This window comes from Callionymus lyra, chromosome 12, assembly GCF_982586985.1.
Source record: "Callionymus lyra chromosome 12, fCalLyr1.hap1.1, whole genome shotgun sequence".
Classification (NCBI taxonomy): Eukaryota; Metazoa; Chordata; class Actinopteri; order Syngnathiformes; family Callionymidae; genus Callionymus; species Callionymus lyra.
The window spans coordinates 16,284,575-16,356,663 of NC_141829.1; positions in this window are offsets into that span (position 1 = coordinate 16,284,575).

Sequence of the window (72,089 nt, forward strand, 5' to 3'; positions counted from 1 at the left end):
TTTATTATCCATCATTCTATCCATCGGTGTATGTCCATCCATCCATCTATCCATCCCTCCGTCCACCTATTTATTAACCATAATTCCATCCATGTTTGTCCATCCATCCATCCATATGTGATTCCATCCATCATATCAATCCATTAATCAACTATCCATCCTTCCATTCATGGCCCAGGATGAGCAACATGTGATTTTATTTTTGTCAAGGAGAGAAAAAAAGTCAAAAAATCAAACTGGTGAAAAGTTATCATGTTATTACCATAAAAATCCCCTTCAGTGAAGCGTTTGATGTTGAGGAGGCATGAAAATGAATAAATCAATCATTGATTCAATCCATGGAACCAATGTTCCAACAGTTTTGCTCAAGTTCTGAATCTTTCTCCTGAACTTTTTGTTGCTACTCAGCGAGTAGAATCGTGCCGACTTTATCTGCGACTAGATTTCAGTGCCCAGACCGTGGTTCTGCCGGCCCGGGGGCCGGAAACCCTCCGAGTATAAAGTAAACATGGGGCCACATCTCCGACCCGACTCGGGTTCCATCACGAGACAAAAGTGTCGACGCAGCACAATCCGTCGTACCTGGTTTTAGGTTCACAAATTCCTCAGGTCTCGTCTCTTTTTACCAAAACTTTAGACGGAACCCGACCCGAAGACGCTTCAGCGAAACTCTACTTCATGACCATAATCTGATCTAATCCCGGAGCGCCTCCACCTGCACCGTCGATCCGTGTCGTGGATTAATATTAACGACCCCGGGTCAGAGCGGCGTGACGACCGGCGTCTATTTGCATGCATAATCTGAAGGCTGATCGTTTATTAATCCTGTCATCTATATTTATGACTCGTCTCGGCTCAGGTGTCGTCGTTGATTCAGAAGCAGCGGGTCGGAGAGACCAGAAGAAGACGATCTTCAAACTAATCATTGATCCAAAGACGTTTTTTTATCTTTTTTTTTTTTGTTGAAACGACGCAACAGAGGCGACTTGTTGCGTCGGGATCTTTCGGTGCTGACAGCAACAGATTCGACGCCACACGTCGTCGCCACCAAACAAGTCTCATCAGCGGCGAGACGTGATAATGAGGATCGCTGTGATCTCGCTAATGAACGGCGACGCTCATCAGTCTGATGTGTGTCACACGTTGTGTGTTCGTTCGACAGTCGAGCGGAGAGACACGAAACTCGGGCAAACTTTGAAAACGGTGACGCCCTGTAGGGGGCGGCGGAGATCCTGCTTTCCTACAACAATGATGGTCTCCGGGTCTGCCCCGGGACCTCCACCTCATTAGGAAAGATCTCGACCAGACGCTTCTCTCGTTGTTCTACTCTGAGTCGCTCCTGCACGGCTGAGCAGGTTAATCTCAAAGCTAACCTTTGACATTCAGTGTGTCACCTAGTTAAGACACTGTATCATGATACAGCATCACACAGCTTATGCTGTATCATGATACAGTATCTTAATTAATAAAATAAAACAAAAAAAAAAGCTCAGAATGAGATTCTTCAGATCAATTATTAGTTATAAGATTTTATTCTCCAAAATCAAAAATAAACTGTATCATGAAACAGCATTTGATGCATCCTGATACAGTATCATCATTTTGAAAGTTTTAATCGAATTATTAGATCAGAGCCAAATAGTATAAAGCAGAATAAACTGATAACTAACTGAGAGTGCCATCTAGTGATCTCTCAAAATGAGGAAACTGTATCATGATACAGCATTACACATATTAAAGCTTACTTTTGAAAGTTTTAGTTGTTAGTGCTGGTCTGATGAAGCTTCATGAAACAGTGTCATGTTGTTTAGAGGTCAGTAGGTGGTGCCATCAGTTTAAAAATGATGTGATGCTTCATTACAACAGTACAAAACAAAAGAAGAGACCGCCATCTAGTGGACTCTGATATAATGACACTGTTTCATGAAGCTTCATCAGACCATCACAAGTTTCAATTGAGATATTCATCAGAGAGTGCCATCTAGTGGCCATTTAAAATGAAGACACTGCATCATGATACAGCATTACACATCTGATTATGTATCATGATGCCTCATCTCTAAAAACGAGTGATGGTCTGATGAAGCTTCATGAAGCAGTGTCATTATTTTCCACTAGATGCAATCTCTGCACTATTTTCCTTTGTTTTGAACAACTGTTCTTATTAACATCTTGTTATTTTTAAACTGAAGGCGCCTCCTACTGACCTCTAAATAACATGACACTGTTTCATGAAGCTTCATCAGCACACCACTACTACTTATAGCTAACACAGGGTGAACATTAACGTCAGTCAAAGTTTTCCCTGCAAATAAACAAACCTGGAGCCAAGAGTGGAAAATAAGATTTATTTCACTCATGGAAAAAACAGACCCTGGATCATGTGGGCAAAAATAAAAGATAAAAGCTGAAGTTTCCTACTTCTGATTCTCTACGTGTGTCGATCTCCGACAACAGGAAGCAACAAAAACAACCTTTATTCTTGTTGTCTCCGTCAAGAATTTCTTTTCTCCGTCGACGTTTCTTTCGCTCAGTGTCGGCGGACGTTTTTCAGCTGCTGAGGAACCTTCGGTTGAAGCTTCTCTGAGAATTTTTTCCGGTAGAAAAGAGCGGAGGGGGGGAATCAAAGTTCGCCGGCTCGGCCACGAAAACGCTGGAGGATCTCAGTGGGTTGATAAGAAGCCCGGGCCGGACGCGAGCGAACAGCATGGCTCGCGTGAGACCAGTCGTAACCTGCATTAATATTGAAGATCTGGTTCTTTTGAAGAGACTCGACGTCTCCAGTGACTCGAGTCTCCGGCGCTGATCCGACATCAAAGGGAGGAGTCGAACTTCGGCTCTTTAGAATCATTAATTCAACATTTACACTCACAAGATATTAAAGTTTTAAAAAGTTTAAATCGGAGGTTTTAATAAAAAGGCAGACATGGCAGAATATGTTCATCCCCTTGAGTGAGACGCTTAGTATGTTAACTCAAAACATTTTCTTATTTTTTATTGAATTTTTATCATTTTTGTACTGAATTCTTGTTTTTTTTCAACACTTAATTAATTTTTGGATAATTGAAATCAATAATTTCTATGTTTAAAAGCTCAATTAGCTTTTGAATTATTTAATTATGTGTTTATTCTCAAAAATAAAGAATTAATTTTTACTCATATTGATCATGTGCTTCTACAGTCATGTGCTCGTCTGCGCGACGCGTGATTGGCTGAGAGGGTCAATCAAGTAGCTTGGGGATCTTTTAGTTGTTTTTTTGTTTGTTTTATTGAATTAAAAAGGATATGAATGAAAAAATATTGAATTTAAAAGTTATTTTCATTTATTAGAATTATAATATTAAACTGTATGTGCATTCACTTTGAAAATATTCCAATTAAATTGTTTCAATTGTCGAATAAAATGCGACTTTTCAATGTAAAAAGATAAAAACTTTGGTTTACAGTTTTGCATTTCTGCTGCTACTAGTGCAGACTGATGTGTTGGTGAGTCATTCACTGTACTTGAGCACAAGTTAGCTTTTTTAAAGCTAATTAAATGATAAAATAACAAACGAAAAGCAACCGGAACAGGCGACGGCCCGGAATTCCGACATGAAAAACAACATCTTTATGAAACTGCTGAGCTGTCATTTGTCGTCACGGCGCTTCAGAGAAAAAAAAATCGGCGACTGTGTTCCTCTTCCACAAGGGGAAAAAAAAAAAAAAAAAGATGTTTAATACGACGCTTCCTGTCGTCACTTTATTAAAAACGCTGACAGAACAGATGTTGTGCGTCTGTGTGAGTTTTTCCGAAGAGACTCCAGGATCACGGCAACAGATGGAGCGTCGCAAGTTTGCTGAGAACGGTGTTATTTATGGCGCTTCACACCTGAGAGCGGGAAATATGTCGCGAAAAAGCGGCGGCGGTGCAATCTATTTTCCTGAGTAAGTGGTTTGGACGGCGGAGAAAACAACGGCGAGAGCCGGTCGTGGACTTTAGAGCTCGGGTGAGTCGAGTCGATCTGTTTGAGCGAAGGCGACACGTTTGAGGGTTCGACACACTGGGAATGTGGGAAAAGAAGAAGATGAAAGACGAAGAAACGTCTCCCGGAGTAGAAACGACAAACACCGACAGAATCTTAATCTTCTCCTCCTCACATCTGCCGACAGTCAGCGGGCGTTTGGAGCGGAACGCCGGATTCCTTCCCAGTGAAAACACCACTTTATTAAAGATGGCCGACGCTAACGCGCAGCTAGTTTCAATATCAATGTGGAGTACGTCGCTGGGATCTCAGCACACACACACACACACACACACACACACACACACACACACACACACACATACACACACATACACACACACACACACATACACACACCCCCCCCCCCCCCCCCACACACACACACACACACACAGACACCCACACACACACACACACACCCACATACAAACACACACACCTGTATCATCTCTTCTCAGAACTTTTGAAACCTGATAGTTTCAATCTCAGGAGACTCACAACATCATGACGACAACAACACAAGAATATTAAGTGGCGCTAAAACCGTTTTAGCAAGTTCAAGCACTGGAGAATAACAGTGAAAAAAAACAAAGTGTAGATAGAAAACAACACTAAATCCTGTCACCTAAACATGCAAAAGTCACAGTTGAATCCTGGGTTACGACGGCAGCTGAAAACAAAACGGTTAAAATAGTCAAGACTGAACAGTGACGGTCAAAATGTGAACGTGTCGCTCGATATTCTTCTTAATAACGGCCAAGAAATACATTGCAAACGAACATTTCAACAATTGAAACAGGCATTCAAAGACACCAACATTCATGATTCCAACAACTACACAACTAGTGAGTCAAATGTCTGAAGGTCGAGCAAGAATAAAACAAAATAATCTTCAACACAAACAAAGTAGATAAAATTTGTCGTCAAAAATCAGTTAAAAACTCAAAATGCAACCTGAAATTGCAGCAAACAACTTGTCAAACAAAACAACTAACACAATTGTTCATACACAACAGTGCAGCTGACAGCTACACAAGTCTCTACAAATCAAAATGTGAGGTCAAATATATGACTGTAAACACAATATGTCAAAGTAACTGATCACAACATTCAGGAGCAGAACAACCTCACAACCAGTGAGTTGAGGAACTGAGTTGTGCAACAACACAACAGAGAAACTCAATCAAGACACAACATTTCCAGCAACATCTACGTCGGGAAAACTGGAACAGAATTTGTACTTCTGAAAATATGAAAGTCAAAAATACATATTGCCAACTGGGAAAGGTACAACACAAAGGGTCAATCGCTTTATTAAACGCACAACAGCCACTGTTTAAAATGCTCAACAGTCACTGGTTGAAATACACAAAAGTCGCTGGGTCAAACACACAAAAGTCACTGGTTTAAACGACAGTCGCCGGGTCAAACAATAGCACAACAATAGCTGTGTCAAACTCAACAATGGCTTTGTCAAGCGCACAACAGTCACTGGTTAAAATGCACAATAGTCGCTGGTTTATACGCACATGAGTTGCTTGTTTAAACGTACAACAGTCACTGGTTGAAACGCACAAAAGTCACTGTATCAAACTCAACAATCACGTTGCCAAACGCACAACAGCCACTGGTTGAAAAAAACGCAAAATAGTGGCTGGTTCAAACGCACAACAGTTGCTTGTTTAAACGCACAACAGTCACTGGTTAAAACACACAACAGTCACTGGTTGAAAAGCAGAAAAGTCGCTGTGTCAAACTCAACAATCACGATGCCAAACGCACAACAGCCACTGGTTAAAACACACAACAGTCACTGGTTGAAAAGCAGAAAAGTCGCTGTGTCAAACTCAACAATCACGTTGCCAAACGCACAACAGCCACTGGTTGAAAAAAACGCAAAATAGTGGCTGGTTCAAACGCACAACAGTTGCTTGTTTAAACGCACAACAGTCACTGGTTAAAACACACAACAGTCACTGGTTGAAAAGCAGAAAAGTCGCTGTGTCAAACTCAACAATCACGATGCCAAACGCACAACAGCCACTGGTTGAAAAAAACGAAAAATAGTGGCTGGTTCAAACGCTCAACAGTTGCTTGTTTAAACGCACAACAGTCACTGGTTGAAACGCACAATAGTTGCTGGTTTCAAAGCATATCAGTTGCTGAGTCAAACGCACAACTGTCACTGGTTAAAACGCACAATAGTTGCTGGTTTAAACGAACACTAGTCGCTGGTTTAAACACACAAAGTTTGGTGGTACAAAAGCACACCAGTTGCTGGTTTTAACACACAACAGTCACTCATACAAATGCACAACAGTTGCTTATTTAAACGCACAACAGTCACTGGTTGAAACGCACAAAAGTCACTGTATCAAACTCAACAATCACGTTGCCAAACGCACAACAGCCACTGGTTGAAAAAAACGCAAAATAGTGGCTGGTTCAAACGCACAACAGTTGCTTGTTTAAACGCACAACAGTCACTGGTTAAAACACACAACAGTCACTGGTTGAAAAGCAGAAAAGTCGCTGTGTCAAACTCAACAATCACGATGCCAAACGCACAACAGCCACTGGTTAAAACACACAACAGTCACTGGTTGAAAAGCAGAAAAGTCGCTGTGTCAAACTCAACAATCACGTTGCCAAACGCACAACAGCCACTGGTTGAAAAAAACGCAAAATAGTGGCTGGTTCAAACGCACAACAGTTGCTTGTTTAAACGCACAACAGTCACTGGTTAAAACACACAACAGTCACTGGTTGAAAAGCAGAAAAGTCGCTGTGTCAAACTCAACAATCACGATGCCAAACGCACAACAGCCACTGGTTGAAAAAAACGAAAAATAGTGGCTGGTTCAAACGCTCAACAGTTGCTTGTTTAAACGCACAACAGTCACTGGTTGAAACGCACAATAGTTGCTGGTTTCAAAGCATATCAGTTGCTGAGTCAAACGCACAACTGTCACTGGTTAAAACGCACAATAGTTGCTGGTTTAAACGAACACTAGTCGCTGGTTTAAACACACAAAGTTTGGTGGTACAAAAGCACACCAGTTGCTGGTTTTAACACACAACAGTCACTCATACAAATGCACAACAGTTGCTTATTTAAACGCACAACAGTCCCTGGGTTAAACGCACACAAGTCACGTTAAGACGTTAAACACTAGATATCGTGTTTATACAGTCTTGAAAGTCACAGTCACTGTACGACACACCTTCAAACCTTCAACACCAACAGAAGCTTCAGTCTCGTGAGCAGAAATCAAAGCCAATAAGGGAATTTATTTACTTATTTTTAATCCAAATTCTAACTTGAAATGTCAAAGAACATTAATCACAAAATATCAAACCTCCCAATAACCTCTGGTTGTTGCCGCCGACAGGAGACGTCAAGACCGTGACACCATGACTTCTCGCACAGACTCACAACCACAGTGTGAGTCTGTCATGACAGAGCGTGGACCAGAACACGCTGATGTGTTTCGACTGTAATTGACCCGCTTAACGAGACCCGTTTGGTGGTTTCCTCCTCAGAAAGACAGAAACTCCACACGAGTGCCAGAAACTCGACTCTGCCAAACCAAATTGGCTTATTAATTCCAATTATCCTGATCATTGAACACTCGGATGAGGAATGAAGACGTCGGCTAATTGGCCCCAAGAGTCGGCAAGTGCGTGTGTGTGTGTGTGTGGGTGTGTGTGGGTGTGTGTGTGTGTGTGTGTGTTGGAGAGAGCGACAGCAGGAAAATCTGTCTGTCACACTCAACTTTGTCAGTTTTCCAGAGTTGATGTGATCCTAGAAACTTGTTTTCTCAAATTGACCAGGATTTTTGTTGAACTTCTTTTCACTGTTGATGCTGCAGTGAAGCTGTTAAACCTGGTCAAAAATCTGAGTGACTCACAGCTGGTCACAGTATCACTAAGCTCAAGAATTATTTAATTTTTTTTTTTAATGATTAATGCTCCTTTTTTTCACTTTTTAAATTTGATTTCCTACAATGGCATTTTGTTTATTTATTTTTGCTTATTTTTATATTATTTGTCTTTTTTTACTACTTTTTTCTGACACATATTATTGTTTTTTATCCAGTAATTGGTGTATTTAAAATTTGACTAATGTTGTTTTGTATCTTCCATAGTTTACCTCTGCCAAGGAGGCTGTTGATGTTTAACATTTCTTTTAGCAAAATAACTAAAATAAATGTTTAAAACTGTTGAACTTCTTCTCCTCTTTGATGCTGCTGTTGATTTGTTATATTAAACCTGGTCAACAGTCTGAGTGACTCGGATCTGGTCATAGATTTACTCATTTCATTAATTATTAAATGTATTTTTTGTTGTTTTTTCAGTGAGTTTTGTACAGGTGTGTGTTCGTCTTCTGTGTGGAATAGAATATTCTTTTTTTTTCTTTTTTTGCTCTTACATTGTGTGTTTTATCTTATTTTTTTTCTTTTTACTTATATAAACGTGTATTTTATGAAACACTTTCTTTTTTCTCAGTTTGACATTTAGCCATGTTTTTACTTCTTTTTATTTAAAAAAAAAAAGAGTTTCTCCTGTATGCTTTTTTCAATTTATTGTTTTTTCAAACACACTCATGTATTTTATCCAGTCATGTGTGTATTTTTGCGTCATCTAATTCAGTTTTGTATTTTTTAATGGTTTACCACTAAAAATGAACTTGTTCTCGTTGAGTGAAGTTAAACCTGGTCAAATGTCTGAGTGACTCGGATCTGGTTATGAATACAAAAATCGAATATGTGATGCCATTTCCTTTTTAGCAACAATAGGGACTCACTCAGATGTGTGGGACTCATTGGTGTGAGACAATACTCTAGACAAAAGGATTTCTTGTTCAAACTTACTTGAGTTTGTGGGACTCACTTGTGGGACTCATTGGTGTGAGACAATACTCTAGACAAAAGGATTTCTTGTTCAAACTTACTTGAGTTTGTGGGACTCACTTGTGGGACTCATTGGTATGAGACAACACTCTAGACAAAAGGATTTCTTGTTCAAACTTACTTGAGTTTGTGGGACTCACTTGTGGGACTCATTGGTGTGAGACACTACTCTAGACAAAAGGATTTCTTGTTCAAACTTACTTGAGTTTGTGGGACTCACTTGTGGGACTCATTGGTGTGAGACAATACTCTAGACAAAAGGATTTCTTGTTCAAACTTACTTGAGTTTGTGGGACTCACTTGTGGGACTCATTGGTGTGAGACAATACTCTAGACAAAAGGATTTCTTGTTCAAACTTACTTGAGTTTGTGGGACTCACTTGTGGGACTCAGGGTGACTAAAGGTGAAATATTTTGTTTTTTATTTATTTGCATTCGGAGGTGAGTGCGTCAGAAACCTTCAGCTGCTTGACCACCACACAGCGAGGACCACCACACAGCGAGGACCACCACACAGATTCCATTGAGTGTCTGGGTTTATTTGTCGGGCAAACGACTCACGTGCCGACGAGCTGGAAGGTAAATACACACACACACGCTGGACACACAAACACACGGCAATTAGTGGAACCCGGAGAAAGACGCGACTGTTGCGAGACGCACAAGTGATGTCAGATGTGGACCAGCGTGCCGGGGTGAGAGCGCGGTGACATCACGTCAATGTGTATCTGCAGAAGGAGAGAAAACATGGAGGACGAGCCTCGTAACTGCTGTGTTGGTTAAACATCGTGTTTAGGAACCCAGTGAACCAGAGAGTCTGCAGATGTTTATTCATTTTCCTGTTGCCTTTCATTAGAGTTTCCTCTTTTTTAAGGATTTTTTTTTGTATTTTCCACATGTGGAAAAAATTCTTAACAATAAAATGTTTGTGTTTTTTTGTACGTATTCTTGTTGTTTGATGAATTATTCATGTGTTTTTTATTTAGTGTAAAAACAGTTTTTTTCTCGTAAATTGTTTGTTTGTTTTTTACAATTTCTTGTTAATTTTACTTGTAATTTTTCACTTATATTTTATGAGGATTTATTTTCTTTGTTTAACTGTGTGTTTTTAGCTCTTCTTTTATTTTAGTTTTTCTAATGTTTTCTTTTTCTAACAGTTGAGTTGTAGATACTGTAGTTTTTATAGATACTTCACTGGTTCACTGAGGTTGTTGATGAATGACCTGAAAGTTGAGCAAGAATATAGCAAGAAATTAATAAAAAGTTTACACAAAATCTTTTTCAAAAACAAACGTCAAAATCGAAATATTGCGTCTAAAATTACAATTGCACACTTAAAAACTAACACTTGTGTTTCAATGTTCAATTTTTCTTTTTTTATCTTTCCTAATTCTTTTTTTTTTTCTCAAACACAATTGTGGGTCTTTTTTCAATATTTTGTATATTTCTTTTTTCTATAATGTTGTTTTGTATATTCAATGGTTCACTTCTAACAACAAGGTTGTCAACATTTTTTAAAAAGCTAAGCAAGAATACAAAGTATTAAAGTTTAGATACACAAAATAATAATCGAAAACAAGAATCTAAGTCAAAATATTGTGTTCAAAAACACAATCACATAATTTTGTTCTAAATTCGACTTTCAAATTTATGTTTCTTTACTTATCTTTATAAATGGGTCTGTCTTAATATAATTATGTATTTCTTTCTTACTCTCTTTTCAAACACACTTGTGTTTTTTGTGTATTTATTCTTTTGTTTTGTTTCTTGCGTTTTCTATCTTCAGTCGTTCACTTCAGATAGAGGAGGTTGTCGATACACACAACAACATAAAAAACACAAAATGTGTTTACATTTTGAGATGCACAAAATCATAAACAAACATAAATAAAACTAAAACTTGAAAGTCAAAATATTGCATCCAAAATTGTTAATCACACAAAAGTTAATGATACATTTTGTTTTATTATTTTCTAAATAACACATTTATCATTTTTGTGTTACTTATTTTTACATATTTGACTTTCTAATTTAAGTCTAACCTTTGGTTAGACACACTTGTGTTTTTATATTTTTTTGTGTTTCTTCTTTATATAACGCAAATAAATAAAGTCTAAAGATAAAGTAACACAAGCGGACGTTTGCACTCTCTGAGTGTTTTTCCATCGAATGGTCCCCCTGCTGGTACAAGCCTGTAAGTGTCCTTCTCTCCGTCACTCACTCCTTCACGACAGACTCACAAAAAAAACACTTGTTTGTCTCACCGTTGTTTGCTTGTTGACTGTATCTCTTGCACTTGTTGCGCTTCATTGGCGCCCACGCCCGTGACACTCTGGATCTCGCCCACTCACCCGGCCGCTGACTGACAGACGGGATTATGAACGTCTGCGATTCCGGCGGCCACGACGGGCGTCGCCCGCCGCCGTCACTCATGCGCCGCGTCTGCCGTGGTTCTGATCCAGGAGCGTGGGCGCGAGCAACACGATTAGAGGCTCTTACGGAGCCACGGCCAGAGGAGGAAGAGGAGGAGGAGGAGGAGGAAGGCCTGCCAGGGAAGGAATGCTAAACGAGGAAGGAAATGCCAGCGTTAATGAGCGAAGAACAAAACAGACGTGTTGGGAAATTGGAGGCAGACAAAGACTTGATGGGAAACAAATGAAGGAGATTGTACGAGGAGACGTGCGGAGAAATGAATCCCTTTGGCTTCGCTGATGACTGCTGACTCCATGTTTCGGGGGGGAAATTTGATTTTCCTGACGCGTAAAAACGACAACGTTTTCGTTCGCTGTAATGAACCCTGAGCCGAGAGCAGGAATCGCATTTGCTTCTTCCTTGTGGGCGGACAAAGCTGCCGCCGGGTCAGAGGTCAACTGAGGAACAACAGCAAACAAGTGATTCAGTAAATAAAACTGACAAACCGGATAAAATCAGCGACACAACAGCGCTGGAACCAACAACACAAAAGATAAAGCCACGGAGCGACACAACAACAACAGACGCGACAAAAACATAGTTAACGCCTAAACAATGCGAGCATCACAACACGACAACTAGACGACACAACAACCAACTGATGAACACACAAATTACTGGACAACACCACACCAACAAAATGGACACACACCAGGCCTCTGAACAAAAGAAACAACAACACAAAGTCATCAAACATATATATAATAGAAGCGAACACAACACCTCAGATGAAAATAGCAACACAAATGACAAGAATTAGTACACAACACTTTGGAATGGGGAACACAAATGAATGATTAACCCTTGTGTTTTCTCAGGGTCAAGGTGACCCAAAGGCACGAAACAAATGTTTTCGTGGTATCCCTTGTTTTTTCTCAGGGTCAAGGTGACCCGAAGTCCCGGAAAAAAATGTGTCTGTAGTATCCCTTGTGTTTTCTCAGGGTCAAGATGACCCGAAGACCCGGAAACAAATTTGTTCGTATTATTCCTTGTTCTTTCTCAGGGTCTGGGTGACCTGAAGGCCCGAAACAAATGTGTTTGTGGTATTCTCTGTGATTTCTCAGGGTCAGGATGACCTGAAGACCCGGAAACATATTTGTTTGTAGTATCCCTTGTTTTTTTTCAGGGTGAAGGTGGCCCGAAGACCCAGAAACAAATGTTTAATATCCCTTGTGTTGTCAAGGTCAATACAACAAACACATTTGTTTTCGGGCCTTCGGGTCACCTTGACCCTGACAAAATGCAGGGGATAATAAGCTACTCATTCACTTGTGTATTGACGTCAATTCAGCAACTTATTAACAAATATAAAGCACTAACTCACCCCTTGTTCATTAAGATAATATAAGTACCCTTAATAGCACGATAATAAGATAATAAAACCGTAAGTAATTAGAAAATAAGTTGAATAACTGGCTTTTCGATATTCACCCCATATTGGGTGTGAGTACCATGAGAGAAGTAATTCATTATTAATAACATTTTAATAGAAAAATACATGAATACAGTCAGTGCTTTGTAATGGTTAATAAGTGACTAAATTACTAGTATTACACATAAAAATGTATGAATAAGTAGCTCATTAATAGTTAATTTGTACGAATCAGCAACAACAGACTTCACTAACACAACATTAACGCACACGTTAATCAAAACAAAAAGAGAATCATAATCCACAGAACAACAAGATCTAAACGCAGCTGCGATGGTCATAATGTTTCGGCTGCTCGTGGGTTCAGTGGGTGTGTTCCTCAGTCAGAGTGAGCTCCTCGTCCCCCCCGTGACTCCACAAAGTGAGACTTGTTTTCCCAACATTAACAATGAATTATTGAGGTGCGGACGTGAATAATGGATGCTGAGTGTGAGGAGATTATTCGGGGGGTTTAGGGGAGAGTGTTGAGGGGGGGAGTGTTGAGGGGGGAGGACCCCGAAAAACCTGCAGAAGTTAATGTGAGCGGACAGGTGAGTGTGGACGTGGAAACTCGAGCTGACAACACAAACACAAAGAGCATCTTCATGTTTCTTTCATCAGTGTGTTTGTTGGTTTTTGTCGACATCTTGAATTTACCTTCATTTACTGTCATCCTTTTTTATTTTACTGGATTTTATTTTCCTTTTCAAATTGATTTATTTAATTTATAATTTCTATTTTGGTTAATTAAAACATATTTAGATGCAAAAGTTCTTTTTTTTAGTTCAATGTTGTTATTTTGTTTGTTTAAAAAACAGGAATCTGCTGAAATTGTATCAATTAATTAATTGTTTTTTAGTATTTTTCGATATTAAACTTAATCTTAAAATGTAATTTTGGATCTATTTATGTTGCTTACTTTCCCAACTCCCTGTTTGATCTTTAAATAAACTCATGAATTAAAATAATAGTTAGAAACTGTTATATTTGAGCCTTTATTTAATTATAACAAATATCTTTATTTAATGTTTGAAACGTATCATCTTCAAATTTGAAAAGTAATAAAAATGTGCAAAAAAAAATCGTTTTCTTTATATATAAATAATATTTATTTTAGATTTGTGTATGAAAAGTTTATTGGTTATAACATTATTTGGGATTTTGTTTTAAAATGTCCAATTAAATTGTACATTTTAATTGTATAATGAAAAATAATAATAATACAAACGTACATAAAATTCATATTTTTTATATATAAATAATATTTATTTTAGATTTGTGTATTAAAATTGTATTGGTTACAACATTATTTGGGATTTTTTTTAACATTTACAATTAAATTGGCAATTTTAACTGTATAATGAAAAATAATAATAATACAAACGTACATAAAATTCATATTTCTTTTATATATAAATAATATTTATTTTTGATTTTTGTATGAAAAGTTTGTTGGTTATCACATTATTTGGTTGTTTTTTTAAAATTTACAATTAAATTGTCAATTTTAATTGTATAATGAAAATGAATAATAATACAAATGTGCATAAAATTCATGTTGTTTTATATATATATTGTGACTATTTATTTATTCATACCTATCTGTTATTGTGATGGAGAACGTTTGGATGTATTTCGTGACCGGGATGTTCGTCTGCTAAGTCCGCTCAGAAAATAATCAAACTATAAATAATCTTTCGCGACGACATGAAGGCGCCGGCGTGTGAAAGCAGGAAAGTAGGTCAGCGCCAGACGGAACCGGGTTCCGGAGCGATCCCCAGAACGTGTGAAGACTTCAGTGCTCGCCGGAGAGAAAGATTCCCTCCATCGGTGTCGTCTCGCTCGGCCGCCGCCGCCACACTGAGCTCTTTGACGAGCGGGAAAGACGAGACGACGGACGGTCTATCGAGCGGAGACGCCGAGACTTGACTCCCGGCTCGGCCCACAATGGCTAATCCCGCACACGAGGCATCGGGTTCGAGTCCTCGTCTTTCACCATTCATCCCCTCCTCAGATAAGAAGCGGAGGAAGAGATGAATGAGTGGAAGGAGGAGCCGTGAGCGAGGGATGATGGACGGATGCGATTTGATCCGAGTCTGTAGAAGTGCTGAGGAGGTTAAACCCTGGTTAGAGAGTGAGCGACTCACACCTGGTTTCGGTGGTTTGAGTCTGTCTCCATGGCAACAGATGGTGGGACGACCAAGAAATTATCTAAACTCATGAATCTTTCCATTAACCCGTGAGTCACTTATGTTTATTTTTTATCTCCTTCATATGTTGTGAACAACTGTGGATTTAGACTTAACAGGATGTGAGAATGACTCATTGAATCATAGATCTAGATGTGGACAGAAGTCTCTCAGACTTTTGACCAGGTTTAACGGCAACATCCAAATATACCTTAGAAACAGGAAGTAAAAAATCCTGAAACTGTGAATTAATAAAGAAAAACCAGAACAAAATAACTTTAAACTCATGACTAGATTCAGTGTGTCACAGTGACTCAACATGAGCATATGAGTGGGGGAGGAGCTTGGAGATGATTGACAGATGTTTTTTGATCCAAGTGCTGAGGAGGTTAAACACGGTTAAGGAGTGAGCGACTCGCACCTACTTCTGACGACACAGTAAAGTCAGGAGGGGAAAGGGAGCTCCTCCAGGGTGTCCTTGGGGTCCAGGAAAACCAGCGCGGGATGATGCAGGGATGCGTCTCTGTTACTCTTCACTTCCAAGTGGATCCAGGTTTTCCCCTCGGCCGCGAGAAATGATTCTGACTCGCTCTGACTCGAGTTGCCAATGAAATTACGAGTGCGTCTCACAGCGGAGGCACGAGGGTCGTTTTGAGTTATCCCTTAAATGTTTTCTAGAGACGTGGGGCCTCAAACCAGGGGACCCCCTCGCTGTGTGGGGGGACTGGACTCGGAGTCAAACGTTCTCTCACGTCCACAGATGAAGGTCGGACTCCAGCGCAGAAGTGGATTAACCCACAATGCTCGTCTTTATTCCCACTGGAATGCAACTTGAAGGGGTGGGGGGGGGGGGACCCCAATACCCCCTCCCCTTCTTCAAAACCTTCCTCAACAACAATATCATCAATCACAGCAGGTGGGCGGCTGTCAGGGGCAGGAATGTCCCACTTCAACGTCACATGGCGGCGATTACTGTGCTCATCGAGGGAGGGGCTCAAAGAAAGAGGTGGTGGGGTGTAGGGGGGGGGGGGGGTCTCGTATAATGTAGTCTCGACCGGAGGGACTGTGTTATCGATTGAAGCGGCGCAGGGCGGCATCCTGCTCCTGTTTATTGGCGCTCAAATTGAAAAGGTATTAATGGCGGCGATGTTTTGCAGGTAATCAGCGGGCGCGGCGGCGAAAATTAGCGGCTAAATTGGAGGGAAATGATGAATAAATGTCTATTAGGGGCCGCGGCACCTGGAGGGCGGCCAGATGAATATTGCTCCTAATGAGCGCTGGACCAAAAGCGCCAAATTGCTTCTGTTGGGGGGAAAAAACATTCTTCATGTCGTCCCGGACGCCGCCAACCGATGACGACTTTCTCCAATTTTCGCCGCTCGCACCTGAGGGAGAAGCTGCAGAAGAAGAAGAAGAAGAAGGTGTGAGGAGGTTTAATGAAGGGACACAACCATCGTGATCACACGGATGCTCTGGTCACCGTGGAAACAAGACATAGAGATTAGATTAGATTACATTGTGTTACGTATTTATTATTTATTATTTCCTTCCCCTTGTATAACACGAAGCATCTTCAACTCCCTTTATAAAATTATTTGAATCAGTCATTTTAATACAATTTTTGGCTCCTTTTCCATTTTTTTACTTTTATCTTTTGTTGTCGACGTTTCACTTCCTATTTCAAGAAAAAAGTGTGGCCCCGGGGCCACATGAAGTCCTTCGATGCTTTGACCAAAACATTGTATTCATTCGTCATTACGTCAAGATGTTTTAGTTCATTTTTGTTTCTTTTTTATTTGTTATTTCCTTCTTTTGATTGTTTAAACGGAACCAAAACATCTTCAACTCCCTTTATAAAAATTATTTGAATCAGGCATTTAACCCAATTTTTCGTTCTTTTTTCCTGTTTTCCTTTTATCTTTCGTCTACATTTGACCCTTTTCAGACAAGGGGAAAGTGTGGCCCCAGGGGCCACTTGAAGACCTTTGATGTTTCGACCGAAACATTCATTCGTCATTATGTCAAGATGTTTTAGTTCATTTCTGTTTCATTTTTATCTATCATTTTCTTCTTTTTTGTTGCATAACAGAATTCAAAACATCTACAACACCCTTTATACGATTTTTTTTATTTATTTTTTCATCAAGCATTCAATCACATTTTCTTTGTCTTCTTTTGTCTTTTATTCTATATTTCACATCCAATTCCAGACCGGGGGAAAGTGTGGCTCGGGGGCCAGATGCGGTCCTTTGATGTGTCGACCAGATCCTTTTTTTTGTGTAGTTTTAGTTCAATTTTGTACATTTTTCTTCTTTAAAAAAAAAAAGTATTATTCATTTTAACATATCAAAACACCGGGTTTCTGTTTATTTATTAATTTATGCCTTTTTTCAGTTCAAAGTAAATAGATTTATCATATTTTAGTTTATATAATTTAAAATAACAACTATAGTCTATCTTTGTTATTAAATATCATATTGAAATATTTTATATCATTTATGTGTAGGTTTTGGTCATTTTGGCTTCACGGCCCCTTAGAAATAGTCCCAGTATATAATTTGGCCCCCGCCGAAATGTAAATCGACTTTATTTTAATGATTCAATATTTTTGTTTATTTTATTTAATGCTTTTTTTGTGCCTTCCTTTTTTCTACCCATTCCAAAAAGTTTGCATTAGCGTGTCCTTCTAAGTTTTGGCAAAATATTTGCAAATGTTTTTTTAATCGTCAAAATGGTTTGAAGATCTTGCTGTGAAGTTCATCTGGATCCAGGACAGTTTTGAAGGTTTCTTCACTTGTCTTTTTGTTTGCTGCACACAAGCCTAAAAACATTCAGAAGAAAAGACTCAAAAATGTTACGACGTTAGTCTTTTTTTTAAACTGAAGCAACTAGTTTAAATATCAAAACACATTTAAAACATTATTTTTGAATGAAGGAACTTTTTTTTTATTGAAAATGTTTTTGTTTTATTTATGCAACCTTTTTTTAAACGAATAATAAAGAAATAAATCTACCTCCATTAAATGGAATCATTAGTTTTTAATTGAAGTTTATTGAAAACTTAAAAACGTACATGAATGAATGAAACAATTGTATCTATTGTTTTAGCTGAGTTTACTCAATTTATTTGATTAATAACTATTGAAATGTGATTAATTTATATGATATTAAATTAAATCGCACTGAAAATAAACCTAAATCCATCATTTACCGCGTCCTGTTCCATATTATCTCTTCATTTCCTACATTACAGCCAATTTATTATTTTCGAATAAGCTTCGCTCCCCTCACTTCTCTCTTCAGACTCTATTCCGTCTTGATAAGTGCTGAGCTGGTCTGTGACTCACTCATGTTTGTTCCTCTCTAATGGCTCTTAGCAGAGCACTAATGCACTGAAGCATCATCTTGTATGTTTTTTTTTTTAAAAACACGACGCTTGTTTACCTGAGAGAAGATGTGAGGCGGAGAATGAAAGACTCGGGTACTGGTAGCTGTTAGCATCTCTCCGGCAACATCCTGCTACCACTAATTTGAGTGGTTTGTTGGTGTCTCCATGGCAACGGCTGGCGGATGTGGTGCTCAGGCTCGTCATCCATGAACTCGCTTCATCTTCTGGAAGAGAATCAAAAAAACAAAGAAAGTTCGACTCACTCGAATATTTTCATTAACCCGTGAGTCGCTTCGGTTTAATTTTGTCTAGTGACTCGGAATTTCGACTTAACAGGAAATGAGTTTGACTCGTTGGACCACAGATCTCGAAGTCCCTCCGACTTTCGTCCAACATCCAGAGAAACAGGAAGTAAAAAATCCTGAAACGATTAATGTATCGATATTTAACACCACTGTGTCGTTTATTTTATATATATTTTATATCTATTTTTTTTTTGTATTTATTATTACATAGTTATTTATGGTTTGTATTACAATAAAGTGTTTGTCTTTATTTACAATTAACAAACATATATTTATTATTGTGTTGCAATATAACTTCCAGCTGCTCGATGGCAGAAGTCGCTACGTCCTCCGCGGCTAAAGGAACGATGAAATCCTGCGTCATCATGGCGATGACTGAGGACGAGAGGATACAATCGACTCCTGCAGCTTTTAAAGCTGATGTTTGGACATTTTTTGTTTCAAAACAAATGAGTTGAGTTATGTTTTTTATTTATTTATTATTAAAGTAATAGTTATTTTATGGTTTATATTGCAATAAAGTTTTTGTAAAAAAAAGAACAACAATTCAATTCTTTATTTACAATTAACATACATATATTAATTATTGTGTAATGGCAATGACTGAGGACGAGAGGATACAGTCGTTTCCAGCAGCTTTTCTAGCTGATGTTTGGACATAATTTTGTTTCAAAACAATTGAAAGAAGTTACGACTTCGTCAAGAATCATGTGGTCTGTAGATTCTGCAACACAAGCGTCAAGTACTCGACAATACTACAAATATATCCTTGTTACTACGGTTTCGAATTGTATCTTGATATATCGTATCTTTGCCGCTGTATCGTAATACGTATCACCAGATTCTTGCCAATACACTACCCATAATAGAAACTAACTCTGCGAGTCAGAATTGTGTCATGGCGATGACTGAGGACAAGAGGATACAGTCGTTTCCAGCAGCTTTTCCAGCTGATGTTTGGACATATTTTTGTTTCAAAACAAATGAAAGAAGTTACGACTTCGTCAAGAATCATGTGGTCTGTAGATTCTGCGATACCAGAGTTAAGTAGTCGAAGAAACTACAAATATATCCTCATTACTACAGTATCACATTGTATCGTGATATATCATATCGTTGCCGCTGTATCGTGTAGACGTAACACCAGATTCTTGGCAATACACTACCCACAATAGAAACTAACTCAGCGAGTCAGAATTGTGTCATGGCGATGACTGAGGACAAGAGGATACAGTCGACTCAAGCAGCTTTTACAGCTGATGTTTGGACATATTTAGGTTTCAAAACAAATGAAGGCAGTTACGACTTTGTCTGGAGTCATGTGGAGGTACTACAAGATACTACAAATATATCCTTGTTACTACATTATCAATATCTTTCTTGATATATCGTATCGTTGCCGCTGTATTGTGTATAGGTATCACCAGATTCTTGCCAATACACTACCCATAATAGAAACTAAATCTGCGAGTCAGAATTGTGTCATGGCGATGACTGAGGACAAGAGGATACAGTCGACTCAAGCAACTTTTACAGCTGATGTTTGGACATACTTCGGTTTCAAAACAATGGAGGCAGTTACAACTTCGTCAGGAGTCATGTGGAGGTACTCGACGATTCTACAAATATATCCTTGTTTACTACAGTATCACATTGTATCGCGACGTATTGTTGCCGCTGTATTGTGTATACGTATCACCAAATTCTTGCCAATACACTACCCATAATAGAAACTAACTCAGCAAGTCAGAATTGTGTCATGGCGATGACTGAGGACGAGAGGATACAGTCGCCTCAAGCAACACCAGGGTCAAGTACTCGACAATACTACAAATATATCCTCGTTACTACAGTATCACATTGTATCGCGATATATCGTATCGTTGCTGCTAATACGTATCACCAGATTCTTGCCAGTACACTACCCACAATAGAAACTAACTCAGCGAGTCAGAATTGTGTCATGGCGATGACTGAGGACGAGAGGATACAGTCGACTCAAGCAGCTTTTCCAGCTGATGTTTGGACATATTTCAGTTTCAAAACAAATTAGACTTCGTCAAGAGTCATGTGGGAGTCAAGTACTCGAAGATACTACAAATGTATCCTCGTTACTACAGTATCACATTGTATCGTGATAAATCGTATCGTTGCCGCTGTATCGTGTATACGTATCACCAAATTCTTGCCAATACACTACCCACAATAGAAACTAACTCAGCGAGTCAGAATTGTGTCATGGCGATGACTGAGGACGAGAGGATACAGTCGACTCAAGCTGCTTTTTCAGCTGATGTTTGGACATATTTCGGTTTCAAAACAAATTAGACTTCGTCAAGAGTCATGTGGGAGTCAAGTACTCGAAGATACTACAAATGTATCCTCGTTACTACAGTATCACATTGTATCGCGATATATCGTATCGTTGCCGCTAATACGTATCACCAGGTTCTTGCCAATACACTACCCACAATAGAAACTAACTCAGCGAGTCAGAATTGTGTCATGGCGATGACTGAGGACGAGAGGATACAGTCGACTGAAGCAGCTTTTTCAGCTGATGTTTGGACATATTTCGGTTTCAAAACAAATTAGACTTCGTCAAGAGTCATGTGGGAGTCAAGTACTCGAAGATACTACAAATGTATCCTCGTGACTACAGTATCACATTGTATCGCGATATATCGTATCGTTGCCGCTAATACGTATCACCAGGTTCTTGCCGATACACTTACACCCCTAATAGATACTGACTCGACGAGTCACAGCGACTCATTAACCCATCATAGCCAACCTATTTTTTCGGGAGTCAAGGCAGCTGTCAGGTGGAGGACGGATGATCCGGATCTGTGACCCGACTACAGTCTGGCGTGTCGACTGAAATAAAAGCTCTGTGCCGAAGACCTGGAGGGTGGGCGGCGTTTTTTTTTTTTTCTTCTGGAAGTCGCCGTCAGTCAACGTCACTGGTCGCTATTTAGATTCCAATTACAGCTGTCGGCTCATTCCCAGGCCTCATCCGTCTCCCGTCCGTCCCCTCGGCGGACGCCAAACACACTCCGCTTGTCCGAGTCGCCGCTCGCTCCTTTCTCTATTCATCGCCGCCCTCGCTGCGTGTCACTCAGTATTAGCTCCCCCCCCCCGTCTGTGTTCAGCACTTTAATCCTGCAGTGCGGAACCGGTGCCGGCGAAAGAAAAAAAAAAACCGGGTCCGAACAGAAGTGTGATTGATGGCGGCGGCTGGACGCAGGAATATATAGTCACGACCGGGTGGATTTTTCAAATACAGTCTGGACCCGGGTCAGAACCGCCGTCGTTCCTCAAGTGTCGGAAGATTGAGGAGCGTTTGTCGACTCTGGAGAAGATTCGATTCACCTTCTCGTCGGTCCTGTCGGTGGTTCACCTGCTTCTTGTTACCGCTGCCAAGGAGGTCGTGTTCAGAAGGAGCTGCTCTTGCTCTCTCCTACTGTGTATTGTGCAAGCAAGTTTGGGAAGTTTTTATCTCATTGCTATTAACCTTGTTTCAATGTTTTTAAGTAACAAACAATATAAATATAAATAATATATAATATGTTGGGACAATTTTGGGTAAAAGAAATTTTGAATATACTTTTTTTGTATTGAAATTATGTTTTTAAGCTGTGATTTATTTTTTATTTTATGTTTTAATTGAATTGAACAAATTCTATATTAAAAGGTTAAATTCTTGTTTTTCAATAATACAATTTAAAAAATGAATATTAAAAAAAAAAAATTAAGGTGTTGTGCCAGAGACAACACAAGGGATACCTCAAACACATTTGTTTTTGGGCCTACGGGTCACCTTGACCCAGAGACAACACAAGGGATACCACAAACACAATTGTTTTTGGGCCTACGGTAACCTTGACCCAGAGACAACAGAAGGGATACCAAAAACACATTTGTTTTGGGGCCTTTGGGTCGCATTGACCAAGAGACAACACAAGGGATACCTCAAACACATTTGTTTTTGGGCCTACGGGTCACCTTGACCCAGAGACAACACAAGGGATACCACAAACACAATTGTTTTTGGGCCTATGGGTCACCTTGACCCAGAGACAACACAAGGGATACCTCAAACACATTTGTTTTTGGGCCTACGGGTCACCATGACCCAGAGACAACACAAGGGATACCTTAAACACATTTGTTTTTGGGCCTACGGGTCACCATGACCCAGAGACAACACAAGGGATACCACAAACACAATTGTTTTTGGGCCTATGGGTCACCTTGACCCAGAGACAACACAAGGGATACCTCAAACACGTTTGTTTTTGGGCCTACGGGTCACCATGACCCAGAGACAACACAAGGGATACCTCAAACACGTTTGTTTTTGGGCCTACGGGTCACCATGACCCAGAGACAACACAAGGGATATCACAAACACATTTGATTTTGGGCCTTGGGGTCACCTTAAGGTTTTACCTTACCTTACCTTAACTTACCTTAGCTTACCTTGACCCAGAGACAACACAAGGGTTAAAAAAACAACCTGTCAAGATACCAATTATTTATTTCAATTATTCAATTAAAAACGATTTGAACATTTCCATATGAAAATTATTGAATTCAATTCCTCATGAAAATAAATCAACAACCAAAGTTTAAAAATTCAAACTCCTTATTTTTTACTTCTATATTTTTGTTTATATCAAAATGTATACAGATATAACTCTCAGGTTTAGCTAAAAAAAAAATAGGCAAATCTGCTGGGTGGTCTATTGTTAGTGGAAAATCAAAAATGGTGCATAAAGCAGGCAGAACCGTATCTTTACTTCGGACACAATTTTGGCGTTCAGTAAAATTTCGGGCTCTGATTGGTCCACACGACTTATCGTTGAATTCGGAAGTTCGGGTCATTTTGGACGGACTAGATATTTCTGGGCCGATAGAGAGAAGAGCGATGAAGACATGGAGGACTGGACCAAGCTTCAACCTCCGGAGACTCCATCAGCTGCTCGACTCCAGCGCCCCCCGCTGGCGTCCAGGAGACGCTGATGGATGTAGCCTTTAATTGGAGGTCAACGCCCGAGTCCCAGCGTGACTCAAGTGACTCACCACGACTCCTAGAAGAAGTCTTCTTCTTAAAGTGTTGCGTGTGATCCAGATGTTTCTGGACCACCGTGGGCTATGCATTTTGCATTAAGCTAGGTAGCATTGCTAATGGCTACATTTAAAAAACAACAATAAAAAAACGTTTAACAATCTGATGCCTCAGTTCCTCTTCGCAGTTTGTGAGTCGGACTCACTTCCTGCCGGGTCATAATGGCCAACTTCCGTGTAGTCCATCAGGAAATATCCACTGGTGGACGCCAACATCATTACAGGTATAAAACATCGTCAGAAAAACCATATTTTATGGCCAAGTGGAAGCTAAGAAAGTGGTGAGACATTTCAATTTTTCACACACACCTTCAGTGGCATCTGGCTGGACAGCAGGGAGGTCAGGGGCAGGTCGGATGTCGTTTGATGTCTCTGGAGGTTCTGAGACCTTCTGAGACTGGAGAACTCTTCAAATGAAAGTTGTCGGTTGGAGTCCCGCCGGGTGCCGTTGCTGCTGTTTCCATCTGCAGCTAATAATGTTCAGGCGGTGTGAACCAAACACACACACACGTGCTGCAGAGATCACTGTCACACACACACACACGCACACACACATACACACACAAGTGTTGTTGTTTATCAACATGTAACTCGTTCAACTCAGTTGCTAGTTTGAAACCCTGCAAGGCAAACAAGGACGCTCGGAGAGGAAACTAAAAATGTCAGTCATTGACAAGAAAGTATTTATTATTCATCATTATTGTTAATATTCAATGTTTTTGCTTCTTTTTTTGTGGCTGCAAACGTTATTTTTCCACTGCTTTCACTTTATTTATCGACATTTTTAATGTTGTACTAATTATCTTCTACTTCTATTTATACTACTTATTCTACTACTACTTATACTTATACTACTCATTCTACTACTACTTATACTTATACTTTTACTACTAATTCTACTACTAATTCTGCTACTACTTATACTTGTACTTATACTACTAATTCTACTACTACCTATACTTCTACTTATACTACTAATTCTACTACTAGTTCTGCTTATCCTTATACTACTAATTCTACTACTAGTTCTACTTATATTACTACTTATAATACTTTTTATCCTTATACTTATACAACTAATTCTACTACTACTTATACTTTTACATATACTACTACTTCTTATACTTATACTAGTCATTCTGCTACTACTTATACTAATACTACTAATTCTACTGCTAGTTCTACTTATACTTATACTACTAATTCTACTACTATTTCTACTTATACTACTAATTTTACTTATACTTATACTACTAATTCAACTACTACTTATACTTGTACTACTAATTCTACTACTACTTATACTTATACTACTAATTCAACTACTACTTATACTTATATTTATACTGCTAATTATACTACTAATTCTACTAATACTTATACTAATACTACTAATTCTACTACTACTTATACTTATACTACTAATTTAACTACTACTTATACTTATATTTATACTGCTAATTCTACTACTTATTCTTCTACTACTTATACTTACATTTATACTGCTAATTCTACTACTAATTCTACTACTGCTTCTACTAATTATACTTGTACTGTACTACTAATTCTACTACTGCTTTTACTAATTATATTTATACTGCTAATTCTACTACTGCTTCTACTAATTATACTTGTACTGTACTACTAATTCTACTACTTCTTTTACTAATTCTATTCATACTGCTAATTCTACTACTGCTTTTACTAATTATACTTGTACTGCTCCTTCTACTACAAGAGATGGAAGCTCCCATACCTCCCTCTCTGGAGGCACCAGAGCGTCTCTGTCTGTGGCAGGAGGCGATGGTTGCGGCTCCTCTTCAGCCTGAACGGTGGGAGGAACCTTCACACACCAACACTTCTGCTGGTTCTGTTTTGAATTATGTTGTCCAAACGGCTTCACCTCCGACATTCTCTCTGTGCTCCAGGAGGGAAGCTGGCTCGCTGGAACAGACTTCATACAGTAATAACCATAATTAACATGCCAGAGCTGGTTATTTGGGTCGGATCGCCATGGCAACTGAGTCCACTGTAATGGCAGGAGCAGGCAGAACTCCAGGCCCGGCAGGCGGCGGCTCACTGCGAGGAGACCGAAGACACACAAAGAGGCGCCGCGACACCAGCGCTCGCTCTAGAACCTCTGATTGGACCGGAGTCCACGGGGTTTGTGGGTAAAAAAAAACTCTCACTCGTGTGCGGCAGCCTGGACGCGGCAGGTTGTCGGTTCCAGTCCTGGCTGACATTGGAGAGATGGCGGGCGAACCAGAGACCCTACGACACCTGACCGAGTCCAACAACATCTGCCTCTCAGGCGTCTCACGACACACTGGCGACGCTTGATCCTGATTGGCCCGTCACACTGGCACGTTTCATCGGATATCTGCAGTGTGTGTTTTTTATTCTTGTTGTGTTTCAGGCTTGTGTTGTCGTCTTTTATTTGTTTATTGAGGGATTCATGCGTCCCACAATTGTGTTGTGTTTAGTGTAAGTTATGTTTGTTTAGAGTCATAAGTTGTGTTACTTCTTAATGAAGTCACTTATTTTGTAATAATTATTGTTGTATTGAGTTTGTTGTTGTCGTCATGTGTTGTTGTTGATATTGTCTTCACTCATAATCCATTTTTGTGTTTACATGAATTTGTCAGTCAATTTTTTTTTTTGCCTAATAACTCGTTTCTTTTTTTTTGTGAGTCATTAGTCACAGAATTGTGTTGACATTGTGTGCGAGTTCAGTTTGTTTGGATTAATCAGTTGAGTTTCTGCTTAATGAGTTGTTTTGTCATTTAATTATTAATGATTGTTTGCGTGTAAATCTTTGTTGTCTTTTGTGTGATGTAAGACTTTTGCGTGTTCTTTGTTTTCGTCAGTAAAAAAAATGTTGTGTCAACAAATGACTTGTTTTTGTTTTTCATTGAGTGAGTCATAAGTCGCAGAAGTGTGTACACATTATTGTCTGACTAGAGTTATGGATAAACCAGTTGTGTTGTCGTCATGTTATATTTGTGACGATGTGCGGTTGTTTTTCACTTTGTTGTCATCGGTAAACATTTAATTTTGTGTAAACAGATTGTTCTTCTTGTGTTGTTGTTGTGTTGTTTGGAGAGTTCATTCACAATTTGTCTCAAAGTTGTGTCTATATGTTCATTTATTTTGTGTTAGGTTGTTGTGTTGTTATCTGGGTGATTGTGTCATAACCATGTTTTGTTTGTTATATTGTGTGTTTGTGTTCCAAGATGTGAGTATCTAGTTGTGTTGCATGTTTTGTTTGTTTTATTGTGTGTGTTTGTGTTCCAAGATGTGAGTATATAGTTGTGTTACATGTTTTGTTTGTTTTATTGTGTGTGTTTGTGTTCCAAGATGTGAGTATATACTTGTGGTGCATGTTTTATTTGTTTTATTGTGTGTGTTTGTGTTCCATGATGTGAGTATATAGTTGTGTTTCATGTTTTGTTTGTTTTATTGTGTGTGTTTGTGTTCCAAGATGTGAGTATCTAGTTGTGTTGCATGTTTTGTTTGTTTTATTGTGTGTGTTTGTGTTCCAAGATGTGAGTATATAGTTGTGTTTGATGTTTTGTTTGTTTTATTGTGTGTGTTTGTGTTCCAAGATGTGAGTATATAGTTGTGTTGCATGTTTTATTTGTTTTATTGTGTGTGTTTGTGTTCCAAGATGTGAGTATCTAGTTGTGTTTAATGTTTTGTTTGTTTTATTTTGTGTGTTTGTGTTCCAAGATGTGAGTATATAGTTGTGTTGCATGTTTTATTTGTTTTATTGTGTGTGATGGTGTTCCAAGATGTGAGTATATAGTTGTGTTTCATGTTTTGTTTGTTTTATTGTGTGTGTTTGTGTTCCAAGATGTGAGTATATAGTTGTGTTGCATGTTTTATTTGTTTTATTGTGTGTGTTTGTGTTCCAAGATGTGAGTATCTAGTTGTGTTTAATGTTTTGTTTGTTTTATTTTGTGTGTTTCTGTTCCAAGATGTGAGTATATAGTTGTGTTTCATGTTTTATTTGTTTTATTGTGTGTGTTTGTGTTCCAAGATGTGAGTATATAGTTGTGTTGCATGTTTTATTTGTTTTATTGTGTGTGTTTGTGTTCCAAGATGTGAGTATCTAGTTGTGTTTAATGTTTTGTTTGTTTTATTTTGTGTGTTTGTGTTCCAAGATGTGAGTATCTAGTTGTGTTTAATGTTTTGTTTGTTTTATTTTGTGTGTTTGTGTTCCAAGATGTGAGTATATAGTTGTGTTGCATGTTTTATTTGTTTTATTGTGTGTGATGGTTTCCAAGATGTGAGTATATAGTTGTGTTTCATGTTTTGTTTGTTTTATTGTGTGTGTTTGTGTTCCAAGATGTGAGTATATAGTTGTGTTGCATGTTTTATTTGTTTTATTGTGTGTGTTTGTGTTCCAAGATGTGAGTATCTAGTTGTGTTTAATGTTTTGTTTGTTTTATTTTGTGTGTTTGTGTTCCAAGATGTGAGTATATAGTTGTGTTTCATGTTTTATTTGTTTTATTGTGTGTGTTTGTGTTCCAAGATGTGAGTATATAGTTGTGTTGCATGTTTTATTTGTTTTATTGTGTGTGTTTGTGTTCCAAGATGTGAGCATATAGTTGTTTTCATGTTTTGTTTGTTTTATTGTGTGTGTTTGTGTTCCAAGATGTGAGTATATAGTTGTGTTTCATGTTTTATTTGTTTTATTGTGTGTGTTTGTGTTCCAAGATGTGAGTATCTAGTTGTGTTTAATGTTTTGTTTGTTTTATTTTGTGTGTTTGTGTTCCAAGATGTGAGCATATAGTTGTTTTCATGTTTTGTTTGTTTTATTATGTGTGTTTGTGTTCCAAGATGTGAGTATATAGTTGTGTTTCATGTTTTGTGTGTTTTATTGTGTGTGTTTGTGTTCCAAGATGTGAGTATATAGTTGTGTTTCATGTTTTGTTTGTTTTATTGTGTGTGTTTGTGTTCCAAGAGGTGAGTATATAGTTGTGTTTCATGTTTTGTTTGTTTTATTTTGTGTGTTTGTGTTCTAAGATGTGAGTATATAGTTGTGTTTCATGTTTTGTTTGTTTTATTGTGTGTGTTTGTGTTCCAAGAGGTGAGTATGTAGTTGTGTTTCATGTTTTGTTTGTTTTATTTTGTGTGTTTGTGTTCCAAGATGTGAGTATATAGTTGTGTTTCATGTTTTGTGTCGTGTCACTTGTATTATTGAGTTTCTGGTAAGATGGTTCGAGTCTAGAATTTTTGTGTTGAGTCGTTCTGAGATTGTGTGTTCGCTCTCTGATATATCATCCGAACACTTGCTCTCTGAACGTCCAGCCGTGAGGAGTCCACGGGTCTGACCCCGGACCAGCGGCAGTAGCTCGACACCTCACATCGCGAACAGGATCGAAGTCTCACAGTTTTTCCGACAACTAATTCCAGGCCGTGTCATTTCCCCGACAGGAAATGAGAAAATACTTCGTACAAATTGCGGCCCTCGCGGTCGCTCGCGTTCGCTGCTCGCTTAAGCTTCGCCGATTCTCCTGGGAGTCGAATTTTGCGGACGACGTGAATCCGTCTCTTTTTCGTTCACAGCCCAGCTTTTGTGCGGCCGACACTTTCTCCCGAGCAAAACCTGAACACGAGCTGCGGCGCTGGAGACGATAAACGTCCAAATGAGAAACTGATGTGAGCGACGGCGCCGCGCTCCGCAGGTGGCGTGTGAATCTGATCCGTCTGAAATAAAGCCAGCGCCTCCAGATCCTGCCTACGTGCCCCCGGGCAAGACTGTGTGCAGGGATCTTGAGCCCAGAAGTGCAAATAAGTCTTGGCTGCGAGTGGTTCAGTTGGGTGAAGAAGAGCCCGGGCTCTCAGCACACACACACACACACACACACACATCCGAGACGGAAACAAAGAAATCTGTGATGATATTTAATGAGCCTTAGTCTGATGAAGCTTCATGAAGCAGTGTCATTACTTTTAGAGTCCACTAGATGGCGCACTATTGTTCTAATGAAACATCTAACTGATGGCGCCACCTACTGACCTCTAAACAACATGACACTGTTTCATGAAGCTTCATCACCAACTTTTTCTCTTTCAATTAATTGACTTTAATTGATGTTAATATTTTGTGCTGCTTTTACTTTGAAATATTATTCATGCACGAGTGGCAAATTAAACTTTTAATCCAAATATTTTGGGAAATGCTTCCACCCAGATGGTGTATATGTTTGCAATGACCGCCTTATTGTTTTTATAGTTAATAAAATCGCTGACACTCACTCGTTAAAAGCCTCTCGGGCTTCGGGGCAAACAACGAGAGATGCTCTTCGCAGTTACATATTTATGCACAAACAGCTGTTCGGTTTGAGACGTTCCTTATATTATTCTGGAGGAAATCAAAGGATTTGGACTAAAGTTTTTAGTTCTATCTGTCTTTATTTTGTTGGAGAAGATGTTCAATCGTTCTGTTTATTTGCTGATAGTGTGAGGGATGACAGCTGTAGAGTAATTCACTGTGAAGACAATCGTTTATGACGATTAAAAAACTAGTTTTAAAGACGTCGCAGGTACATTTTGTGTCAGATTCACATCTACATAGAGTTTGTGGCAGTTTTTCTTCAAATCTCTCTGATCATCATCACATTTTGTTCCATCATTCTAAACTTCCACCATTTTTTCTCTGTATTTTAACTTGTTTTTACTATGGAAGTCCATGACATGGTGCTGGCAACGCCACACATAACCACGCCCATTTTTTAAAAGAGAAACATTCAACATATTTAAAATAATACCTATTTTTTTTGTAAAGAAAACACCCAAATTGAATAAAAGAATCTTGAACGAAAAAATGATAAAAAAAAAAGTATTGTGAATATCTAGGATTAAAGTTTTGTGACATAATTGTCAATAAAACATTATTATTAAAGAGCAACTTATGTTAAAACCAAACTCTTCCTTCTCAAAGTCTTCCTCTCCAAGATGCATTAAGTCCCTCATCGTGACCATGTTTTGAACTGGAATTTCAGCGAACAAGAGGTTAAAAGAGCACAGTCCATTATGACATAATAATGGGCTTCACTCCTCCTCCAGCCAGCTGTAATCATGCCCGCTTTGTGTATACAACGAGTCCCTTGGAAGTGGAGACTTCCAGGATGATGACGATGCGACATACTCTGATGTTTGACCAATCACAGCTGAGTGGGCGTGGTTATGGTAAACAAGATTTATGCTGAAGAATAACATTTCCAGTGGGCGGGGCTTAAGCACATTTTCTAATGTAAATATTTCAATGAAAAGAGAGTTTTGTAGAAACAAACACATACTGATGAGTACAATAGAGGTCCAAGATGTATTTAAAACACACTTAAGTCGAAACATTTGTTTCCCTTTAAGAATAATCACAGATTAAAATAATTACTGAATATATTTTTTTTCCCATGATCGACCATAAATAGCGGAGCAGACGATTGTGATTTTGGGATCTTGTAAGTGGGTCAAACTTTACTTGTGGATGTAATGAGTGAAACCACAGTTATAAACAGGAACGGCTGAGTATAGAGAAGCGGAGGAAGTTGTGCGTCAGTTAAAAAATCAAAGCCATACATGGATAGTTTTTGTGGAAAAGAAGAAGAAAGTCGTTACAAACTAAAGACCGTGGCCTTATTTATTGGTGACCACACTCACGTTCTAATGACAAAAATACATCCATCATTTGTGTGTGTTTCGAGCTGGTAATCGTTTTTTTCTCCCTGATATGAACACACACTTCCATCACACCACTAAATATACACAATAATGGGTGAGTTTTGACCCGTTTGCGTCTCTCTGTTCCATCATGGCAGGTGCTCTTCTCTGAACCTACGATGAGTTAAGAGTCTGTTCTTGTTCTTTCAAACATGAACCAGGAAAGATGACTCCTCGACTCGGGAACATCCGTCATGAAACAAAACGCACAATCAGCTCCGCTCAGGTTGTCTGCCGGGTTCATTTCCCAGAGCGACACAATTAGACGAAAACACGACGCCTAATTTTGTCCTGCGCTCTCCGGGGATATGCTAATGTACGGCGGCGCAGAGACGCGCGTTTATGCTTTCAAGTCCACGTCAATTATTCATCTCATATGTTTTTTGCCAGTCGCTCAGGAGCGCTCGCTAACAACCACTTCCTGATCCAGGAATCGAGGGAAAACAAACAAACAGGGATCATGTCTGGGTAAACAGTGTGTTTGACTCGTCACCTTATTAACCCATGAGTCGTGAATATGAATCTCTCCTGACACCTGATTCATATTGGTTCAAAGTAAAGCTTCAAAAGAAGACAATTAAATCATTCTGAGTCAAGTCTGAACCGACTCAAATGTTCGATTCTTTCAGCTGATTTCTGGGTCTTTTCGTGTCTTTTAATGAATCTTCGGGTTTGAGACTCGAGTCGTGAGTTAGCGTGTCGTCGCATGCAAGTGACTCAGTTATTAACGAGAAGATTTAAGTTTGTAGAATGGAAGCGACTCAGTCAAAATGACTCGTTCACGTCAGAGACTCGTCCGATCATGTCTGGGTAAACAGTGTGTTTGATTTGTTACCTTATTAACCCATGAGTCATGAATATGGATCTCTCCTGACACCTGATTCATATTGGTTCAAAGTAAAGCTTCAAAACAAAGAAAATAAAAACCTTCTGAGTCAAGTCTTAACCGACTCAAATGTTCGATTCTTTCAGCTGATTTCTGGGTCTTTTCTTGTCTTTTAATGAGTCTTCGGGGTTTGAGACTCGAGTCTTGAGTTAGTGTGTCGTCGCATGCAAGTGACTCAGTTATGAACGAGAAGATTTAAGTTTGTAGAATGGAAGCGACTCAGTCAAAATGACTCGTTCACGTCAGAGACTCGTCCGATCATGTCTGGGTAAACAGTGTGTTTGACTCGTCACCTTATTAACCCATGAGTCATGAATATCTCCTGACACCTGATTCATAGTGGTGCAAAGTAAAGCTTCAAAAGAAGACAATTAACACCTTGTGAGTCAAGTCTTAACCGACTCAAATTTTCGATTCGTTCAGCTGATTTCTGGGTCTTTTCGTGTCTTTTAATGAATCTTCGGGTTTGAGACTCGAGTCGTGAGTTAGCGTGTCGTCGCATGCAAGTGACTCAGTTATGAACGAGAAGATCTAGTTTGTAAATCAAATAGAATGGAAGCGACTCAGTCAAAATGACTCGTTCACGTCAGAGACTCGAGTCGAGTCGCGGCAAGGATCCGGACTCTGGACTCCTTTTCCTGTGTGACCAGAAGGTCTGACGGAGTGACGGGAGCTGCTGTTGAAAGCAGGGAAATGATCAGGACCCCGAAGGCTGAGCCTTGACCTCTGACCCCACAGATTAGTCCCCGGGGTCCCGGACGTCAGCGTGGAAACTGAGCAGGAGGAGGGCGGAAAGAAAAACACTTAAATGGATCTCAGGAATCTTTTTCGGGCCGCTTGAAAAAACATTTATGGGCTGGAGTGTCCAGAATCGTTCCTCTTCATCTCATCGCTCCCAAATCTGGAAACGTTTTCTTCGCCGGGATGACATCACTTCCTGTTACTGTGCAGTTGAGATAAGTGTAACATTCAACAGCGTTGATGACTAAATAACGATAAGGAAGTGCTCAGACCGGCGACCATTAGAGACCTGAGGGCTGGTATTTTATTACAATTTCTTCTACAAGAAACGACACTGAATCATTTTACTGTTCAGTATAATTATTAAGGATATTTTTATCTCTTTTTTAGGTCTTTTTGTATTTTCCTTTTGGCTTTTATTGCCTTGTCTTTTTATTTACTTTTATTTCCTTACTGCAGTTTTAAGCTCTGGGTTTCGTTTGTTTACATCTGTTTCTGCAATAACACATTTTGGAGTTTGACACGACTACAGTTTTACTGAAAGGTTGATGATATTTTGATGGATTTCTGAACCTCCATCTGGATCCATAACTCTATTGAAGAGTCAATCACTCTCTAGCACAAGCTCCCACTTTCTTACTCTTTTACTGTGTGTGTTGTGCCAGCAAGTTTTCGGGACCACTACTGCCTCCTGTAGTCCTGTTGAGGAAATAAATTAAAAGCGAATAGTTGGTTAAAGAAAGATTATGTGAGAGTGAGCTGCTTGGCAGCAGTCTGTTTGTCAAGTTTGTATTCAGGATGATACGTAACATAATTATAAATAGAAAAATGTATAAATATATAACTAAAAGTATTAATAAACATGTGAATTTATATAAAAATAAATAAATAACTTTTTTTTATATTTGTGGGAAAACAGGGCTATTTCACTGTATGAATACATTTATTTATATGTACATTTTTTAACTTTTAATTATGTCTATATTTAATTATATATTTATAGGTTTAGCTTTGCATTGATTTCCACTTTATTACTTTCATTTGATTTTTTTAACATTTTGCTGGCAGTATGCAGTCCAAAGCATATTTAATCACATATTTAGTCCAAGTATTTACACATTTATTTATTTATGTAGACCTGTTCATTGCAGTGGTCAGTGGCTGCGATGCCACGATGTAGAGCGGCGTACTCTCCTCCTTCAGGCCGGAGGTCAAAGGTCAGTCCAGACTTTTTATTTCCAGCTTGTTGACTCGGATCAGCCTCAGAGTTCGGCAAACACAGACTCACTCTGCAGGACAAACACCGGGTTTTAAGCTGATCAGCAAATCAGCTCAGCCGCCGCGTCGGCAAACAGACGACGCTTCGTGGTCGCCGCGGCGACACCATGTGACTCGCGACTTGGATCACCGTCGAAAAACATTTTGTTTCATTTTTGTCACGTCAAAGTCCTGCTCTGTGGATTAACTGTTCGGCATCATCAACCTGCAGCTGGTGAGAGTCGAGTCAACAAAATCCTCGGATCAGACGGATGAGGATCAGCTCCTCTGAGTCTCTCGCTTGTGTCATTTGTTCGCGATTAATTGACTCATTAATTGACTCATTTGACTCATTTGACTCTCACCATTGCTCAATGACAATATGTTATTATGGTAATAACGACGGTAATATGTAATCAATAGTAAATCGCTTTAATCTGTATTACGAATGTAGCCATTAGCATGAGGATCTAGCTGTACGTGTGTGCTCATTAAAACCGCTAGGAGTCGACTGTATCCTCTCGTCCTTAGTCATCGCCGGTATCTAGCTGGATTTCATCGTCCTTTTAGCTGCGGAGAACGAATATTAGTTCATTTTTATATACACAGAAATGAACTAATATTGCAGTTTATTTGTAAATACAAATATACAATTTATTCATTTTAATGATATGTAAACCATAGAATAACTATGAATACTAAGTAAATAAATATAATTTCAATATAGTTTTGTTAAGGACAAAGAAACAGTGAACACACAAGTTGGCGTTGATGGTCCGGATGCGATAGTGAAGGAAGTCAAGACCGCGAAGCCGAGACTAGGTTTCATTCTTCAAGTCCTCCAGTCGGCAAACACCACCTGACCTCAGGTGACCTCGGCGCCGGCGCCAGATTAGCACAGCAAACACGGTGAAGTGGCTCCTCGCTCGCTGTCACACAGCACAAAAAAAACTCTGTGTTTATGTGCCGACACGTTCACAACTCACTTCCCATTTGTTGTTGTGATCACCTCGCCGCCCCTCCCCCGCTCGCCGACACAAACATCACTCCGGCTTCTTTATGGCGGCGAAGGAGGTAAACAAAGACGCCGAGCGCGTTTCTTTATTTATGTTTTCCCGAGCTCGCAGCGGCAGAAATCTTCTCCGGCAAAAACTCCTAATCTGTTTTTGTTTTTCCCGTTGATGACGATCTTCGCACTCGCCATTATCTGCGGCGTGCAGAGGGGGGGGATGGCGAAGTGGAGGCGAAGCACTTTTCCCGAGGATTGACCTCCACGAGGGCGCGACGCCGGAGCAGAATTCACAAGAAGCTTAAGACTTTTGTCTGAACACTTAATCCACACAACTTTCCACTGAAAGTTCTGAGACAGCAATAATACAGTCGCTAGAACATGGTAGCATTGGATGCTACGTCATCGACTCAACACTCCCAGCTCTCCAGGGTCGACTACACTTTACCAGATGTAGCAGTAAAAGTACTAGCAGTAGCTGTAGCGATAGAAGTGCTAACGGTAGAAGTGCTAACGGCGAGTGGAAGAAAAGGACGAAATACAGAGAATACACCTTTGCAGACGGGGACCAAGACGACTTAAAAATGAACTTTAAAAATAAGCTACCTCTCTTTTTCTTTCTGTTGAATGTTGAGGCAACATTTTGGATTCTGAATATGAATTTATCTGTGTTAGGAGTGTGTAAAACTCTAAACCAGACGCCGAAAAAAACCTTAAAATTGTTCGACAAATCCACTAAATACTTACTAATAGTAAACTATTTTTGGGGATTAAGGATATAGTCTCCCTTGTGGTAGTAGTTACAGTAATATGTATTTAAAAGAGTTGTTGTCTTCATAGAGGTACTACTGGTAGTAACAGTACTAGTAGTAGTAGTAGAAGTGACAGTAGTAGTAATAGAACTAACAGTAGTGGTAGTAGAAGAAGTAACAGTAGAGATAATAGTAGAAATAACAATAGTTTTATTAGTAATATAAACAGTATTAATAGTAGTAGTAAGTAAGTAAGTAAGTAAATAATGGTTATTTGTAAAGTGGGTCACAAAGCGCTTTAACAATCAGTAATATTAGTAGTATTAAAAGTAATAATTGTGAAGTAGCAATAGTAGTAGAAGTGACTGTAGTAGTAGAATAAGAAGTAGTAGAAGTAATAGTAGTTGTAGTAGTAGCAATGGTAGTAGTAGTTGTAGAAGAAGAGGAAACAGTAGTAATAGCAGTAGTATAGGTAACATTACTAATAGTATTAGAATAAATAGTAGTAGAAGTAGATGTCATAGCAGTATTAAAATATGTAACAATAGTAGTAGTAGAATACAAAGAAGTAGATAATAATAACATTAGTAGTAGTATAGGTTACAGTAGTAATAGTAGTAGTAGTATCAGTAGAAGTAACAGTAGTCACAGTAGTAGCGATAGTAGTGGTAATAGAAGTAACAATGACACAAGTAGAAAAATAAGTAATAGTAGTTGTAGTCAAAATAATAGCAGTAATGGTATTAGAGGTAACAATAGTAGTAACATTATAAGTAACAAAAAATATTAGTGGGAGTAACAGTAGTAGAAGTAGAAGTAACAATGGAAATTGCAGTAGAATCATTTTATAATTAATAGTAATAGTAGAAGTAATAGAAGTAGTAGTCATAGTAGTAGTAGTAGCAATGTAGTAATTATTCTGGTAGTTATTAAAAATGTAGCAATGTAGTTTTATAAAATAAGTAGTAGAAGTTGTACTTCTCTAACTGGTCCTGGGTTGTTCCTATGTCTCCCAGATGAATCCGATCTTGCAAGTCTTATTTGGTCTTTTCTAGGTCCTGGATTTGTCTGACATCTGGTCTAGTGCTCATTCTGGTTTACTGGTTCTGGTCCTGGTTCTGTCCTCGCTGAGCTTGTTGTCAATCTCCTGGTCACGTCCATCTGGTCCTGCTTCAGTGCAGAACATTTCTCTTCATCCTGGTCTCCGTCAGCAGGTGCTCCTCAGAGACCCGTGCACGTGAAGACCTGGTCCACCTCAGTCTGCCCCTGTGGATTTCAGAGCAATCAAGATTAAGAGAGAAACTATTTCCTGCTCCGACCGGCGGGAACACGATGGTCTTCCAGACTAATTCCAAAGTCCCCGCGGGCGTGACGGACAGATACGACACATTTTAACTTGTAATCACTCCGGACTCTCGAGGATTTCGGAAACGTTTAAAATCTGTGTCCGGTCCCACGGCGAGCCCCCGGAATGTTTATCATCAGTTACTTCCTGCTTCTTTCTCGTCGTGAGATGAAGTCTTAAAATAAGTGAGGAGCTGATCCTCATCATGTGGAGACGACACACCAACATGTTGAAAAATATTGATTGCTGATCTGAATTGATTATTTTAGTCAAGATTGAATCTGATTCTAGGTTGATTACTTTAGTCGACATCAACCTGTTAGTAGAATGATGGTTTGAACTTAAATTAACTTGTCTACATTGATTAGTAAAGTCTATCCTCATGGATCAATAAAGTTATATCTATCTAAATATGGATTTGATTGATTATTTGAGTTGTGATAGTCTATTTACTAGATTACTATTTGAATCTAGATTTACTTTTTGGTCTACATTAACTAGTTTAGTCTAGATTGATTAGTTTGGTCTAAAATGACTAGTTAAGTCAAGATTGACAATTAGAGTATAGATTTACTTTTTGTTGTAAATTAAATAATTTAGTCGAGATTTGCAACTTTAATCTAGGTTTACTAGTTCGGTCTAGAATGACTAGTTTAATCTATATTGAATCTATATTGACTTATTTAGTCTTTAATGACTAGTTTAATCTATATTGAATCTATAATGACTAGTTTAATCTATATTGAATCTATAATGACTAGTTTAATCTATATTGACTAATTTGGTCTAGTATATTTAGTTAAGTCTAGATTGACTTGTTTTGACTCGGATGACTATTTAAGTTGAACTAGTTGAGACTAGATTGACTAGTTTGCTTTAAATTTCCAAGTGTATCCAAAAATGATGTATGTAGTCTAGAATGACTACTTTAGTCCAGATTAACTAGTTGTTAATTAACTAGTCTAGTTGTGTCTAGAATGACCGAAGTCTGAAATAAGTGAGTAGCTGATCCTCATCCTGCTTCTATCAACATAAGAAAATACACATATGCAAAATGTTTTGTTTTTTTAGACAAAGTGCTTTATCTTTTCATAACAAGCTGTAACAGTGTGTGTGTGTGTGTGTGTGTGTGTGTGTGTGTGTGTGTGTGTGTGTGTGTGTGTGTGTGTGTGTGTGTGTGTGTGTGTGTGTGTGTGTGTGTGTGTGTGTGTGTGTGTGTGTGTGTGTGTGTGTGTGTGTGTGTGTGTGTGTGTGTGTGAATGCGTTCAAGGACAGGTAGTCCTCAGACTGTGTGGTCTCCGTGAACTTGTTCGCTATAGACAGAGAAGGGTCGGGGGAGCAAGGGCCTGCTGGGAGTTGAGGAGAGAGGGCTTGATTAAACACCGGCCCCGCAGCAGGAACAGAGTCTCAGAGGGGACGAACTCCAGAGTCGCTGACTTTCGAGTCGTGTACAAGAAGAACCACCATATGGACCACAATTCAAGTGAAGGTCTCTGAGGTCACCGTAGCTCCATGAAAACAGAAGAATTGAATTGATAATAAATCAACAACAGAGATATAAAATTAAACCATTAAATACATGAAGATAAATTCACCTGCAGGTGTTTCACTCTTACTCCAGAGGATCAAGGTCTTGGCCAAGCAAGGTTCAGATCTTCAGATAAATAAATAAAAAAGCTGCTTATCTGCTCTTCGTCTTCCAGAGACATCTCCGGTGCATCTTCAGCGCCTCATCTTCCTCCACATTCTCCTGACGAGTCAATCTGCTTTGTTTAATAATTCACAAGTCAATCTACCTGCGGCGCAGTCCCGGGCCGGCACCGGCGCCGACCCGGGAGATAAATATGAGCCGAACCATCGACGACTTCTCCGTGTGAGGAAGATCCATGTCGCTCCGCAGAGACTAGTGAGCGACATCACTGCCATCTTTGAAAGACTAGAAGCATAATTACTTGAATGTGTCGTGTGTAGTTCATGAACCCGTTGTTTATTCAGAACCTTTTGCATGAAGATAAACTAACTAGTTGACCACAGTTCCTCCGTAGATTGACTAGTTTAGTCTGGATTAGATATTTCAGTCAAAATCAATTTGTTTAGTCCAGATGAATTAGTTTAGCCTTGATTAACTAGTTTATTTTTGATTGACCACTTTAGTCTGTGACTTCTTAATAGACTTCTTAAATTGACTGGTTAAGTTTAGTCTAGATTGATTTGCTTTGATCATTCTAGTCAAGATTAATCAGTTTAGTCTAGATTTACTAGTTTATTAGTATTGATCATTTGATCTTAAAACAACTTTTTTTTTTTCTAGGTTGGCTATTTTAGCCTAGATAGGTCTATATTAACAAGTGTATTCTAGATGTCCCTGTTTAGTCTAGATCATGTTAAGATGGACATGTTGGGTCTAGATTGAGTAGATTAGTTGAGATCAACTAGTTAGTCTAGATTGAACTCAAATGTAATTGGTAACTCTTCATTATTTATTGTAGTCTTGATTGACTATTTTAGTCTAGAATGAATATTTTAGTCTAGATCGACTAGTTGTGTATAGATTCACTAGTTTGGTCCAGATTGACTAGTTTAGTGTAGATTAACATGTTGAGTCTATATTTAGTTGTTACGTCTAGATTTATTAATTTAGGCTACATTGACTAGTCTGGCCAAGAATGACTAGTTTAGTCTAGATTTAGTCGTTCAGTCTAGATTCACTAGTAAGTTATTTATTTCGTCTACATTTACTAGTTTGGCCAATATTTACTAGTCTCGTCTAGATTCAGTATTTTAGTCTTAATGGACTAAGTTGGTCTATATTGACTAGTTTTGTCTAGAGTTATTAATTTAGTCGTCATTGTCTAGTTTGGTCAAGATTTAGTAGTTGAGTCTAGATTTAGTAGTTGAGTCTAGATTCACTAGTTTAGTCTAAATTCATTTAATTAGTCTACATTGACTAGTTAGGCCCAGATTGACAAGTCTAGTCTAGATTCAGTAGTCTACCCTAAATGTACTAGATTAGTGTACATTGACTAGTATACAACACATTTCTCCGATCCTTAAAACTCTTCACTGGCCTCCAGTTTCTTTCAGGATCAACTTTAAAATTCTGGTTCTTACTTTCAGATCTATTCATGGTCAGGCTCCTCCTTATATCACTGATCTGATCCAGCCTTACACCCCAGCTCGGGCTCTGAGGTCTGTGGATCAGAATCTACTGATGGTTCCTCGCAGACGGCTCAGGACCAGAGGAGAGAAATCCTTCCAGGCTGTTGCTCCTAAGCCTCTTCCTCTGTGCTTGATGGATCTACTGACTCCTTCAAGAAACATCTTAAGAAGTTTTTATTTGTTCAGGCTTTTCCTTGATTTTCTGGAACTCCTGTTGTGTTATCATTTTTATCTTGCCCTTTAAAGTATATACTTTATTGAGTATTGTTTTTATTGTTTAAGCGCTTTGTGACCCTGGTCTGGAAAAGCGCTATACAAATAAAAATTACTTACTTACTTACTTACAACCATTTAATAATGTGAAAACAATTGAATGAACGAATCGGTTGCGTCACATCGTAGACTCACCGGTCGCTCCTGGTGGTGGAAGCAGAAATGACTGGTTCAGCTCACGTCCTCGGTCGTCTCATGGTAATTTAAGACGAATCGTTCTGTTCATCCTCTCGTCTGCAGGCGAGTCAGAGGTGTAATTACACATTTGAGCGTGAGAGTTTAATTTGCACCTCTCATCTGCAGTGATCGACACGTGGGAGAGATCCGCTGGTTAACTGGATGTGGTGGGGGGTGCGACCCAGTTCCTCCCCTCACCTTTCTCACCCTCTTTATTCTGTCGCCGGCTCAATCTAAATTCATGTTCTGCAAACTCCGGCGTTAAATGAAGAAGACGAGTCATCGAAGTCGTCGGCGCCTGTCAACTCAAACTCACTCAACAAAGTCGGAAATAAAAACAATATTTTTAGAAGTTGAGGAACGAGAGGAAGTTACTCACTGATATAAATGAGATGAAAATGAGTGGATGATAGAAAGAGGCGAAGGAGAGAGCGGCAAAGAAAAACCTTACTCTGTGATTTATGAAAACTAGGACGGCACCGAGATGATGCATACCGTTGCCAAGGAGCCCATGTCAAAGCAAACAAAAAAAAGTTCCTAAAAAAAACACTTGATCGGGAGCAAACTGTGAGAGAAGAAACATTGACATTTTTCACAAGCTTTTGAGATATTTGAAGGAAAGATAAACATCGAGAAACTCAGAGAGAGTCAAAAAAAAATCTACGCACTGTGAGAGAAAGAAACTGTGAAGAAAACTTAACTAAAAAGAAAAAAAAAAGAAAACATTTTTAATGTTTTTAAAGTAAACTTCCCCAGAAAGGCAGAACTTCACTAAAAAGAAAATAAGTCAACTTATAAAAAACGACAAACTTGATAGTAACACAAAAATAATTCCTAGTGAAAAAAGAAAACAAACTATAAATAACAATTGAATATTGGCAAGTAAACTTGACAAGAAATTAAAAAAAAGAAAAATCCCCAAGAAAGAAAACCTGCTGAGAAAGAAAAATAAAAACTTGAGTGACAAAGAAAAATAAATAAAAAAGAAAATGTAAGTAGGAAAAAAAAAACTTTACAAAAGTGAAAATAGCACAAGAGTTATCCTAGAATGATTTCTGCCAGCACCTCATGCGTCTTCAATGAGGCGACGCTTGTGTTCTGCTGACATCGTCGAGTTATAATTTTATCTGTCCCACTTCAGGTGCTGCAGCTGCACCTGCTCAGGTCGCCGTCGCCCACTTTCTGCAGCTGCTGCAGGTACGAACCAACATGGCCGACTCATCCATCAACGCAGAGGACGAGTCTCACCTGCTGACGATCACGGTTCTACCTTCTCCTCCTCCTCACCCCTTTCTTCTGGAGGGATGAGGATCAGCTACCCTAAGAGTGAATAAGAGCCTTTGTGTCACACAAAAACTAACAAAAAGAGACAAACACACACGCAAAAACACTGACAAAAGCACACAAAGTAAGACACAAAACACGACTTACATCAACACATACTGTACATGCACACAATCTCACAGCCAAACACTAACACAAAAACCCACACAAAAAAAGGGAAAAAAATAAAAACTTACACGCACAAAAAACACGTAAAGAAACTAGTCCTAAACTAACCACATGTACACAAACACACACAAACACTCACTAAAACATTTTAACACACAAAACACTCACAAAGAAACACTGACACAAAAAAGGCTGACAAATAAAAACGTACACACACAAAAAAACACGAATACAAACTAGACCTTAACCAACCACACGTATACAAACACACACAAACATTTAAACACACAAAACACTAAAAAAAAAACACTGACACAAAAAACGCTGACAAATATAAACTTACACGCACAAAAAACACGTAAATAAACTAGACCTAAACCAACCACACATTTATAAACACACACAAACACTCAGTCAAACATTTAAACACACAAAACAAACACAAAAAACGATGACAAATAAAAAGTTACATGCACAAAGAAACACATAAATAAACTAGAACTAAACTAACCACACATATACAAACACACACAAACACTCGCTCTAACATTTAAACACACAAAACAAACACAAAAAAAGGATGACAAATAAAAAGTTACACGCACAAAGAAACACGTAAATAAACTAGACCTAAACTAACCACACATATACAAACACTCGCTCAAACATTTAAACACACAAAACAAACACAAAACATAGATGACAAATAAAAATGTACACGCACAAAGAAACACGTCAATAAACTAGACCGAAACTAACCACACATACACAAACACTCACTCAAACATTTAAACACACAAAACAAACACAAAACATAGATGACAAATAAAAATGTACACGCACAAAGAAACACGTCAATAAACTAGACCTAAACTAACCACACATACACAAACACTCACTCAAACATTTAAACACACAAAACACTCACAAAAAAACACTGTCAAAAAAAACGCTGACAAATAAAAACTTAGACGCACAAAAAAACATAAATAAACTAGACCTAAACCAACCACACATATACGAACACAGACAAACACTCACTCAAACATTTAAACACACAAAACAAACACAAAAAAACGATGACAAATAAAAAGTTACACGCACAAAGAAACACAAAAATAAACTAGACCTAAACTAACCACACATATACAAACACTCAGACAAAGATTTAAACACACAAAACAAACACAAAAAACGATGACGAATAAAAATTTACACCCACAAAGAAACACTTAAATAAACTAGACCTAAATTAACCACACATATACAAACACACACATGAGTCATACACACTCACAAACAGACACAAGCACACACACACAAAACTTTCAAGAAAAACACAGACACACACACAAAGACATACAAACACACCGCTCAGATACACAAAACTCACTCAAACAGTCACACAAACAGACAGAGTTGGATGCTTGAGATGTGCAGTGGTCAGTGGTCGCAGGACGTGTTGTCGACATGAACGTGATCTACAGCATCACAGCATCTGTCTGGACACATTACACTAATCACACATCAGCCGCGTCCAGCCACGAGATCTCTGGACCTTTAGTTCTGTTCAATTAAACCCGAGTAGCTCGTAAAGCAAAGCAATCAAACCTCCGATCGATCGCGACGCCGGATCCCCGCGAGCGCCGGCACGAGCACAAGAGTCGTATTAAATCATGCGTGGAGGGGGGGGGGGGGCACTGACCATAAACCTTCTCACATCTACGGGGATGAAGGACGAGCTGACCCTCATACACACACACACAGGTAACATTAGCATTAGCTTCAGCACCATTGTGGCGGAGAGAAGACATTAAGAAGCAGACGAGCTAACGGCGGCTGATGTCTCCTCCAGCCTTGACTCCGGTCGACGTGACGGATCATTGCCGACACCTCGGCGCTTTATTAAGGCACGCCGTCATCCGTCTCAGTTTCTATAGACCGGTTGAAAAGGTGAACTCACACCGGCTGTGGAAGCTGAAGAACAGAATGCTAACATGCTATCTAGCGGCGCTGAATTGCTTTGTAGCAGCGCTAACATGCTATCTAACAATGCTAACATTTTATCTAGCGGTGCTAACTTGCCATTTGGCAGTGCTAACAAGCAATCTAGCAGTACTAACTTGCTATGTAGCAGCGCTAACATGCTATCTTATAGGACTAATTTGAAATTTAGCAGCGCTAAGATGCTATCTAGCAGCACTAACTTAAAATGTCTCAGCACTATGATGCTATCTAGCAATGCTAACATTTTATCTAGCAGTGCTAACTTGCCATTTGGCCGTGCTAACAAGCAATCTAGCAGTACTAACTTGCCATGTAGCAGCACTAACATGCTATCTAGCAATGATTAAATGCTAACTATAAGCAATGACTTTGCTTTGTAGCAGCGCTATAATGCTACCTAACGGCAATGACTTGCTATGTAGCAGCGCTAACATGAAATCTAGCAGCGCTAAAATGTAATGTAGCAGCAGCAACATAATTTCTACCAATGCTAACTATCGAGCAGTGCTTATGTGCTACAAAACAGTTTTAACATGCTATCTAGACATGTCTGACAGTGCTTACATGCTATGTAGCAGTGCCAACATTCTTTCAAGGAGCCATTCCTGTAGTAACAGGCTATTTTGCAGCGCTAATATTCTATCTAGCAATGCTCACATGCTATCCTGCGATGTTAAAATGCTATCTAGCAGCACTAAAATGCAACGTAGCAGTGCCAACATGGTATCTACCAGTGCGAACAAACTATCCAGAAGCGCTAAAATGCTATGTAGCGGCGCCAACATTCACTGTAGCAGTGCTTACATGCATTCGATCGTTGCTAACATGCTACTTGGCAGCAGTTACAGGCTAACTAGCAGTGCTAACATGCTATCTAGCAGCACTAAAGTTAACATAGCAATAATCGGTGAGTGACTAGTGGTCAGCACTCTGAGATTCTGTCAATCATCAGGACTTGGTTTAGTTGTGAACATATTTTAAATACACAACGCATAAAAGGACACTTAACCCGACCTCTCAGAGAACAAAATTGTGTTTATAAACAATGAATTTATCGTGAGCAGTTCACGGCAAAATTATCAGTAAATAGTTTTATCTCTTCAACAAAATAATGGTCCCAAAAAGAGGACTTTTAAAATATGATGTATGGTCATCTTAGTGTAGTTGATGGTCCTGAAAGCTCACAGACAGCGACACTGTGCTCCGGTCATAATGTTATGGCTTGTGATGAAGTGATGAGCAGGGATGTGTAGCACAGAGTGTGACAGTCGACTGGACGATGCTACACACAGACACACACTGGAGGTGAAGTGAAGCGCAGCAGAGTCGTCTGAGCGTTGAGTCACGACTCGCTGGAGTCATGAAGACAAACCACAGTTGTTCCTCCGACGTTCCTCACATTCCAGGAGGAAGAACAGAAACTTCCCTCTGACACTGATTACAGGCTTTTGCTCCTCGACCCTGGTGCGAGTGTGACTTCACACACTCTTGTCTGCTGCAGACCACACACACTTCATGGACACACACACTTAACAGGCCCATGCACACAGACACACAGACACACACACACACACGCACACGCTTCACATGCACACAGACACACACACACTTATCATTCACATGCACAAAGACACAAACACACACACACGTTACATGCACACAGACACACACACACTAAACATGCACACAGACACACACACACTTAACATGCACACACACATGGACACACACACACACTTAACATGCACACTGACACACACACAGGGGGACACACACACTTAACGTACACATGCACACTTAACATGAGCACACTCACACAAACATACACACATACACACATGGACACACACACCTAACATAGACATGCACAAAGACACGCACACATGGACAAACACACACACACTTATCACATAAATACAGAAAAACACACATTTACAGATGTGAAAAGACACACTCACATAGACACACAAATAATACAAACACACACTTAACATACACATGCCCGCAGGCACACACACATCTAATACCCACACTTATCATACACATGCACACAAACACACACATAATATACAAATGCAAAAATAAATTCCCACAAACATGCACTTAGACGCACACATAACATGCACATGCACACAGCCACAAACACACAATCCACAAACACACTTAACATACACATGCACACAGACACACACACGGACACACACACGCTTAACATACACATGGACACACGCACGCACACAATTGACAGAAACAAACACACCTGCATTCACACACACGCACACCCTTACAAAAAACACACACAAACATGGACAAAGACATACATGTAACATAAACACGCACACAGACTAACACAAAACACACTCATGTACACACTGAAACAAAAACAAGCATTCACGCACACATGTGCTGACACAAAAACACACACATGCACACACACACTAACACAAAAAAACACACAGACATACTAACACAAAAACACACATGCAGACCAACAAACACACTAACACACCAACACATACAAACATGCACACAGCCACACACATAACACATATTAAACATAGACATGCACACATTCACACCAACACACCCACTCACACAGATGCCGACACACACACACACACACACACACCCACACACACACCCATGAAACAAAACGTTTGCAGATGAATCCAGGGAATGACGCCTCCATTGCGCTCGTCGTCTCCTGCTGCGCTCCACGAACCGTCCGGACGCTTCAGGAAACACATCTTCATATTTACGAGCCGCTCCGAGAGATTCATGCCGAGAGGCGCAAACGACTGGACCGGCAGCAGCAGCCCCCTCACCAGAGAAACAAATCACACAACAGACACACACACCAGATGCTGGACGCTCGAGTTTCACCAGGAGGACGAAGAAGTGTGTGGTCACGCTGCTTCAAAATGTAGCTAACATTTAGCATGATAGCATCAACATGCTAATGGCTACATACAAAAAAAAAATGTCCCTGGTGTTCTGGTGTGGAAAGCGAGTCCAGATAATTAGACCTTCTCAGAACTCTCTCTCTCTCCTCGGCTTCATCTGGCATCTGCATGTTTGTTTTTGCTGACCGGGTCGCGGTCCAGGTCTGCGGTCGCATCATGCAAATGACACGCTGCAGTGGTACCGACTCGGCTGCTGGTCCGACTCAGAGCTGATTCACTGTGACAATCGGCAGGTCCAGCGCTCGGTCGTTCCGAGCTAAATCCAGGTTCTGACGCCCGTTTTTTCAAGGGCCGGGACCCGCCGAGGCGGTTCTGCTGCCGGCGCTGCCGGTCCACCCACTAATCAGACCGGCGTGGAAACATCCGAGTGTCAGCAGTTTCCACTTTCAAGGAAACTCGGACCAGCATGTTGAGGTCAGACTCGAATGAGTCACACTCACTTCCTGTCACTTACATTAATTAATGTGACTCACAGTATTGATTCACTTAGTTAAATAAGTATGAGTCTTCCTTCAGCTGTACATGTATGACTCCGTGAGTGTAAACTACTTCCTTGTTGAGTCGTCCATCTAATTTCAAGTCAGGCGAGTCAGACTCACTTCCTGTCACAAATCAATGTTACTAAATTATGAGTCCATGAGTGTAAAGTACTTCCCTTTTTAAGTTATCCTCAAATTTCCAGTTAGGAGAGTCAGACTTATTTCCTGTTACAAATTCATGTGACTCAAATTTGACTCCATGAGTGTAAACTACTTCCCTGTTGAGTTATCCATGTAATTTCGAGTCAGGCGAGTCAGACTCACTTCCTGTCACTAATCAATGTAAATCAATTATGACTTCATGAGTGTAAACTACTTCCTTTTGTAAGTTATCCATGTAATTTCAAGTCAGGTGAGTAGGACTCACTTCCTGTCACAAATGAATGTTACTAAATGATGAGTCCATGAGTGTAAACTACTTCCTTTTGTAAGTTATACATGTAATTTGAAGTCAGGTGAGTCAGACTCACTTCCTGTCACAAATAGTGTAACACGATTATGAATCCATGAGTGCAAACTACTTCCTTTAGTAAGTTATACATGTAATTTTAAGTCAGGTGAGTCAGACTCACTTCCTGTCACTTACATTAATTAATGTGACTCACATTATTGATTCACTTAGTTATATAAGTATGAGTCTTCCTTCAGCTGTACATGTATGACTCCATGAGTGTAAACTACTTCCTTGTTGGGTCGTCCATCTAATTTCAAGTCAGGCGAGTCAGACTCACTTCCTGTCACAAATCAATGTTACTTAATTATGAGTCCATGAGTGTAAAGTACTTCCCTTTTTAAGTTATCCTCCAATTTCCAGTTAGGAGAGTCAGACTTATTTCCTGTTACAAATTCATGTGACTCAAGTATGACTTCATGAGTGTAAACTACTTCCTTTTGTAAGTTATCCATGTAATTTAAATTCAGACGAGTCAGACTCACTTCCTGTCACAAATAAATGTAACTCAATTATGAATCCATGAGCGTAAACTACTTCCTTTTGTAAGTTATACATTTCATTTTAAGTCAGGTGAGTCAGACTTGCTTCCTGTTACAAATGAATGTGACTCAAGTATGACTTCATGATTGTAAATTACTTCCTTGTTGAGTCATCCATGTAATTTTGAGTCAGATGACTCATCTGATGTCAGCAACTGACTTAAGTTAAAACAATCATATTCACTTAAATTAAGTCAGACTCACTTCCTGTTAAAAATGAATCGTGACTCACAGTAAAGACCGAATTAGTTTTATCAACTTGACTCATTTTTTGAGTCACAATGTGAGTCTGTGATTCCATTAGTCGTTCTTCAGCTTTCCATGTATGACTCCATGAGTGTAAACTACTTCCTTGTTGAGTCTTCCATGTCATTCCGAGTCAGGCGAGTCGGAATCACTTCTTGTCACTAATCAATGTGACTCAAGAAGGACTCCATGAGTGTAAACTACTTCCTTGTTGAGTCTTCCATGTCATTCCGAGTCAGGCGAGTCGGAATCACTTCTTGTCACTAATCAATGTGACTCAAGAAGGACTCCATGAGTGTAAACTACTTCCTTGTTGAGTCGTCCATGTCATTCCGAGTCGGAATCACTTCTTGTCACTAATCAATGTGACTCAAGAAGGACTCCATGAGTTTAAACTACTTCCTTGTTGAGTCGTCCATGTCATTCCGAGTCGGAATCACTTCTTGTCACTAATCAATGTGACTCAAGAAGGACTCCATGAGTTTAAACTACTTCCTGGTTGAGTCGTCCATGTCATTCCGAGTCGGAATCACTTCTTGTCACTAATCAATGTGACTCAAGAAGGACTCCATGAGTGTAAACTACTTCCTTGTTGAGTCGTCCATGTCATTCCGAGTCGGAATCACTTCTTGTCACTAATCAATGTGACTCAAGAAGGACTCCATAAGTGTAAACTACTTCCTTGTTGAGCCGTCCATGTCATTCCGAGTCGGAATCACTTCTTGTCACTAATCAATGTGACTCAAGAAGGACTCCATGAGTGTAAACTACTTCCTTGTTGAGTCTTCCATGTCATTCCGAGTCAGGCGAGTCGGAATCACTTCTTGTCACTAATCAATGTGACTCAAGAAGGACTCCATGAGTGTAAACTACTTCCTTGTTGAGTCGTCCATGTCATTCCGAGTCGGAATCACTTCTTGTCACTAATCAATGTGACTCAAGAAGGACTCCATAAGTGTAAACTACTTCCTGGTTGAGTCGTCCATGTCATTCCGAGTCGGAATCACTTCTTGTCACTAATCAATGTGACTCAAGAAGGACTCCATGAGTGTAAACTACTTCCTTGTTGAGTCGTCCATGTCATTCCGAGTCGGAATCACTTCTTGTCACTAATCAATGTGACTCAAGAAGGACTCCATGAGTGTAAACTACTTCCTTGTTGAGTCTTCCATGTCATTCCGAGTCAGGCGAGTCGGAATCACTTCTTGTCACTAATCAATGTGACTCAAGAAGGACTCCATGAGTGTAAACTACTTCCTGGTTGAGTCGTCCATGTCATTCCGAGTCGGAATCACTTCTTGTCACTAATCAATGTGACTCAAGAAGGACTCCATAAGTGTAAACTACTTCCTGGTTGAGTCGTCCATGTCATTCCGAGTCGGAATCACTTCTTGTCACTAATCAATGTGACTCAAGAAGGACTCCATAAGTGTAAACTACTTCCTGGTTGAGTCGTCCATGTCATTCCGAGTCGGAATCACTTCTTGTCACTAATCAATGTGACTCAAGAAGGACTCCATAAGTGTAAACTACTTCCTGGTTGAGTCGTCCATGTCATTCCGAGTCGGAATCACTTCTTGTCACTAATCAATGTGACTCAAGAAGGACTCCATGAGTGTAAACTACTTCCTTGTTGAGTCTTCCATGTCATTCCGAGTCAGGCGAGTCGGAATCACTTCTTGTCACTAATCAATGTGACTCAAGAAGGACTCCATGAGTGTAAACTACTTCCTGGTTGAGTCGTCCATGTCATTCCGAGTCGGAATCACTTCTTGTCACTAATCAATGTGACTCAAGAAGGACTCCATAAGTGTAAACTACTTCCTGGTTGAGTCGTCCATGTCATTCCGAGTCGGAATCACTTCTTGTCACTAATCAATGTGACTCAAGAAGGACTCCATAAGTGTAAACTACTTCCTGGTTGAGTCGTCCATGTCATTCCGAGTCGGAATCACTTCTTGTCACTAATCAATGTGACTCAAGAAGGACTCCATAAGTGTAAACTACTTCCTGGTTGAGTCGTCCATGTCATTCCGAGTCGGAATCACTTCTTGTCACTAATCAATGTGACTCAAGAAGGACTCCATGAGTGTAAACTACTTCCTGGTTGAGTCGTCCATGTCATTCCGAGTCGGAATCACTTCTTGTCACTAATCAATGTGACTCAAGAAGGACTCCATAAGTGTAAACTACTTCCTGGTTGAGTCGTCCATGTCATTCCGAGTCGGAATCACTTCTTGTCACTAATCAATGTGACTCAAGAAGGACTCCATAAGTGTAAACTACTTCCTGGTTGAGTCGTCCATGTCATTCCGAGTCGGAATCACTTCTTGTCACTAATCAATGTGACTCAAGAAGGACTCCATGAGTGTAAACTACTTCCTGGTTGAGTCGTCCATGTCATTCCGAGTCCGAATCACTTCTTGTCACTAATCAATGTGACTCAAGAAGGACTCCATAAGTGTAAACTACTTCCTGGTTGAGTCGTCCATGTCATTCCGAGTCGGAATCACTTCTTGTCACTAATCAATGTGACTCAAGAAGGACTCCATAAGTGTAAACTACTTCCTTGTTGAGTCGTCCATGTCATTCCGAGTCGGAATCACTTCTTGTCACTAATCAATGTGACTCAAGAAGGACTCCATAAGTGTAAACTACTTCCTGGTTGAGTCGTCCATGTCATTCCGAGTCGGAATCACTTCTTGTCACTAATCAATGTGACTCAAGAAGGACTCCATAAGTGTAAACTACTTCCTGGTTGAGTCGTCCATGTCATTCCGAGTCGGAATCACTTCTTGTCACTAATCAATGTGACTCAAGAAGGACTCCATAAGTGTAAACTACTTCCTGGTTGAGTCGTCCATGTCATTCCGAGTCGGAATCACTTCTTGTCACTAATCAATGTGACTCAAGAAAGACTCCATAAGTGTAAACTACTTCCTGGTTGAGTCTTCCATGTCATTCCGAGTCGGAATCACTTCTTGTCACTAATCAATGTGACTCAAGAAAGACTCCATAAGTGTAAACTACTTCCTGGTTGAGTCGTCCATGTCATTCCGAGTCGGAATCACTTCTTGTCACTAATCAATGTGACTCAAGAAGGACTCCATAAGTGTAAACTACTTCCTGGTTGAGTCGTCCATGTCATTCCAAGTCGGAATCACTTCTTGTCACTAATCAATGTGACTCAAGAAGGACTCCATAAGTGTAAACTACTTCCTGGTTGAGTCGTCCATGTCATTCCGAGTCGGAATCACTTCTTGTCACTAATCAATGTGACTCAAGAAAGACTCCATAAGTGTAAACTACTTCCTGGTTGAGTCGTCCATGTCATTCCGAGTCGGAATCACTTCTTGTCACTAATCAATGTGACTCAAGAAGGACTCCATAAGTGTAAACTACTTCCTGGTTGAGTCGTCCATGTCATTCCGAGTCGGAATCACTTCTTGTCACTAATCAATGTGACACAAGAAGGACTCCATGAGTGTAAACTACTTCCTGGTTGAGTCGTCCATGTCATTCCGAGTCGGAATCACTTCTTGTCACTAATCAATGTGACTCAAGAAGGACTCCATAAGTGTAAACTACTTCCTGGTTGAGTCGTCCATGTCATTCCGAGTCGGAATCACTTCTTGTCACTAATCAATGTGACTCAAGAAGGACTCCATAAGTGTAAACTACTTCCTGGTTGAGTCGTCCATGTCATTCCGAGTCGGAATCACTTCTTGTCACTAATCAATGTGACTCAAGAAAGACTCCATAAGTGTAAACTACTTCCTGGTTGAGTCGTCCATGTCATTCCGAGTCGGAATCACTTCTTGTCACTAATCAATGTGACTCAAGAAAGACTCCATAAGTGTAAACTACTTCCTGGTTGAGTCGTCCATGTCATTCCGAGTCGGAATCACTTCTTGTCACTAATCAATGTGACTCAAGAAAGACTCCATAAGTGTAAACTACTTCCTGGTTGAGTCGTCCATGTCATTCCGAGTCGGAATCACTTCTTGTCACTAATCAATGTGACTCAAGAAAGACTCCATAAGTGTAAACTACTTCCTGGTTGAGTCGTCCAATGTAAATTTCAAGTCAGGCGAGTCAGACTCACTTCGTGTCACTAATCACTGTGTAATTTTGAGTCATTTGAGTCATCTGAGCCCAGATGTAAGTTAAAGGTATCAAATAAACGTGTTTGTCGAGTCACTTTATTTCAGTACATGCTGTTTGAGTCAGAGAGTCGCTTCAAAGCTTCAATTTGCTTCACTTTTATTCTAATGGCTTCACTTCCCACTGAAAAAAAGAGAAGGAATGAATCATTGTGTGACAGTCGTGATGTCAGAATGTTTGAGGAGATAAATGGATTCTTATTTGAATCCCCGGTCGTGACTCGAGTCACAGCGCTAACATGCTCTTCATCTCCGCGGCTCATAAAAGCGCCGAAAACACACTGACCTTCTGGTTCAAAGTCAATTTGGGAGCCAAGGAGGGAGATTTACGACTCTATGGGCGAGCGGCTCTGCGGCTCCTCGTCGACTCGTCAGACTGGTTTCTTTAAATTTGAATAAAAGATGACTCGGAATAAACTTCAAAGCTGTGTTTCTTCTTCCTGACATCTCTTCGGCAGATGAATCCTCACAGCGAGACAATATTTCCAAATGCACTTTCTTCACACACTGGTGCTGCAGGCGATGTGGGGGGGCCCCCGCTCTGTACCCCCCTCCTCCAAGTCTTAAACTTCAACTGAACAACACCGTAGAGCAGGTGGTCATAATGTTACGGCCTTGTTACAGTGTCATCGTCGTCATTACATCTGCAGATAAACCAGAGCGACGGAGGTGAGTTATGATGGTGCCCAGTGTGCCGGGGTGGGAGGGTGAACCCTCGACTGGAGAGCAGAATAAACAGAGATTGAGCTCTGTGATATATTTGCTCTCTTTTCTCTCCCCCCTTCTCCCTCTCTTTCTCTCCCCCCCTCCCTCGCTCTCATGATGAGTGTCACAGCTGTGAACGACGCTGCAGGTTCACAGCAAAGTCAACAGTCTGAGATCTGGAAAGTAAACGGAGTCTGTTTGTGTGTGTGTTTATTTATGTGTGTGTGTGTGTGTGTACATGCATGCCCCTGTGTGAATTAATGGGTGAACGTGTGTGCATGTATACGTTTCTTTTCACATTTATTCATGTGTGTGCGTTGATTTATTTAGGAGTGCGCGGATATGTGTGTGTGTGTATACATGTGTGTGTGAGAAATATATCAATGCACGTGTATTCAATTGTGTGTATGTATTTATAAGTGTGTGTGTGTATGTGTGACTGCGTGTTTATATATGTGTACGCATGTAAGTGTGTGTACATGTGGGAATTTTTTAATGTGTGTGTAAATTAATTAATTTGCGTGAAGGTATGTATTTGCTTGTGTGTGTGTATGTATGAGTAAGTGGGTGTTTGTGTGTATGTTTGTGTGTATTTATTTATCTTTTTGTAGGTATTTGTTTGTGTGTATGTTCACTCGTGTGTTTGTGTGGCTTTTTCTGTGTGTGTGCAAGTGTTTGTGCATAAGTAAAAGCGAGCGTCTGAATCAGTTGTTTGGGTGTGTTTATACTGTATATGTATTTGTGTGTATAGATGTGTGTGTAAATGTACTTTTGTTTGTATATGTATTTGTGTTTATAGATGTGTGTGTGTAATGTATTTGTCTGTATAGATTTGTTTGTTTATGTATTTGTGTGTATAGATGTGTCTGTAAATGTACTTGCGTTTGTATATGTATTTATGTTCATAGTTGTGTGTGTGTAATGTATTTGTCTGTATAGATTTGTTTGTATATGTATTTGTGTGTACAGATGTGTGTGTATGTGTGTAAAGATGTGTGTGTGTGTACGTGTTTGTGTTTACAGATGTGTGTGTATGCATTTGTGTACACAGATGTGCTTGTATGTGTGTAAAGATGTGTGTGTGTACATGTTTGTGTTTACAGATGTGTGTGTGTATGTATTAGTGTGTGTATGTGTGTTTGTGTTTATAGATGTGTTTGTGTATGTAAGTAGGTGCGCGAGCGTTAGTGCATGTGTGTAAGTGAGCATGTTATGTTTGCATGAGTTGATGAGGTGAATGTGTATTTTTGTGAGTGTATGCATTTGTGTGTGTGTAGATTTGTGTAGATATGCATGTGTGTGTATAAATGTGCATGTGTGTGTATATGTCAGTGATATATTTGTGCATGTGTTTGTGTGTAAAATGGAGAATTGTTGAGGAATTAAAGCACGAGTCTTGTTGTGTTATTGTTGCTACACATGTGCAGAGTCTAACCTGGTCAACCGTGTGAGAGACTCACGTCTGACTTGGACGAGTCATTTCTGAAACGCTAAAAGAGTCATTATGAAATGACTCGGTAAATCGGAACTTGAGAGCCGTGTGAGAGCCACTCTGTGACTCATGGGTTAATTCCGTGTCCGAGACTGTCGTTGCAAGAGTTGACGCGAGGAAACGGGGTCGCGACCCCGGCAGGTAGAAGGCTGCGGGTCAGGAGCGTGACAACAAAGCGTGAACGTTCGTTACAAACATATTTCCATGAGTCATAAACACCTCCAGCTCGGACATCTGGCCGGTTCTTTATGTTCCTAAATGGATCTACCACTCGCCCCAAACCTCCCTCGCAATATATACGACCCCCTCTCCCCCCCCCCCCCCTCGTCTCACCCACAGCAAATCAGCCATTTAAGCTCGGGACCCGGGCCAAGGCCGTATCTCACTGCAGGAAAAAGAAGCCGCGAGGTGAAAATTTGGGCCCGTGACTAAAAGTGTTGGCCGACGGCCAGAACAACAAGCTCGACGGCGGCGGCGGCGGCGACTGACGGCGGTGGAAGGTGGTGGTTTGACGTGGTGTCGGGTTTCGCTCTGACGGGAGGAAACGCTGATTTAATTCGGGGGCCTCCTCTGAGTGGCTGGCGTCGCCCCGGGAACTCTGATTTACGGCCTCGTACTTCTGAGATAACACCGCGTGGCCATTAGCTAAGAGAGTTAGCCGCGAACGTCGTCGGTCATAAACAGATGCCGCGGCAGATGTGGAGGATTTAAATCAGAAGACTTTCACTGACTCGCTTATTGTTGTGGAGACGAGCTCGCGTCGAATGACTCGCTCTTTACAGATGACTTGTCAGGGGCCAAATCTCAAAAGACTCGTCTTATGACACGATCGCTGAATGATGTGTAAAAATAACACATAAAATTCCTTACTATATGTGCAAACTAGCTAAAAAAAATCTGTACATTTCTTTAATTTGTGAATTATTCTCTGTAATTGTACTTTAAACAATTGTAGGTATGTTTTTGTTTAAATCATTTGTAAATGTGTTTTCAAAGTTTCCTAATGTGTTTAAATAGTTTGTAAATGTGTGTTAAAAGTTTTGAAATTAGTATAAAAGTTTTATGAATGTGTTTAAAACTCTCCTAATGTGTTTACATAGTTTGTAAATGTGTTTAAAAGTCTCCTAATCTGTTTAAATAGTTTGTAAATGTGTTAAAATAGTTTGTAAATGTGTTTAAAAGTTTCCTAATGTGTTTAAATAGTTTGTAAATGTGTTAAAATAGTTTGTAAATGTGTTTAAAAGTTTCCTAATCTGTTTAAATAGTTTGTAAATGTGTTAAAATAGTTTGTAAATGTGTGTTCAAAGTTTTAAAATTAGTGTTAAAGGTTTATGAATGTGTTTTCAAAGATTTCTAATGCGTTAAAATGGTTTGTAAATGTGTTTTATATATTTGGAAATGTGCCTGCATCTCTCTCGCTGGCTGAGAAGTGTGAAACAAACACAAACAACGTCATGAATAAATGTACAAACATTTGGATACTTTGTAAATCTTTCTCAAGAGTTTGTAAATGTATTTTGAATGTTTTAACAGTTTGTAGATTTGTTTTCAAAGCTTGTAAATGTGTTTTACAAGTTTGTAAATGTGTTTGACAAGTTTGCAAATGTCTTTTAAAAGTTTTGAAATTAGTATTAAAAGTTTGTAAATGTGTTTTAAAACATTTGGATAATTTGTAAATGTATTTAAACATGTGTTCTAATGGTTTGTAAATAAGTTTTAAAAGTTTTGAAAATGTGTTTCCAAAGTTTGTTAATGTGCTTTAAAAGTGTCTTAATTTGTTGGTGCTGTGATGAACGAGGAAAGAGAAAACACGACAGTACAAGCTGACAAGTTGAGAAGTTGGAGGACAAAAGACTGGTTAAGAAACCAGGGTCTCAGAATTAGAGGACCTGATGCTCATCCCGGTGGCTCCAGGACCTCAGGACCGACACCAACACATCACCATCTTTTTTTAATTTTATTTAAAGCAAATAACATTTGTTCAAAAACGTTTTTTATGTCACTTACACTGACTCCCTCATGGACGTACATCTTTTCCTCCTCCATGACCTTGAGTGACATTGAGCTTTAAACAGTTTAGACTCTGAAGCTTCTTCCTAAAGACCTCTTGAGGGTCCACCAGAGTCTTTGGGGAGAGATCTTCTTCTTCGCCGCCGCTTCAGCCGTGTTATGACTCACCAGCCCCCCCTCCTGCTGGCTTCATTCAAATAGAGTGGCCCCCCACTGAGACAGTTTACTCAGTTTTTCAAACCAACCAGAACAAACATAAAAAGCAGGAGAGCTGCAGCAGATATGGAAGTTATGAGGCGTGTGTGTGTGTGTGTGTGTGTGTGTGTGTGTGTGTGTGTGTGTGTGTGTGTGTGTGTGTGTGTGTGTGTGTGTGTGTGTGTGTGTGTGTGTGTGTGTGTGTGTGTGTGTGTGTGTGTGTGTGTGTGTGTGTGTGTGTGTGTGTGTGTGAGAGAGATGACAGCTCGGGGATGAGCCTTGAGCCGTCAGCAGAAATGGAAATGAAACGACGTCTGCAGCAGTGGAAGTGACAACCATGTAAATAAAATTGCAGCAGGATGCAGGCATTTAAGAACCCCCCCCACACACACACACACACACACACACACACACACACACACACACACAACTAATAAGTTTGTTCTTCTGAAGGTCAGAGCCGTCCGTCAAACTTCACTTCGACGATTAAAAAAAAAAAAAAAAAAATGAGGTGAGGGAGTTGAGGACCAGGTCCCGGGCAGGAGACCAAACTGGTCTTCATTCTGGTCTGGAGCAGGTCCAGAGTCTCTGCGGCCGCCGTCAGCTCCTGTTCTCATAAACCCCAGAAGAGGTTTTCCTGCTCAGACCAATAAAGTAGTTGAAGGTTCCATTTCTCCCCTTTCGTGGGCACTTTTCTCCACCTCTGCAGCTCGCGTCCGACCCGAGCCGGTCCTGGAGTCTCGACAAGATTCTTCCATGACAAGAACCTCTGACTGAGAAGCTTTGACCGATGATCAGCTGTTGAAACATCAAACCTTTCACGCACAAAACATAGAATTGAACATGAAATGAAGAAATAAAGACAAAAAACACTAATTCCATATTTAATAATTCGTTTTTTTAAACATATATTCTTTAAAAAAGTAGAGTTTTAGAGAGAACTAATATCGAAAATATTATTATTATTATTATTACATTTTTTTAAAGGCGCAGTTCTCTTTTTTGTATTCACATAAAGCTTCAGATCAATTTATATGCTAAACATGTTTTTATTATTATTAAAAATTCTCAAAAATGATATAAATTAAATAAGTAAAAAATATATATACACAGAATATATTTTTTAATTAATTCTGTTTTTATGTTTTATTCACTAAAATTTGTTGTTTTTTTTATGTATTTGTGTAATTTATATATATATATAAATTTAAAAAAAATCGCTAGTCCATAATCAATTAATGAAAAAATCTCCCAAAAAATAATAATAAATAATATGAATTAAGAAATTGAAAATAATTAAAATCATAAGAATAATATTTATTCATTAATCAGTTTAATATATTCGCTAAAAAATAGTTTTTATTATTCTCACTCTCAACTCTCAAACGTGAAGAATAATTAAAAAAAAAGAACAGGGAAAAAAAGAGTAAACAAGTAAAAAAAAAAATGTTTTAAATAAAAAGAAAACATCACATAAATGATCTTTTTCTTCACTCTTTGCTGAAAGTTTTGAGAGCGAAAGTATGTGAAAAAACTAGAACAAAATATTCCAAAGAAGAGAAAAATGAAAACCAGAGAAAAAGAAGGTAGGAATGTAAATTAATTAATTAATTAAAAATAACAATCCTGTTTGTTTTTTAACTTTTTCCTTTAAAAGTAGATAAAAAACACAAAAAAAAACTCTCACTCTCCACAGTCAAGGTTCTTTGCGTCAGGTGAGCAGGTTGAGCAGGTGAGTTGACCCCGGCGTGACCTCTGAATACTTGAAACACTTCCCTCACCTGCGCGTCTGCTCAGCGTCGTTAGAGCAGCAGACGGATCGGTGGCGGCCATTAAGATATCGCCTTCCTCCACACGCTGGAACAATTACGCCGCGGGTCGCTAACGACTCCACCACGTGTGACAACAACGGCGAGGTTGAGTGACGGCTGCGTGTTTGACAGAAGCTGCATTAGCGAGGCCGACCCGATGGTCTCGCTCCACGGTTCTCACAGGCGCTCCCGTCACAGGAAGTCGTTTTGGACGTGACGGCGTTTCGCCGGCGAGCGGGTTCAAGGTCGCCGACACGTGCGTGATGTGAGCGTGTGAAGAGCTGCTGGAGGTTCTTGTGACGAAGGAAACTAAACTTGAATATTACAAACAACAAAGAAGGATAATGACAAATTATTGTCATTTTATTACCACAAAGCAAAAGAAAAAATAATAATTTTGGGTTTAAAAAAAAGGGAAACAGTGGAGAAAAAACAACAACTGCTGAAGTTCAAAGTTAAATGACTGGAAGTTGAATGAAAAAACATAAGAGGATGAAAAGAGACATAAACTGCTTCATAGGTGGTGAAGTGATTAAGTAATGAAGCAGTGAATGATGAAGTGGTGAAATGATGAATTGATGTTGTGATGAATGGATGAAGGGATGAAATGAATTGAAATGATGAAGTGATGAATTGATGTATTGATGAAGTAATGCAATGATGAAGGGAAGAAATTATGAAGTGGTAGATTGATGTAGTGATGAAGTAATGAAGTGATGAATTGATTTAGTGATGAAGTATTAATGTGATGTAGGGATGAAGTATTAATGTGATGTAGTGATGAAGTATTAATGTGATGTAGTGATGAATTATTAATGTGATGTAGTGATGAAGTATTAATGTGATGTAGGGATGAAGTAATGAAGTAATGAAGTGATGAATTGATTTAGTGATGAAGTATTAATGTGATGTAGTGATGAAGTATTAATGTGATGTAGTGATGAAGTATTAATGTGATGTAGTGATGAAGTATTAATGTGATGTAGGGATGAAGTAATGTAGTGATGTAGTGATGTAGTAATGTAGTGATGAAGTATTAATGTGATGTAGTGATAAAGTATTAACGTGATGTAGTGATGAAGTATTAATGTGATGTAGTGATGAAGTATTAATGTGATGTAGTGATAAAGTATTAACGTGATGTAGTGATGAAGTATTAATGTGATGTAGTGATGAAGTAATGAAGTGATATAGTGATGGAGTATTAATGTGATGTAGTGATGAAGTAATGAAGTGATATAGTGATGGAGTATTAATGTGATGTAGTGATGAAGTAATGAAGTGATATAGTGATGGAGTATTAATGTGATGTAGTGATGAAGTATTAATGTGATGTAGTGATGAAGTATAAATGTGATGTAGTGATAAAGTATTAAAGTGATGTAATGATGAAGTATTAATGTGATATAGTGATGAAGTATTAATGTGATGTAGTGATGAAGTATTAATGTGATGTAGTGATGAAGTTTTAATGTGATGTAGTGATGAAGTATAAATGTGATGTAGTCATAAAGTATTAAAGTGATGAAGTATTAATGTGATGTAGTGATGAAGTATTAATGTGATGTAGTGATGACGTATAAATGTGATGTAGTGATAAAGTATTAAAGTGATGTAGTGATGAAGTATTAATCTGATATAGTGATGAAGTATTAATGTGATGTAGTGATGAAGTATTAATGTGATGTAGTGATGAAGTAATGAAGTGATATAGTGATGAAGTATTAATGTGATGTAGTGATGAAGTATTAATGTGATGTAGTGATGAAGTAATGAAGTGATATAGTGATGAAGTATTAATGTGATGTAGTGATGAAGTATTAATGTGATGTACTGATGAAGTATTAATGTGATGTAGTGATGAAGTATTAATGTGATATAGTGATGAAGTATTAATGTGATGTAGTGATGAAGTATTAATGTGATGTACTGATGAAGTATTAATGTGATGTACTGATGAAGTATTAATGTGATATAGTGATGAAGTATTAATGTGATGTAGTGATACAGTATTAAAGTGATGTAGTGATTAACTGTTAATGTGAAGAAGTATTAAAGTGATGTAGTGATGAAGTAATGAAGTGATATAGTGATGAAGTATTAATGTGATGTAGTTATGAAGTATTAATGCGATGTAGTGATAAAGTATTAATGTGATGTAGTGATGAAGTAATGAAGTGATGTAGTGATGAAGTAATGGAGTGATGTAGTGATGAAGTAATGAAGTGATGTAGTGATGAAGTATTAATGTGATGTAGTGATGAAGTAATGAAGTGATGTAGTGATGAAGTATTAATGTGATGTAGTGATGAAGTATTAATGTGATGTAGTGATGAAGTATTAATGTGATGTAGTGATGAAGTAATGAAGTGATGTAGTGATGAAGTATTAATGTGATGTAGTGATGAAGTAATTAAGTGATGTAGTGATGAAGTAATGGAGTGATGTAGTGATGAAGTAATGAAGTGATATAGTGATGAAGTATTAATGTGATGTAGTAATGAAGTAATGTAGTGATGAAGTGATGAAGTATTATTTTGATAAAGTAATGAATTAATGTAGTGATGTAGTGATAGAACTAAAGTTTGTGCTGAATGAAGTGATGATCGAAGGAAAATAAAGAAATGAAGATAGTCTCGTAGCCTCCAAACAGGAAGTCCACGACAGGAAGTGACATCTGTCCGGCTCAACGTGACACATGAAGCCACGTCACCGATCAGAACAATGCGTCCTGACCTTTGACTCGCGGCAGCACGGCATCTCCCCTCGTCCTCCAGAAGCAACATTTGCTTTGCTCGCTCTCGGACACTGATACGCAGAGAAGCTTCCTCTTGTTTGTTTTCTTTCTCCACGAACGAGGTGATGGCGGCGACATTCCGAACTCTGGCGGACCAGAACTGGAAAAACCTGGACGGCTCCGTAAACACGGACGGGAGGTCGGCTGACGCGCCGAGAGATTGGACTACTGAAATAAAGCCGACCCCCCGCTGTCGGCGACGGTGCTCGGCCAGAACATTATGACCACCTTTTACAGCTGTAGAGATGCTCATAAAGTTCCCTCTATGCTAGGATTTTCCTTACGGAAAACTAATCGGAATCATGAAGGAACAAAAATTTAACAGAAATTAAAATCAAGAAATTAATTTAAAGTTTTTTTTGTAACAATCTTTTAATGTTTTTTACAAAAAAACTTACTCATAATTTAATTAAATAACGTTTAATTTACATATATTTATTAATATAAATAAACCTGAAAGCTGATTTAGGAAATGAGTCTTGAAAATAAACAGTTTATTTTGATTTATTAATAATAAAATTGTGTGTTAAAATATGTAAACACAAAAAATGCATTTTATTACATAAGAAAAAAGATAAATACAGGAAGTGATGTCAACATAAGATAAAGCTAGTTATGACCCTAGTGGTCATAATCTTTATTGTGTCATCGATACACACTCTCAAGACACACACATGTTGAATCGTCAGTGTATGATTCAAACGTGTCGATTTGAGTCAAAAACATCAAATCTTTGGATGAATCAGGTGGTCATAATGTTACGGCCTGTCTGCTGGATTTTGTATTCAACGCTGAAGACATATTTTAGGAACAGGGGTCGACCGAGGACAAGGGCGTCTGCCGGGGGCGTGAATAATTCAGCCGGCGTCTACAGGGGGCCGGCCGGTGTCTGTGTCGGTGTGTGAGTCTGTGTGAGTCTGTGTGTGTCTGTGTGTGCGAGAGAACAACACCGAGGTCGTCCTTCACACGCTCGGTCTGGTGGTGCGTTCACGTGGATCGGCCTTCAGCAGGATCCGTGCAGAAGACTCGGTCACAGGTGAGTGTTGCATGATGGGAATCAGAGCAGTTGTGTTGTAGGTTCTTGCCGCACAACTGCAGTCGTCAAGGTTCAAGAAAAGCTCTAGTGTCACACTTCCGGACCTTCAGGTGTGTCGCACACACATCACGGGGTCGCTAAAGCTAGCTGTCTGCGAGGACTGTTGTCAGTATGTTTTTCATTACGAGTTCAGGGTGGTGTTCCTCAGGGGTCAGTTTCAGGCTCCAGTCAACTTCAACAACCTTAAATGAAGCAGACACTTCCTTTTTATTGTTTGACTTTGTGCGTCCAAAACTTTTTGGTTGGATTGTTGGAGGTGGAGAGAAGGAATGTTGGATACACACCCCGGTGTGTGTGTCAGTGTGTGAGAATGTGTGTGTGTGGGTGGATGCTTCTCTCTGTGGTCTCACAAAAGTGTTGCTCCATCTTAACTCCCACACAATCGGAGAATACTGACACTTCAATAAAAGACGTCAGACGAACAAGGTCAAGGTCGCTCCAGGTCGTGTGTTCACTGAGGACCGGGGTCACAAACACACAATCACACGCAGACAGACACACAACAAGGCCTCAGGTCTGCAGCAGCAGCACAAACTCCTCCTCCGAGACTGGAGTCAATTTATTTCCGTCAGCTCGTAGTGACAGACGGGAAAGTTTTCCAGAGGTCGAGTCCAAGTGTCAGCTGGGAAATTCACACCTTATGTTCTCTCCACTCGCCCTGACCACCGGACCACCGGACCACCTGACCACCACTACTTAACTGCTGACCGCTTGTCGAGCGATAATGGATGCAACGCCAGGACATGACTCTGTTGATGTTTTTTGACCTGAACATGGATCTTCAGCGATGACTCCAGTTCTAGGAGGCCACGTTGACCCTCAGACTTTGAGTTTAATAAAGACTCGAACTGAAACGGGGCGCTCTTCAAACATTACATTTCTCAGAGAAGTCCACTCAACATCACAGATCCTGAACACACCAGGAAGAGATCCTGAAAACAACAAAATATCCAACAAAATATCCTGAACAAACCTGAATATCCTAAACACATCTTAATATCCTGAACACACCTGAAGATCCTTAAGACCCTGAACACACCTGAAGACCTTGAACACACCTGAATATGCTGAACACACCTGAAGACCCTGAACACACCTGAAGACCCTGAATACACCTGAAGACCCTGAACACACCTGAATACCGTGAACACACCTGAAGACCCTGAACACACCTGAAGACCCTGAACACACCTGAATACCGTGAACACACCTGAAGACCCTGAACACACCTGAAGACCCTGAACACACCTGAATACCGTGAACACACCTGAAGACCCTGAACACACCTGAAGACCCTGAACACACCTGAATACCGTGAACACACCTGAAGACCTTGAAAACACCAGAATATTCTGAACACACCTGAAGACCCTAAACACCCCTGAAGATCCTGAACACACCTGAAGACCATGAACACATTAGGAGAAGACCCTGAACACACCAGAATAATCTGACAACACCAGGAGTAGATTATGTACCTAACACAATATCCTGAACACACCTGAAGATCATGAACACACCTGAAGATCCCGAACACAACTGAATATCCTGAAGACCCTGAACACACCAGAAGATCCTCAACAAATCAAATATACTGAAGACACCAGATGGCCCTGAAAAACACCAGATGATCCCAATCACACCAAGAGACACCAGACACCAGAAGAATCTGGACACACCAAAAAGATCCTGAACACACTTGGGCGCGGTCCTGAACAGTACCGGCATGCACCACAGCGCACCCTGCTGACTCTCATAAACAGTTGACCACGGGTCACTCTAGATCTTTAAACTTTGCCGAAGTAAATTGTTTCCACCAGTGTGTGACGCTGGAGGTGAAGAGCGTGGGAGGACAGAGCCGAGGACCGGACCAGGCGGGTCGATGGATGAGTCACCCAAACGATCTCCGTCTGTTTCATCGGCAGCTCTTCGATTCCACCGAACCGATCCGAACGACGGCCGCCGGAACCTGACGTGTCTTCTGTGTTCCTTCAGGAGGTTCGGCTGGATCTCCTCCAGAGTCTCTCACCGCCGACTCCCTTCGGGGGGAAGATTCACAAATCACACTTAAACTTCAAGGTCAGCGGAGGGAGCAGCAGGGCGGAGGAGGATTAGAGGTGACGAGTCCTGCCTCCCCCGACCTCCGGATCTGCTCCGCTGGCTCAGGAACCTGCGGAGGATGATGGAGGGAGCAGCCGTGATGTTCGTCATCGTTACGACCAGGGGAAGGAGTTTTACGTGGGAATCTATGACTATAAAAGTGATTCACCCTCTATAGGAACTTTAAATCCAACACACACCGGGAGACCAGCCATGACCCACCACGACTCTCTTCTTCTTCCCTGTCCCTCGAAGCTCCACCGTCAAGATCCCCCCCTGGTGGGATATCCTCGAACAGCGCCCCCTGGTTGCCTTCTGCTCCTCCTCCGGAGTCGTTTATGTTCCTCGATTTCCTCGGCACTTACTCAGCGAGGACTCGTCTCGCCAGAGTTACGAGGCCGTTAAGTCGGACCCGAGTCTCTGCGGCGGCGTGAAAACATCTGGCGGAACTTGAGGTGTGACGGCGGGTGATGGATGGGAGGGTAATTAAAGCGGGTTTGAAGGAGAGCGGGGAAGGATGATGATGTCAGCGATGCATCCTCGGAATCGTCAAGTCCTCGGGAACCACCAGGTACCCTCGTGGAGGAGGACGAGTGATCATGTGACCATCCACGAGACGTACGGTGAAAATGAGACGGAATCCACAACGTAATGGGTGATTTAAGAACATTTGTCAACATTGACATCATGCTTTGCCGCCCAGCCCACCATTAACATTGCGACATAGACTTACGATTTAAAGACAGTATTGTAGCGACCAATCAGACGCCACTGAATAGAGCAGTGCGTAGAAATGCATCATGGGAGTACCCTTTTTTTTCGCGACACCATAACTAAGGTGGGTGCTTGTCATATATGTATTTAAATAGGCAATAGAGGATGACAGATCAATATGGCGAGGGACCGCTGTTTTTATAAATAACAGCAGTTAAATAAAATGTCAATCAATGTATTTAAAAACAAAAATACTTTAAATTGTGTTGTAATTGGGTTGAAATTGTGTTGATGTGTCACCTGGAGTCATCGCAACACAATTCCAACACAATTTATCACTGTATTGTTGCTGTTTAATATAGTTTTTCACGAATTTCGTAAGGAAAAGTTTCGAGTCTATAAACCTTCAAAAACTTGCGGGATCAGGATGGAGTCGAAAACAACTTATGTTCTGGTTGCATTGTCAACAATTCCTTAAAAAAACCTATGTTAAAAAATTTTTTAATTTGCCAACAGAGACAACAAAAACAACCAAAACAAAAGCTCCTTGGCAGTGGTAATTTAAAAACATTTCAGTTTGAGTAAAATCGAGAGGGAGACGAAGTCAACACCACTACCTGTAAAAGTGTCTTAAAACAAATACAGTGTTGACAGGAAACGCCGTTCGGTGACTCCCCGACATTGAGAGTAGACCCGGGATAAAGACCCGGGTCAGTCGGGCGCGACAGGAGCTGGTTTCTTTTCACCAGATTCACACGCGGCGATGATCCAGGTTTGATTAAACTGCTGCTTCAGAGGGACGGATCATTAATCACATCCTCACTCGTGCTCTGGTGGAACACACACACACACACACACACACACACACACACTAAGATTCCTCTGGAGTCTCAGACAAGGGTGAGGATGAGGTGAATCACATTTCCTTCGTTAAGATTCCGCTCACGGGTTTTCAGTCTCACCCTCGCCGCGGCTCACCTTCGCCTGCCACCTCTGGTCCTCGCCGGCTTAAAAGTGCTGAGTTATGGTGGCGAGGATCATCAGCGCTCATTCGGGGGTCTCAGAGGAGACCCCGGGTTTGTCTTTCTCCGCTTCATATTTCACAAGAAGGTTTGACGTCTCTAAGGGCGACGACTTCCTGCGGCACTGAGATTCTGGAAGACGGGTGGAAATAACGAAAGAAAAAAGAAGGTTTAACAAAAAAAAAAAGTCAGAATATTGTTGTATTTTGTTTGGAATAGAGGATCTATGATGTTGGCGGATGGTATAGTGATCTGATAAAAGAGTGAAGATCAAATAAGGTAAGGTAAGGTAAGGTAAAACTTTATTGACTTTATTGAAATTGTTTTTTGCAATAGCCAATACATACAGCATTTTTTTTTATAAAAAATCAAAAATAAATCAAAATAAAATAAGAACAAGAGAAATAAAGAGAAAGAACACAATTACACAATCTAAGTCTAAAGATAAAGAACATAGATCAAAGAAAAACAACACAGACAAAGGATACAAAGATACTAACATAGAACAGAACATCATGATACTTTCACTCCACTCCTGCCCTCAACTCAGAATTGTACAATTTAATAGCTAAATGGGATAAATAAAACAAATGGGAGTGAAAAAAAGCTTGACACAATAAGTAGAGCGAAGGAGGCGAAGAAATAAGTGCAGGCAGGGCGGAGACAGAAGTACGACCTCATATCCCACTTTGTCGTAAAACATATAATTACAATCCCTCCCGCGGAAAGTCACACACGCGCTCACAAAGCCTTGAGCTCCGGAGGAACAAAGCCGCCTCGCTTGTCGTCATCGTCTCGCATTTCAACGAGAAATTTTTCTTTCGCCGTGAAGTTTCATACAAAAGAATTTCTGGCAGCTACTCGACAAGAGAACACGCTCGCCGCGGCGCAAAACATGAAACACTCGAAGCTTTTAAAAAAAAGATGGAGAGGAAATAAAATACATTTAAACTTTCATTCAACAATGAATGGCGTGTGACGGTGACTGGATCTGGACCAGGAGTCCGGTGTCAGTACAAGGACCTGCAGGACGTTCATCATGTAGGGGGGACGGAGGGGCTTGTAAACTACACGACGACTCCTCATTAGTCCTGAACAAACAACGATGAGTGTTTACTCGCCGCTGAGCTGACGCCCTTGTTAACGAGACGCCCTCGTTAGCGTCCATTAAAACGAAGGTCGGCGGCGACGATCGTGAGCGAGACGGGAGGCCGAATGCGATATATCGCAATATAGTTTTTCACGATAATGTTTTGAACAGTATCAGATCGATTTTTTTTTTTTTAAATGTTAACCTTATTAATTATATAGTTTATATATAAATTAAACATGTTTTAAATAAAATTATTCAACGTTTTTAATTAAAATCAACATGCATTCACTGCATTTGTTCATTTTTGTGTTGCAATTAAACGTCCAGCCACTAGATGGCGGTATCCATTATGTCTTTCGCAACTAAAGGAGCGATTAAAGTAATTAAGTAAGTAAGTGGTTTATAGTTCTAGAGCGCTTTTTCAGACCAGGGTCACAAAGCGCTTGAACAATTAAAATAATACCCAATAGAATCCAAAATTAAATCCCTCCAGATCTCGTTGACGACTCAGGACGAGAGGATACATTCGACTCCAGCAGCTTTTAATGCTGATGTTTGGACATATTTCAGTTTAAAGACAAATGGAAGTTGTCAAGAGTGATGTGAGGTATATATTCTGCAACACATAGAGTCAAGTACTCGGACAATACTACAAGTATGTACTTGGCAATATATCGTAGTGATGGTCTGATGAAGCTTCATGAAACAGTGTCATTATATCAGAGTCCACTAGATGGCGTTCTCTGCACTATTTTCCTTTGTTTTGAACTGTTGTAATTAAACATCACAACATTTTTAAACTGATAACGCCACCTACTGACCTCTAAACAACATGACACTGTTTAATGAAGCTTCATCAGACCATCACTAATATATGGCAATATGTTATCCTTGTCACTGTATCGTTATACGTATCTCGCCAGATTCTTGTCAATACATACCAATAGTGACCAGTGATGAAGCAACTAGTCAGGACTAGTGATGGTCTGATGAAGCTTCATGAAACAGTGTCATGTTGTTTAGAGGTCAGTAGGTGGCGCCATCAGTTTAAAAATAATGTGATGTTTCATTAGAACAGTTCAAAACAAAGGAAAATAGTGCAGAGACCGCCATCTAGTGGACTCTGATATTATGACACTGCTTCATGAAGCTTCATCAAACCATCACTAGTCAGGACTACTTTTCAGGTGAGTCCATCAACAAGTCCTCACAAAATCTGTTGCTATGAAGTTGGTGTCAGAAGTAGGATGAAAAATACGTCAACAATTCGAGACTAGTTGAATTGTGGAATATTTGTCATGTAAATAAGAAGTGATAGTTTCCTTTAAAGCTCCTTCCTTTCAACATCAGTGACTGACAGGTGGCGCTGTGGCCAGTCCAGGTCCGGTTTGTGTGCTACTGCAACTTAGCAAAGTGCTCTGAAGTGGCACGCAGCCACGGCCGCAGACGTCCACCATGTCATCGGATGTTTGATCAGCGTTTCTGTGCTGAACACGAGCTCGGAATGTCCAAACGATTCCCGGTGGCCGCGGGCCAGAACCCTGACTGGACCCGGCCTCGGATCAGAACTGCAACCCGCGGTTCATGAGGATATAAAATGATGTGATTCATGTTCAGACATGTACAGTCGCCCGCCGGAGTCCCAGGACTGTTTCGACATGTACGTGTCGCACTGAAGCTGTTCATCTGGACACGGCTGAGTCACATGACTCATGGATCAGCGAGGAGACTCACTAAGTGAGTCACGACACACGACAGATAACAAAACACATCAAAGGCCACAATGATTCATTACAGACAACATGACTCAGCGAATACAACAATGACTTGTCATTGCAAACTGACTTGTTAAATGTAACAATGACTCATCAATTACCCTTTAAATCAATATATACATCGAATTAACAGTGAATCAACAAATAAAAACAACGAGTCAAAGTGTAACAACGACTCATACAGTAGAACAAAGAGTCGTAACGTTTAAAAATCACTCAATAAATGATTTGACCAATGACGTGCAAGACCAGCAATGGTTTAAAATACAAATACCAATACAATGACTCAACAAATACATCAATGACTAGATTGATAAAAGATTCAATAAACTCATTCGCTCCTCATGTAGCACAAAGATCCATAAAAAATCAGACTGAGTCGCACTTGAGTCGCTACATGAATGTCTCTGAAGTAAATATGAGTCGAAAAAAAACACCTGTTGAATTATTTTTAGTGTTAATGTTGTTTTAAACTTTTTTTTAATCATAGTTTTCTCTTAGTATCATTGACATCACTGGATAATACAATAACAAAACTCTGCCAAAGGGCTGAACAGGCATGAAGTAGAACCTTTAAACTCTGCTCAAACCAAGTGAGAATTATGAATTAGTTCGAAATTATGAACAAGTGTTTTAGTGTTATTTACGCGTTGTTGGAGAATCTGTCGTAAACAAACACACACTTGCTTTAAAAACACACTCATACACTACACATACACACAAACGCACACAGAAAGACTTAAGCAGCAACAAAAGAACGTCTGGAAAATGAAACCATTTTCATGTGCATAATATTTTTTGTGTCTCCATCAGTCATTCTTTTGTTTCTCATCTTATTTTGTCGTGTTGTCATGATGTGACACAAAGAGAGAAGATGATAGGAGGCGAGGAGAGAGGAGGAGAGGAGGTTAGGAAACGAAGGAAGGGGAGAAAAAGCAAAGAGGAGATATTCAAGAAGGAGGAAAGGGAAAAAAGCAGTGGAGAATGAAAACGAGTGTAAGTGAAAGAGAAGGTTGTTCACTGTTGCAGACAGACAAAAGAAACAAGGGGGGGTGAGTGGGGGTGAGAAGGGTGAGGAGAGAGAGAGAGAGGGAGAGAGAGAGGGGGGAGGATTAGAGCAGAGGAGAAGAAAGAAAGTGAATGTTCAGCTGCAGTTTAATACCAGAGGGAGGACAAGAGGAAAATGAAGGGAATAATGACGAGAGAGACGAAGCTGTCAGGAGGAAGATAGAAGCGTGTGTGTGTGTGTGTGAAAGGGTGTGTGTGTGTGCATGTGTGTGTGTGTGTGTGTGTGTGTGTGTGTGTGTGTGTGTGTGTGTGTCCCACCAGGGTTAAAGTTGCACACACAAATTATCCATCAATCATATCTATGAAATGAAATGTCAGTCTTAACCTCTGTGGGTTCATTCACACACACACTCACACACTCACACACACACACACACACACACACGCTCATGTCGGAACATTACTACCGCCTCACCATCGCAGTGGTCAGTGGCTCCAAAGGTGGTTGAGCGTTTTGAATCCAAAACAGAAGCTTCCGGACCCTGTCGCCCCCCCGAGGTGCTGTCGGTCCAACTGGACCCCAGTGATGGATGAGCCGGAGAAACTGAAGACCGCTGCCCCCCCCCCCCCCCCCCCCCCTGAGGGGACGCGACCCCGACACCAACTTAATGACTCATCCAGATCATGAAGTTGTCACCACCACCACCACCACCACCACCACCACCATCATCATCTTCATCATCACCAGTGTGGTCTGAACTTCATG